The sequence below is a fragment of the Crinia signifera genome, chromosome 9 (genome assembly GCF_055691185.1).
Source record: "Crinia signifera chromosome 9, ASM5569118v1, whole genome shotgun sequence".
NCBI lineage: Eukaryota > Metazoa > Chordata > Amphibia > Anura > Myobatrachidae > Crinia > Crinia signifera.
Window position 1 is genome coordinate 137,258,499 of NC_139225.1, and position 72,089 is coordinate 137,330,587.

The 72,089-nt window shown below is 48.6% G+C and overlaps 1 protein-coding gene across 1 annotated transcript; it reads left to right on the forward strand.

Annotated features, from left to right (window-relative positions):
• The first annotated feature begins 14,917 nt into the window (after nt 1-14,917).
• ZFP36 (ZFP36 zinc finger CCCH-type) lies at nt 14,918-19,856 on the forward strand. Its single transcript, XM_083159965.1, has 2 exons — nt 14,918-15,071; nt 17,365-19,856. Exons 1-2 carry the CDS (start codon nt 15,036-15,038, stop codon nt 18,277-18,279), a joined length of 951 nt encoding a protein of 316 aa, XP_083016091.1. The 5' UTR covers nt 14,918-15,035; the 3' UTR covers nt 18,280-19,856.
• The last annotated feature ends 52,233 nt before the right edge of the window (nt 19,857-72,089 follow it).

A 72,089-nucleotide genomic window follows, 5' to 3' on the forward strand; every position in this document is an offset into this window, starting at 1 on the left:
TCCTCACTCATATCTCCTACTGTCTCTCTGCTATCTACTCTTGGATGACCCAGCGCTTTTTTAGACTTAAAATATCAAAGACTAAGCTGACCTCTTCCCACCCTCCAGCATAAAACCTGACCATCTCTCATCCTAAACTACTGTTTATGCTCACTTCTTTCCCTTCTGTGTCACCCCTGTCTGTCTAACCCTCCCCTTTTAGAATGTAAGCTCTCACGAGCAGGGCCCTCTCTCCTCTTGTGCCTTTCTTAGAATATATAAACCTCTGCCACCCTGATGATTGCTTCAGTGTCCTGTCCCCTGAATGCAACTATCCATTTTTACCATGTACTTGTCCTAAACTGTCTTGTACTGTAATTTGATATGTGTTTTTGCTCCTAATTATGCTTTGTAAAGCGCTGCGGAATCTGTGTGCGCTATATAAGAAACTGTTAATAAATAAATAAATAAATAAAAAGAGGACAGATCCCAGTTTTATGTGACTGCTGACTGACCAGCTACTGTTAGTGTAGTGCTGGGTTGTAATATTGCATACCTCCCAACTGTCACGATTACAGCGGGACAGTCCCGATTTTCGGGTCCTGTCCCGCTGTCCCACCCGCGGCAGGCATTGTCCAGCTGCGGGGGGTGGCAGTTGGGAGACCCCCCAATCTAATAGAATAGACGCTGTGCGCATGCGCACAGCGTCTATTCTTGTATGAAAATGAGGTCGCAGCTAATTAGCATAAGCCACGCCCTAATTTGCATGCGCCCCGCCCCCTTTTCGGGGAAGTTGGGAAGTATGATATTGCAGTACTTGCTTTTTTGCAGGCAGGTTAGGGATTGTATTCTGGAGCTCCAGAAAGGGATGGTGAGAGTAGCAAACAGTCATACGACGCGTTTCTCCGCCTCCTGTAAGGTGTCAGCGGCTTCATCAGGCTGTTTTTACAAGAGAACCAATCAGTTATTAATATTATATCTGTTTTTAATACTGTTAAGTATCACTGGCCAGTGAAATATATTTGTTCAACAAGTTTCTAAACTTTTTATTTGACATTGTTTCTAGCGCGTGTATCCATATACTTTCATTACTTTGTTTCTACACTGGGAATTGGCATCTCCCTTTCACGCTGCCTGAACCATATATGCAAGGGAGATTCCCTCTAGACTAGTTATGTTTTACATTTTTCTCTTCATATATTGGTATATATTAATTCAGCTCCATTAGTGGTTTTAACAGCAATTTTGGGTTGACAGGGAAAAGCGCCGGTTTCTATCCTCCAGCGTTGTTACAGTCTGTGACGTCATGTAGGAGCTGATTGGCTGATGGTTTATCACTCTCCATTTTATCACTTTTAAAGCTTAGTGCATCTGGACCCCAGTCACCTCTGCATTAGTATGGCTATTCTTAAAACCTGGCCTGCTGGTGTGCCTTAAGGACTGTAGTTGGAAAAACTGGCCTAGAGGATTCCATGTGCCTGATTTTCCTAGGTATTAGGACCCAGATTAGTTTTTGATATGCAAATGTAGGAAGCGCTGGTTGGTATAATTAATATTTGGACCACTGCAGGGATTGCACATGGGCAGGGCCTGACTAAAGGTTCTAGGTGCACTAGGCTAATCCATAGTTACCTCCCCTCCTGCATTCTGCAGGAGACTCCCTGAAATAACAGCAATCTCCCTCTCTCCCTCATTAGTCTAGCAATCTCCCTCATGTCACCTAGCCCACATTACACTGTTACATTTTGGGGGGAAAAAGTAATGAGAGATAGATACATTTACATTGAATCATCAGCGCCATTTCCCAGCACTTCACCAAGTATAGTATCTCTTACTAACTGCTTTGGGGCTCATCTACATTTGGATACAAATAATTTTCAAAGATTCCTCTCAGATTCCCACGCTTCTAGGTGCCACGTTCACAATATTTTTTCACAATTTCTCCATATATGGATCTAGACACGCCCATTGGGTGGAGCATGACACGTCCCCTCAATGGGGCGCTGTGCAAAATTCTCATCCCAACTATAATCTCCCTGAAACTAGTTTTCAAAAGAAGGTAAGTATGGGCTAATCCACATGTAGCTCCCTGTGTAATGCTGCTATACACACGTGTATGGGCGCTCAGGGACTCCCAGTCATACTGCCCATGTGCATGTAACGAAGGTCATACAACTGGCATGTAGGATCTAGTGATTGTGGTGTATGAAGGAGACTTTGGCATTAGGTTGCCCAGCTGGTACTGTAACACAATGTATATAAAGTAATACCCCTTTCACATTGCAAAAATAACCCGGGATCGATCATAGGTTGTAGCCAGGTTATGCGATGTAAAAGGGCATTCTTGAATTTTTCCGTGTCCAGCAACCCGGGATTCTGACTAGGGTTAAACGGAGAGTATTGCAAGACAAGGAGAAATTGGGGGGAAGGGATAGGTTCTAGGGCACTGGACAGTGTGACCACAGTGTGAAAAGGCTAACTCCAAACAACTACCATATATACTCGAGTATAAGCCTACTTTTTCAGAACATTTTTTATGCTGAAAAAGCCCCCCTTGGCTTATACTCGAGTGAGGGTCCCACTTGAGTCAATAAGTTTTCCCACTTTTTTGTTGTAAAATTAGGTGCCTCGGCTAATAATCGGGTCGACTTATACTCGAGTATATACGGTAATTCATATATAATACGGTTGAGGAGGTGCTCCCTGGGAGTTGGGTAAGTACATTGGAAAGAAATATATCCAAGAGAGGATATATAGAAGTCTCCCTGGGTGGGGCACAAGCCTTTGATTTTTTTTTTTAAATTAACTTTTATTAAATATATATTAAGAAATTCCTGAATTGAATGAGGAATATGATGCAATAAACATAGAACATGCAGATGGACAAAACGTGACAACAACAACAGATATTTACAATTCGATAGGAAAGCAGTGAAAATATTTGGGCTTTCTGAATATGTGGTATCCCAGGATATCTGAGTATAACTATACAATAGATGTTGATTTTATCCTGGTCTAGATCCAATTCTAACAGCCTGAAATCAATGCAATCTAGGTGTGAGGATAGGCTCATGCAATAGGGAACATATATGTGATAATTGCTACAATAGCCATTTTCCTAAGTACATGAGCATAACACACTATATAAAACGTCTGTCTGAATCTTATTTTGTATACAGCAAAAAAAAAATCATGTAAGTAATGTAGTTATGGTGTGTACACATGGGCCCTTATTCTGGTTGGTGCGGTAATATCCGCGTGCGTTCTTGCCGCCGATGTTTTGTGTCTGCGCATGTGCAGAGGCGTCTCTGCGCATGTGCGAGCGGGGCGTACGGCCAAATCCCGCATGAAATGTGAACACTACGAACAGGGGGTGGAGAGGGGCGTGAAGGGCTATTTGGGCTCATTACCATATGCATACGCCCCGCGTTTTATGGGCGTTCCTATGCAAACGCTGGGCGTACGTATGGTAATGCGGTCGTGACGCATGTGTAGGGGGCGGACATATGACATCGCCGGATGTCAGCTGCCCGCCCAGATCCCTGCTTTTGCACGGAGAAATGCCCGTGTGGTCTGAGGTTGCGGGAGCTGCCTGACCACTAGGTCCTGCAATCGATGGTCTGCGACCATCGAATGATGGGGGAGGTTCCCTGAGATGGAGGAGGCGTATTCCGTGAAAAATACACGTGCGGTCCGTTCGGCCAGCTTCTTACCGCGTACGGACGGAGTTGGCGATCCGTATGGAAGGCGGGGTTTCGCACGCACGGTCCTGGCCGCATATTCGGATCCGGCCGCACCGATCAGAATAAGGCCCATGGTGAGATATGCCGTGCTATGCGAGTCCCGATGCAATCAGATCGCATCGGGACTCGCATCGCACAGCATGCATGCAATGGCACAATTTTTACTATATAGTGCAGATCTGCACTATATAGTCAATGCAGCCAAGATTATCTGCCTTGCGATACGTGAACGCGCATCGGGATCGCAAGCAGATCGCAGGGGTTAAAACCCTTGCGATCTGCATACGATCTACATACGATGCCGACACGATGTTGACTATATCGTCAACATTGGATGGCATATCTCACCGTGTGTACACACTATTATTCCCGAGCCGGACCTGGGTTGCTGTGTAGTGTGAATGGGTGACCCGGGACGGGTGACCCCGGTCCCGTTCACACTATGGAGCAGGCAGCACTTGAAGACAGCGTCAGCTTTTTCTATCACGTTCTAGAAGATAATAATGACAATCTCATTGGTTGCTATGGGAAACTTCTGCACTTCTGAAAGACAGCACTTAAGTACAAATACTCCTAATGCTGCCCATACACTTGTGAGATATTGTATACAATCATTCGATTTCGACCAATTCTGGTCGATAAATCGAATGATTGTATGCATTTTTAATGGACTTTTTGACGCGATGCGCGGGCACGCCGTCGAATGTCGCGTCGATAGATATTATGTGCTGCACATAATATCTATTGAATTGTAGGAGCATTCGCATGTGGTTTTTAACCACAAGCGATCGCTCGAATACAATCCGTGGGAGGGGCCGCATTTAGCGGTGTGGGGTTTGGGGAGAGGGGGCCCTAGGGACCGCTGGCAGCGTACCTGCGTCTCGTATCAGGGGGCGGGCGGAGTAGTGTAGCGCTAGCGGGCGGCGGAGTAGTGTAGCGCTAGCAGTAGCGCTTGCGGGCGGTGGGAGTCAGTGGTGGCGGGAGAAATGTTTAAAACAATGGGCTGCCCTGTGATTGGTTGAGAGAGCTCAGCCAATCACAGAGCAGCCCAGTGTTTTTAACCAATCTACCGCCACCGCTGACTCCGCAAGCGCTACTGCTAGCATACACTACTCCACCGCCCCCTGCCCGCCCTCTTCCAGCACCCGATGTGCCATCGGAAGATAGCATGCGACATCGGGTGCTGACTTTTGCAACCAAAAATGTGATCGGATTCGATGGACATCGTACTTCGATGTCGCATCGAATCCCATCGCATAAGTGTATGGGCACCATAAGAGCTCTACTTACTATAGCTGTGCCCAAATTCTCCAAATAATGAAACAATTAAACCCGGACTAACGAGGGTCGATAAGATGAATCTGTTTCTGTTTCACCTATGCCTACAATCGCCATATAAATACTCAGACTGATAGTTCTGTCCATATAAGTCTTCTCCGTCTGTATAGAATCTGTTACTAGAGGTCATTCCCCCGAGCAATTTACATAACACAGTGGTGACAATGTAAAGGAAAAGGGAATTTATCAGTCCAGCTGTGAAATGCCAGATGTCCGCACCTATGCAGAAATCCCAGCGTTAACTGTAAATAGTTCTGTGACTTTTTACACATGACTCACCCATTAAATCCGCATATCTGATGAATGACAGTAAGTATTACATAAAGGCAGTGTATTTGGCTCAGCAGCACATTGCGCAAAGTGTGGTTGGAACACGAGTGAGCGGAACACTTTCTGTCTTTGTCTAATACTTTGTGCATTGATTCCATCAGTGACAGGGCTATCTAACGCCTTATATCGGAGGAGTAACATACTGGACATTATTCTGGTCCACATGCAAAGATGCAAATTTCGCAGCTTTGCGTGTGGATTACACACTACAGGCCGCCCTCCCCCTCACACAATATTTTGTGTGCGGGGACAAAATCATTCGATGGTCGCCAAAACATCGAATGATTTTGCAAGTGCTCGCAGACCTAAGACACCTCTGTGGTGTTTTAGGTCTGCGGGCGCCCTGTACGGGAAGTGGGCGGGCAGATGACATCCGCTAATGTCAGCTGCCCGCCCCCCCCCGCATCTGTGTCATGGGCGCATTTGCATGGGGACGCCCAGCGTTTTTTATGGTAATGCACATGAAACGCTGGGTATTCCCATGGGTGCGACCCCTTGCCGCTGCCCCCTGCCAACACTGCTAGGTGCGAACGGGACGGCAAACTACAGGTAACAGAGTCCAGGGACATCTGTCGTTCAGGGTTCCGGCCAATCTCTAACAGTTATTTTTTAAAAGGGGCAATCATTTCCCAGGCAAAACCATGCGGCAATCTCAGATCACAGCGTCTAAGGCTGGCGGGAACGTGGTCAACAGTCACATTCAACAAGAGTTTTTCATGATTTTTTTGTTTTAACTGACTTTTTCATACTTAACCATCCCAGTGGACATAGAGGGGTTTATTCTAGTTCATTCTTTCTGACAAAATCCTTCTTAGATGGACAAAACCATGTGCACTGCAGGGGGGCAGATGTAACATGTGCAGATAGAATTAGATTTGGGTGAGTTATTTTGTTTCTGTGCAGGGAAAATACTGACTGCTTTATTTTACACTGCAATATAGATCTCACTTTGAAGTAAAACCCCACCCAAATCTAATTCTCTCTGCACAAGTTACATCTGCCCCACCCGCAGTGCACATGGTTTTGTCCATCTAAGAAGGATTTTGTCAGAAAGAATGAACTAGAATAACCCCCAGAGGGAGAATAAAATAGTGTGCCCGAAGCATTGGGCAGCACCCAAAAACGGAAAAGCGTGTATCGATTTTGTCACTGTCGATGAGGTTCCCGTCGACATAACACTTGGTATCTTCCGTTTCTGTCGATCCAGACCAGTGGTGTCCAACGCATGGACCTCCAGGTGTTGTGGAACTACATGTCCCAGCATGCCCTGCCACCGTTTTAGCAATCCATTGTAAAAAATATGTGGCATGGCATGCTGGGGTGTGTAGTTCCACAACAGTTGCAGGGCCATGAGTTTGACACCAGTGATCTAGACGCTGTTGACTATCTTTAGGCATCTAAGTGCACGCGTTCGGACATGAGTGGTCAGCCGCCGTCGATCTTGGCGCCGTTGATCCGCGATACCAGAACCAGTTGCCGGCAGTAATAAAGGGACCGCAGCAGGTATTGGAGATGCCGCCTACATACATTCTGGGGAATGTACCGTTTATTCATTTGTGTTTTATGATCTCTGTGTGCCAAAGTCCACTGAGTCTCCATGCGAGTCTGGCACAGCGGTGGGTCTCCCCTGACCGTCTGTCTCACTCCGTTTAGTCAGATAGCCGACAGATAATTAGTGATAAGGCAGCTATTGTGTACAGTGACAAGGGACAATCATCAGGGCCTAAAGGGAGGACAGTGATAATGGCGTATTCATTAGGATGAGTTTGAGAAGCGTTTGCCTGTTGTGTGTGACACCCGTGAAATATGTCACGCAACTGTGACGGACGTTCTTGAATGCTCACTATGAACCGCATGCATTGTTTGATCTGTGTTTTATGTTTGGCCTTAAATGTTATCTCTCCCCCCACCACCACCAACACCCCCACCCCACCATTCTTATTCTTCAATCAGCTGCCTGAGATCATTTGCACTAATCAGCTCGAATGCCAGATATACAACATGGATGTGGGAGATGGGTGTATGCTGAGATCAAAACTGCAGGAAAGGTGTTTGATACACTCAGCCAAAGAGTGTATCCAATGAACAATCAGAAATAGGCCCTCCCCCCAGGGAGGGGTGTGTGTGTGATGCGGCGGGAGATGCGGCCCTAGCGTCGCGCTCCACGGGGGGGGGGGGGGGGGGGCAGTTGGAGTCCTGAAATAGAGCATTTTGTCCCTGCTGGAATGGGTCATGTTGAGAGGTATGTGCTCCTCCTGGCTCCTGCAGCTCATTACCGCCCTCCAGTGGCCCTGTCCCCCCCCCCTACCACCACGCCATGATCCTCCGATTCACAGCCAGGGAGGATAAGGGCCGGTGCATGGCACCGGAGCGCCCCAGGCGGGGGGTTGCCCCAGCGTTCGCCGGCGCTCCGTGCGGTTGGGGGAGGGGGGGTAGGGTGGGAGGAAGAATTTGTCCGTCTCCATGTGCGGGGCGGGGGGGCAGCGGTGCGGCCATCGTTCCGTGCGGGGGGATGTGTGGTGTGTGCGTGCCGGGTGATGTACTGTGCAGCCCGGGCATTGCTCAACAGGGAGGGGCGGGTAGGGGAGGGGGGGAGATCGGCGCTCACCTCCATCTAGACCCGGCGCACATCTGCTCCATCAGGGGGGGGATGGTGCCGGGTGATGCTGGGGGGGCCCCACCGCATTGCTCGGGGGGGGGTGTCGGATGAGGGGGGGTGTGAGTTGCTCACCTCTATGGGGGGGACCTCCTGCTCCTTTCTTCCGCCCTCCAGTGGCCGGCGCCCTAGGCAAATGCCTAAGGCTGCCTAGTGGTGGCGCCGGCCCTGGGGAGGATTCATTAGATGTTCGACGACCATCAAATGATTTATCCAATGCTCGCAGATCAGAGACACCTCTATGGTGCCTCTGATCCGTGAGTGCCCTGTGCGGGAAGCAAGCGGGCAGCTGACATCCGCTGATATCAGCTGCCCGCCCCTCGCACCCGCGACACCAGGCGATTACCACGGGAATGCCCAGCATTTTCATGGGAACACCCACAAAATGCTGGGCTTTCCCACTGGCTGTGCCCCCACCCGCTCCCACCCAGCATCTGCACATGCGCAGAACGCGCGGGGACCGAATCAACTAGAATAACCCCCATAATGCTGCACATCATTGTTACGCTTTTTGGAGTTTACTTCCTCAGATAGAGTTAAATTGAAGATGAGATGTTGCCCATAGCAACCAATCAGAATCCACTTATTTGTTTAGCACCTTCAAGAAGATAATAGGTAGAAACTGATGGGTTGCCCATAGCAACATTTTCAATTGAACTCCTGTCTTAGTAAATAAACCCTGTTGTGTCTTTATTGTCGTCGTTGTATTTTTAGCTGTAATATATATATATATATATATATATATATATATATATATATATATATATATAGAGAGAGAGAGAGAGAGAGAGAGAGGGCCTGATTCAGAGGTGTTGTTAATGCATGCACAACTGCGATTTTTGCAGCAGCAGCAGCGCTAGTATTCAGATGATAGTTTTATCCATCTTCTAGTGCAGGCCTTGTGGTTCTGAAACTACGGTACTTGTGTATTATCACGGCGCCCAGATTCCCTACGTACGGCAACGTAGAGAAATCGCATCACATGAGCCATTATAGCGGCATGCGATGCAATTTTTTTTAGTTAATTTATTCACTGCTCATGTCCCCAGGCCATCTCATCGCATGGTATCGCACCTCCTGCAAAATCGCATGCGATGCGATTTTTTTTTAAAATTTAACATAACTGCTCTTATGTCCCCAGGCCCATCTCATCGCATGGCATCGCACCTCCCGAAAAATCGCATGCGATTTTAAGGGGTGCCATGCCAGACACTTGTATGGCATGCAATTAGGTTTGAATGACCCCCCCCCCACTATCCACGCCACCACGAAGCGTGGCGAGCGCAGTGGTACGCATCTGCCCGACCTTTCCATTTCGCCACTATCCACGTCGGCGTGGAGTTGATTTCATATAGTGTGGTGAGCGCAGCCAGCCAACGAGCCCAAAGCGTGGCGAGCGCAGGCGGATTACTTTACATGGATTGCGCGGTCATAAAATCGCATGCGATTTTGCGGGAGGTGCGATGCCATGCGATGAGATGGCATGGGGACATGAGCAGTGAATAAATTAACTTACAAAAATCACATCGCATTGCATGCCGCTATAATGGCCCATGCGATGCGATTTTATTACGCAGAATAACCCTCTACGCATTTTGCGTAGTGGGCGCCGTGATAATACACAAGTACCGAAACTACACATCCCAGCAGGCTTTGCTACAGTTCTAGCATTCCATACTAGTGAAACTGTTGCAGTGCATCCTGGGACTTGTAGTTTCACAGCAGCTGGTGAGCCACAGGTTGGCCTGGCTTGACTGAGTATACTCGCATCAGCAAGGAGAGATGGCCACTTTCATCACCTGTGGACAGTGTAACTCCGCCAGTGCTTGTGAACCCTCCGCCATCATCGCACCATCGTGTGCACCATAGACACTTGCACCAGCCTATAGCACGAGCAGGGTATCCTTCTCTGAAATCCCTCTACACGTGACCCCTGAACTGCATATGGGGATACAGCTGCGTTTACTGACACTCCCTGTGACTCCTCCATAACACGTCAATGGAACAGCCCCCCCCCAGGTGCACCTATAGTTGTGCACCACCAGTTCTAGTGCCATTGACTCCGTATGCAACAGCGGTTTCTGCATACATTTAGAAAGAAGCATGCGCCATAGGATACACTAACACTTAATCCTATGGCTGGAATAATAATACAGGGTCCCTTTAAGCAAACTGCTTTGTTATTGAGATCACTTTCCATATGGAATGTTTCAGTTTATGTGTGTGCAATAGGTTTCTCTTCTGTACAGGCAGCAGCCAGCACAGCAGGCAGAACATACTCATAGGTACTATAAGTTCTGTTTAATTCTGCTGTGCGGGGTGTGAACTTCCTGGAAATCCAAGTATTGAGACACAGAGGCCTGTTACACAACTCTCTGCTGCGTCGCACTGCCAAGCCAAACATGGAAGCGGCCCTCCCTTTGTGTGTACAGGGGTTGGGCCTTCTGCTGAAATGTACATCCGACTTCTTGAGCGGAACAGTTTCTCGTCACCACACTATTTAATACAGATGTATTACTGTATGTGTACGTTATAACTTGCCCCAGAAAATAGGCCAAGGGATTTAAACTTTTACAAGCATTTGCAAGGAGTGCTTCCTACAAAATGCATTGCTTCAGTAGGGCGAAGGGATTGCCAGGGCCCTGTCTCCTAAACTGCTGTACAATGTCTCTGGAGTTCTGTGATTCTCTGAGCTTCAAAAGTGATAAAATGGAGAGTGATAAACAGCCAGCCAATCAGCTCCTGACTGACATTTTTCAAACACAGTCTGTGACATGGCAGGTAGGAGCTGATTGGCTGGCTGTTTATCACTCTCCATTTTATCACTTTTGAAGCGTAGGAAATCTGGCCCTATTATCTTCCAGAAGATGCTAAATAAGAAGTAGAATCTGATTGGTTGCTATGGGCACCCAGGGACAGATTAATCCGGAGAGCGAGAGAGATAAAGTACTGACCAATCAGCTTTTTACTATTATTTACAGGCTGCGTTTTAAAAAGAATAGGAGCTGATTGGTTGGTAAAGATCTTACCCCATCTCCCCAGACAGTTAGAAAACCTGTTTACTGTGGTTGTGCACATCGGCAGCCATTTTGTGCCTTGTGATGTCACTGGACTCTAGTGAATTGATTGGCTGCATTTTCGTGAATTCAGTCAAGAAATGTCTGTCTGTGTGTGTTGGAGATGGGAACATTTGCTGTTCTCTGCTTATTCCATAATATAACATCATACCTTTACAGTAGAGTAGACGATATCGGTCAATCGGGTGCCGGATGACGCTTAGACAGTTGGGATTCAAACGGTCATTAGTCCGACATTGGAATACCAACTATTAAATGGCCGACAGTCGGGATTCCGACTGACAAGGGCTATTCTCCCTCATGGGGGTAAATAACACTATGGTTTATGTACTAATCCAACAGTGGGGGAATTGGGTTCCTGTTTGTGGGGGGGGATTGATAAAGACCATTCTACAAATAGGCTCATTTCACCCCTGTTTTGTAGGAATGCCAAGGACAGAGTTTGCGACATCTGACTGCATTACATGCGTAGACAAAAATGCACTGAATAAAAATATCTATAAGTTGATGACCATAATAGATGTCCAAATCTGTAGCACAGCTGGATTCAGTTCCTTTAATGATCTGTGCCTCCGTGGGCTGATCAGAGCAATCAGCGTTTCGTAACTTCTGCTTTCACGTCCATCTGTTCTGTGGCTGGGTTCCACTAATCTGAAAGGCTATTTCTAACGTCTCCCATACACGTCTCCCGATGTATCGCAGGATCGCGATACCCCAGTGGTTAGGATTGTGTATGATACACCGTATACAACTCTTTTACATACAATGTATCCTATGCGATTCCAATCATGGCTGCAGGATTATCTCTGGATCCGATCTGATGTGCAATGGATAACATGGCCTGTTGGTGGCGTCCTCTGGCTGGGAGTGTGTAGAAGTTACTGGCTGCTTCCTATCAGCGTCGGGCCCTTCCCCCCTCATCTTCATACAAGTGCACCTCCCAGCATCACCCCCCCCCCCCATCTCTCCAGCAGCACCTCCCTGTGTCTTTCCAGCAGCACCTCCCTGTGCCTCTCCAGCACCACGTCTCTGTGTCTCTCCAGCACCACCCTCCTATATCTCTCCAGATCAGCCCTCTCCATGCCTCTAGGACCAACCACCGTCATCTCTCCAGGACTAACTTTCTACATCTTCCCACCTCAACCCAATGACATGGCATGGTGTCATTGTCTCTCCATCCTACTATTATCTTCTTCACGAGAGTTCCTGATCCTCTTCACGGCAGACGCAGGACAAGGAGACATGTCAAAAATCCATCAGCTCTTTGGACAACAAAATCCAAGGAGCTGCCGGAACCAATAGAGTAGAGAGAAGCAGGCAGAACTAGTTACGCCTGCCATTACAGGTGGCAGAGCGCAGTTCCACTCCATTACCGACCACTTTTACCCCTTTCAATACACGCCACCTATTCACTGACCTCCTAGAAAACCGCCAATACTTCCATAACAGCGGTGCCAGCTCTGTTTTCAATGCAAAAGGCAAGAATCAATTCCAATTGTTCATTTCTGTGACTTGAACAAATCGTGGAGAATTTCCGAGGCCTTAATAAACATCTTTTTTTAATGGAACGGAAAGAATTCTTCAACGTTTTCTTTGGATCATATGATTTCCTTGAATTCTTTCTTAATTGCAGCATTTCAGATTGACAGCCTTGCTGTAATTAACCATAAGCAGAAGAACAATGGTTCTTATGTGGGGTTAGCCCAGCCTCTTGGTCTGAGCATCAACCCACTGGAACTATATGTACGGCCAAATCAGGTGGATCCACTAACAAGCAGATCCGTGTCCCCATGTGACTGTCCAAATTGACATGAAATCGAACGCAGTCCAATTTGTATTGATGCTGTGAGCTTCCTGTGTGGGCAGCTTTCCCTGAGGTTGGGCTGATCCTGGACAATGACTCTTTCAAGAACAAAAAACACAAACAGTATTTGGGAGCATGAGTTTAGTCCCTGTATGTCCCGTCAGACTAAAACAAGGGACAGACTGGAACAGGAAAAAGGTAGAGACAGGAAAATGTCGACATGCATTTTCATGGTTTTTGGGTGCCTGTGTCGGCAGATGTTGTCATGGACACTGTATGAGTGTCATGCTTTGGGCACGGTGCCTTGCCGAGCTCGGCACCCTATTATATTCTCCCTGCTGGGGTCCGATTGTCGTGCCTAGGGAAACGCTGAGAAAACGGCTGGGCGTGCCTAGGGAAACGCTGGGAAAACGCTGGGCGTGCCTAGGGAAACGCTGGGAAAACGCTGGGCGTGCCTAGGGAAACGCTGGGAAAACGCTGGGTGTGCCTAGGGAAACGCTGGGAAAACGCTGGGCGTGCCTAGGGAAACGCTGGGAAAACGCTGGGCGTGCCTAGGGAAACGCTGGGAAAACGCTGGGCGTGCCTAGGGAAACGCTGGGAAAATGCTGGGCGTGCCTAGGGAAATGCTGGGAAAACGCTGGGCGTGCCTAGGGAAACGCTGGGAAAACGCTGGGCGTGCCTAGGGAAACGCTGGGTGTGCCTAGGGAAACGCTGGGAAAACGCAGACGTGCCTAGGGAAACACTGGGAAAACGCTGGGCGTGCCTAGGGAAACGCTGGGAAAACGCTGGGTGTGCCTAGGGAAACGCTGGGAAAACGCTGGGCGTGCCTAGGGAAACGCTGGGAAAACGCTGGGCGTGCCTAGGGAAACGCTGGGTGTGCCTAGGGAAACGCTGGGAAAACGCAGACGTGCCTAGGGAAACACTGGGAAAACGCTGGGCGTGCCTAGGGAAACGCTGGGAAAACGCTGGGTGTGCCTAGGGAAACGCTGGGAAAACGCTGGGCGTGCCTAGGGAAACGCTGGGAAAACGCTGGGCGTGCCTAGGGAAACGCTGGGCGTGCCTAGGGAAACGCTGGGAAAACGCTGGTCGTGCCTAGGGAAATGCTGGGAAATCGCTGGGCGTGCCTGAGCACATAGGGGGGGGGGGTGTGACGTCTGCTCCAGGCCGTATATGCCTTTTTTCATTACACCCACCAAGGCCAGCGAGTGCATTCATTGGAAAGGTGGGATTTCACCCTAGCGGGGCGGCGGCTTAGCTAAGCGCTGGTCGGGTGGATTCTCTGTCGTGCGATCAAGTCCATTCCACTGGAACGGTAGAGTAAGAACTAGTCGGTTTAACAACAACAAAAAAACACATGAAAAACTTATGTCAACATTTTTCCATGTGGACATTTTGCTTGTGACCTTTTGACCATGTCAAACGAATGCATGTCAACCGGTTTTTTCATGCGTCGACTAATAGTGGTCGACCTATCGCTGCATACCGACCCCAAACACCCCCCATGCGCATATAACTGTAACAGGGGCAGTTGCTAGATCCACCAGGGGGACTGAATCGTATCAAATAGGCGCTTGCAAAAATAAACCAGGGGCCTGCGTGGCCGGGCATTCTCTGCAGTTCATAAATGATTCTAGGCCGCCATCTGTTTCCCTAGGTTGCTCAAGTACTTTCATTCGTACTCGTCTTCCTGCGTCCCCCTCCCCTTCATTCTCTCTTTTCTCGCTCCTGAGTTTCTTTCCCTCTCCTAAGTTTCTCTCTCCTGCACTTTCCTCCCTGGCTTCTCATTCCTTCTTCTCCAGACCCTGAGTTGCTGATTTCCCTTCCTTCCCCCACTCACACTGTGATCTTGGCTGGAGACCGACTTGTTTTCCTAACTGGGGAGAGATTAGCTAACACCACACTCCACCTCCCTCTCCCTCCCTCCCTCTCCCTCTCTCTCTCTTTCTGGACTTCACCCTGAGGGATGACTTCATAGCTGACAGTCAGAGTGGAGGAGGGCCCTGGTGTTGGAGGTATTATATAAGGGGTGGAAGGCAGACACTCAGTACAGCACTCACTGTTCAAAGGAATTACAGGGCGTAGGAGCAAGCATTTGCTTTTGGATCATTATGTCCACCATCCTGGATATACGCACTATTTATAAGGTGAGACCTTGGGCGGCTGTAGGTGGCATGCAGGGTCATTTTGGGGATGTTTTTTTTTTTTTTTTTTATTAATGTTTTTTTTTTCTGTACTTTTTTTTTCTAAAGTTTTAAAACTTCTCGTGTTCTTTACTGGGTCACCGGTGGGTAAAAGTTTTGCAGACTTTTCCTGGAGGTACAGATAAGGGTGACATGACTGCTACGGTGAAGACCCCTTTGTGGGGAATTGACAGAGTGGGGAGTGGGGAGACACCCTCTCCCTGACAGAGTGGGGAGTGGATAGACACCCTCTTCCAAACAGAATCACCCCTTCCCCCCCCCAACAGACAATGGGGCAGGCAGCTAGGACACTAAAGGTGACTGCAAATTTAGGCTGGAATGGGAGGGATCTGGAGGTAAGGGAGAACAGAAAGGTGACATGAAGGTCAGGCTGGTGACAGTTGGGAGCAATGTGTGATCCCAGTGACAGGCACAGGGATTGCTGGGGGAGGAGGTGAGCAGCAGAAATGACTTCTGGGAGTGTAGAAGGGGTACTGGAGGAGCTGGGGGGGGGGGGGGGGGGGTTGGGGGACAGGTGACTTGGTAAGTATTTGGGGGGGGGGGTTATAGACCATGCACTATGTTAGGCATTGGGTTGTTTACAGTCACTTGTGCACAAATAATCTGCTCTCGGCGTACACTGTATACACACTCATCAGAACAATAGGGCTTTGTATGTGTCTCTCCCCCCCCCCCCCCACACCGTGTGACAGCTTAATATGTGTCTGAGAGAGAAGGGGGCAGAGGCGGTGTTGCAACACTGTGCCCCATTGCTGCGCCTCACATTAAGGACCTATTTCCTGTTGCCAGGGACATGTTTGTGATCCGAACTGGGTGACATCAGAGCTGAAACCTGCTTATCGCAGCTGGACTGACCTCATTCCTCTGCCTGTCACTGCACCTTTGTACCTCTGTACCTACGTGTCACTCAGTCCTACAATGTCACCGAGTCCCTGTACCCTGTGCAGTCCTCAGTCTTGTCAGACATAGAACCTCTGTATAACTAAGCTCTTGTACCTCCCTGTCACTTAGTTCATGTGCCTCACTGTCACTTAGCTCTTGTGCCTCCCTGTCATCCATATTTTGTTCCTCCCTGTCACTCAGATCTTGTGCCTCTCTGTCACTTAGTTATTGTGCCTCCCTGTCACTTAGTTATTGTGCCTCCCTGTCACTTAGTTATTGTGCCTCCCTGTCACTTAGTTATTGTGCCTCTCTGTCACTTAGATCTTGTGCCTCCCTGACTCCTTGTCACTAAGCTCATGTGCCTCCCTGACACGGCCAAATGAAATAGAGGTGAAATGTAATAGGATGAGAGATTCAGAAAGTGAGAGATTTGGTAAGAAATCTCCAGTTTTTTTTAAAGCGGCAATCATTTGCACTGCAAAACTAGTTTAATTTTGCAGTGTAAATGATTGCCGCTTTAAAAAACCTGGAGATTTCTTACCAAATCTCTCACTTTCTGAAACTCTCATCCTATTACATTTCACCCATGCTGTGAGAACCAGAAAGTTCGAGATTTTGGCCATTTTTTTTCTTTTCAAGCGGCAATCAATTCCATGGCAGAATCAACCTGGATTTTAAGTGTAAATGATTGCCGCTTTAACAATATGGGAAAACTCTCCCAAAATCTCTCACTTACTGATTCTTACACCCTATATCATTTGGCCCCTTGTGTGTAACTCTGCCTCATTATGGGCGAGATATATCAAGCTTCAAAAAGTGATGATGGGGAGAGTTATAAACAACCAGCCAATCAGCTCCTACCTGTCATATTTCAAACCCAGCCTGTAACATGGCAGGTACGAGCTCATTGGCTGGTTGTTTATCTCAAAGTTATCACTTTTTGAAGCTGGATACATCTGGCCCTAGATGACTTGAGACATTAGCATATACTGCTGTTGCATCCATCCTTATGGGATCTGTGTACATTTTACCTCCCGCCACTAGATGGAGAATGTATGTACTTCACTTCTCTTGCTTTCCTGTCCTGTGCCTGGTTGCTGACTTCCTGTTTGAGTTCACTGCTGCATTGTGGGTTTTTCTTTTTTGGTGAATCTGTATCTTAATACTAGTTTCATATTAGCGCTGCCACATACAGTACTGCATGTGGGACACGGAAGCATCTGGCCTTCCAAAGTACAAGACATCTGATTGGACACAGAATCAGTGATGGCATACTAAGATTGTAGAAGTTTTACTTTGGTTCCCTTCTCTTCTTAGGCCTCTTCCTAACACTTTTGCTTTGTTTGATCCTTAGAACCTTCACAACTTGCGTCTCTCTGAAGAAATTGACTCTGCAGATGACCACATCTTCACCAGCCCCCAGAGGAGACATTCCTGTGCCCCCGAACTGTACGATGAAACACACTGGGCGTCTCGTGACCGATGGACTGTTGACCCCCCTCGTGTTCCGTTCAGAGCAGATCGATCCATCAGCCTTACCGAAGGATCCCGGACTGCACTACCTCCACCACCACCGGGGTTTCCTCCGCTGAAGAATGCCTTGCCTGCTCTACCCGCCCCTTCCCCTCGTTACAAGACAGAGCTGTGCCGTACCTTCTCTGAAACGGGTACCTGTAAGTATGGCTCCAAATGTCAGTTTGCACACGGGCAGGTGGAACTTCGAGAACCAAACCGTCACCCAAAGTACAAGACGGAGTATTGCCATAAATTCTACTTATACGGAGAGTGCCCATATGGGTCCCGTTGCAACTTTATTCACCACCCTGCCGAGCAAGGAACTTCTCAACAAGTTCTACGTCAGAGCCTCAGCTATTCTGGTGTACCATTAAGAAGAGGGTCTCCTCCACCACCAGGCTTCCCGGACCCGGCTGCATTTTCCAGAGCTGCCTCGGTGTCCCCACCGCCTTCCTCTGATTTGCTCTTCTCTCCTGCTCCTCCTGAGACCCGAAGCCATGTGTCCTCCCTCAAAGCATCAGATTGCTCCTCATGTTGTTGCTCGTGTTGTTGCTCATGTCGGTGCTCTAGGTCTGGGAACCTCATTCAGGACCCTTTCTCCAACCATCTGCTCCTACGCTCACCTTCGTCCAGCTCCTTGACCGAAAACGAGTGTTACAGCAGCGGGTCAGAGTCTCCTGTCTTTGAGGTGCCGTGCCAGGTGCTTGCCAACAAGAGATTGCCAATATTCCACAGGCTATCCGTATCTGATTGAGGTTGGAGAGCAGCCAATAGCATTCGAACAAAACTCTTCTTTTTAGCCCTCCTATCAGACCAGCACAATCGTTGTTTTTGACAAGAAACAAGACATTCTGTGAAGTCAACGCCATCAGCAGAGGAAGAAAAGATTTCAGGGACCTTCTCCATGTGCCTTTCACTGATTCTCAGGGCTTTGTGTGGGCTGTGTCGATTTCTTCACAGTAGCCTCAGAGGACATGACTCTTTTGCACATATGGAAACCCCCCCTTTCCAAAAATCTGTTGTTCAGAGCTGAAAGTTCCATTTTAAAGTGTAAGGGCGACACCCTACCCCTACGACTTGCTGTGTAGGCTGGGATCATGCCCATAATTCATGTAGCATAACAAGGTATATATATATAACATGTTTACTGCCTCTAGTCTCAAGCCCTTTGTTTGGGCTGGACCTAAACTTATGAGAATGGGACTCGGTGTGGACCAGTATCCCTGTTGTGAAAAATAACAAAAAAAACCTGTATTTTTACTCCTGTGAACTCGTAAAATAATTACCTTTTTTTTTTTGTGTGTGGAAGTGCTACAATGCATTGCAGTGTTATAATCCAATCATTTGACAGTATCATTGTGCAGAATACGGGTACACTACTGCATGGGTAATACACACTACACTGTGTATATAAACACACGCTTAAAGGTTTATTTAATGACATATGCTGTACCCGAACAGACAACATTGTTGACCCGTTCACTGATGGTCGCTATGGGTAACTGTCAGCAGCTACATAAACCCAGTACAGGGTGCTTATTATGCAGATCACTTGATTACTTCATTTGTATTACCCAGTAGTGTACTGTATCCTAAGAGACCAGCAGATCCCTCTAGCAAGTAGTATCTCTCTCTGTAGTTATCTCTCCTTCCATCTGCGCAAATTGGGGCTAATTCACATGGGGTCGGAGGTGCTGTCGTTGCTGGTTTCATGGATGCAGCAGCTATAGCAACAATATGGTAATTGCAGACAGAGGCGTTACGGCGACCGGTCTGTACCGCGTCCAAGGGCACCGTATCCGATTGTTCCTTGCACCATCAACTGGGTGCGTGTCTCATGAGGTTGTGCAAGCTGGTCACCGCAAGTCCTACACATAGGCCAGGAAATCTCCATACTAGAGATTTTGGCGTCTTATGCCCTACCCCCCACCCCCGTGCAACAGTGCAAATCCGGTTGCCGCCCCCGAATATCATCAGACTGTCAATCACTGCCAGTCTGAAGCCGACCTGCTCATCTGAATTACCCCCATTGTGCGCAGTACACAATTAGCTTGCTTTAGACTTTGTCATTCTCTGATCTGTGTAGTAGAATACTGATTTGCAATGCATTTTAGCAATCCCTTCTGTAGAATCTATACAGCGTCTGTTATACCTCACAGGGTTCCACCTTAACAGTTAAGGAGTGAAAATCAGGTGCTTTATGGAAGATATCAGCGAAATCTGATAATAATCAATACCTTGATCATTGTAATCCAAAGTGTGTATCTCCTAACGCATATGCATCTATTTATGTCCTATTTATTTACCAAATAAATTTTATATATATATTTATCTTTTTTGTATTATTTTGAAAATAATATATATTTGTCAAAAAAACAAAGTTTGTAATCATTCAAGTGAAATAAATAAATCTGTAAAAACAAACAAAAACAAAAGTATTCCATGTGTTCCAACTTTATTTCATGTTTTGTAGAGACAGAGGGGGTGTTTCAGGTTGGCTCTGCATTGTAAATTCGCTGCTTATCGAGCTGATAAACGCCACCTGCCTGGCACCCGCCGAACAGCCGCCCGCCGCCCCATTGCGCCGAGCGAATGGCTGCATTTGCATTCAAATGCATGTGAAAAATCCTTTGATGGTCGTCTGACTTTTATCTGGGCCGAAGATGGTCAAACAGGGGGCGGGGGCAGATGTCATGTGACCTCAGCCGCCCGCCCCTGCAGGCTTTGACCCACCTGCGTTTGCATGGGGACACCCAGTGTTTTTCCTGGACGCACCCACTGTTTTTCTGGGCACGCCCAGGAAATGCTGGGAGTCCCCATGCACCAGCCGCCTGTCGCACTGCGGCCCCGCATGTGCGTATATTTGCCTTTACGCATGTGCAGAGCCACAAAATCGGTCCCCAATGCGAATACGTTGGGGACCGATCCTACTTGAATCAGGTCTACAGTACAGTACCTGGAAAGTCCTTTATATCCATAGACCTGATGTTTGCATACACCATGGATATGTTGGAACTCCGCGCAGCTCTGCAATGTGGGACTGTCACATTTGTAAGTGAGCCTGATGGCTTGCATACTAATACGTCACAATCGGTCCTGCATCGCTGCATGCATTGGGGCAGATGTATTAAGCCTTAACAAGAGATAAATGCAAGTATGATAAAGAGAGATAAACATCCAGCCAATCACCTGCTGTCATGTTACAGGCTGTGTTTGAAAAAAGTCAGTAAGGAGCTGATTGGCTGGACATTTATCTCTCTTTATCACCCTTGCATTTATCTCTTGTTAAGGCTTAATACATCTGCCCCAGTGTTCCCTAAGCTGCAGCCTGATTGACAGGATGGCACACTACAGGGCAGTGCCCAGGGTTGCAGACCTCCTGGCCCTAGCAACTTAAATGGTACAGGCATCCTGCGCAGCCCCCAGGTTAATCAGATATCCGATGTTCCTGCAAGTGGCCCGATGCTGTATCCCCGGGCATAGCAGCAGATCACAGAGGCATGCAGATGGTGTCTATTTACATGAGACATCTCCTGGCATTTTGACATGACATGGTCGAAATGCCAACATTTAAAATGTCGACATGAGTTTTTCATGATGTTTTCTTTGAAACCGACTTGTTCTTGCTTCGCGATCCAAGCGGGCACAGAGGGAGAATATAATAGAGGCGCTGTACCCGAAGCATGGCGAGGTGACACTTCTACGGTGTCCAGGCGGCCTACGTCGCATAGAGACCGAAAGAAAAAGAAAGTTTACGTTTTGACGTGTGGACATTTTAAATGTCGGCATTTTGATCATGTCGGCAAAATGAATATCGGCATTTAGAGCGTAGGTATTTTGACTGTCTGCCAATGCTTGTTGGTATTTTTATCGTTGGTATTTGGAATGTTAAGAAATTATACGGAACCCTCTCTCAGATGTCCGTTGTTCCCATGGCAGCTTAGTGTCATCCTGCGGTCACAGTAGCGTTAGTAGGTTGTCCTATCACTAACAGGCAGCGGATGCTGGACGTAGGGCTGTATTATAGGCAGGTCAGTCCCTTGTGCATGATGGTAGGTGGACAGATGGAACCGCTTTCCTCAGAGCAGCTTCCATCGCGCCATGTGACACCCTGCGCCAGAATGTGGCGCGTGCACGTAGAGACGCTCGCGTTCCCCATTCTTGGCAATGGACGCACAAGCGTGTGAGGCGCTCGCTCGTCCATGTCCCATCCCGTCCACTAGATCGCCATCCGCCAGAATCCTGCAGGTGGCGATAATTACGCTGTAATGATTTATCACTTTATCGTGTGGCCTGTATGCTCTGCTATGTGCTGTGTATCACTCCGGGGCTCATTTACCAGCCATTGCGCTAATGCTCTGAAAATTAGATTTGTAATGCTTTTACTGGGCAATTTATTAAGGGACAGGAACCGCAACACGGGCTCCAAAAGATCCGGTCCTGGCAAAGCTAAATGTATACATAGCAAACATGATCACTTTACATCCAGGTTCTGTCCTACTTGGCTAGTGCGCATGTGCAGCCATAGACGGTGCAGCCATAGACGGTGCAACCATAGACGATGCAGCCATAGACAGTGCAGCCATAGACAGTGCAGCCATAGACGGTGCAGCCATAGACGGTGCAACCATAGATGGTACAGCCATAGACGGTCAGGGCTGGATTAACAATGGGTCTGATGGAGCTACAGCTCCAGCCCCACTCTCCAAATAGGCCCATTTTGTAGATGAGGACTGGCGCTTTCCAATGAGCCCAGCCCTGCATTGCTAGCCCCCTGGGAACCTGAGATACCGCCGGGCAAAGCTGGAACGTTTTCCCCATAGGTTACCATGGGACCCTCTAATTCCGATGCCCACCCAGTTCCGAGGGCTGCCAGTTCCCCCCCTGGCATCACAGAAGCTTGAAGTTGATCTCATTCAAACCCAAATTGCTGGGCCTTCGATCTTATACCAGGAAGGTTCATATGGGTTAATTGGTTCCAGAGATATTCTTTGAGGGCAGACTTCTCTGGAACCAAATGGCCCAGTTTCATGGGACCAAAATCATTGAAAGCCCACTTAAAATTTCTTCAATATGATACTGGTCTCATGTAAATGGGTCAGTTGGTTCCGAAGACATAGCCAGTTAAACGATATAGCCGGTTAAAGGGGGAGAGGGGGTGGTTTTCTCTCCCCTTCACACCAGAAAATGCAGGGGCTAGGCTGGTGTAAAAGAGGCCAGCCGTGGAAAGTCCCTGCATGATCCTGGGACCATATTCCCGGGTAAGTCCCTGCATTTTCTGGTGTGAAAGGGGTATTATTTCAAATAGCCGGGACATGCAGTGCTCTGAATACAGCCGGGCAGCCCCCCCAATGGCTGTCGCTTCTGCCCGGCGGCTGTCCCCCAGTTATCGCAAGCAATGAGCATGTAATCCCATATGGCAACGAGCATGGAACCCCTGGCAATGAGCATGAGACCCCTGGCAATGAGCACGTAAGTAAGCAGCACTTAAGGAGCATAATTTTTAATTGGCATTATGGTGTTTGGCTTAATACATAATGGAAATTATAGTGTGTGGTTTAACATGTAATGGGCATTATGGTGTAAATTTTGAATGTGCGCCTTTGGCACGCAATGTCCCTGTTTGTGAAGCGTATTATTAAGTTTGACTCAATCTGTTTGGTATAGTGTGTATTTTGGCTCAATCCATGTTGCAAAATGTGAAATTTGCCTTAATCTGTATGGCATAACGTGAATTTTGACTCAAGTAAATTTTGAATTTGGGTCCCACAAAAACACTTACCTGTTTAGACACAGACGAATCCTTGGAGAAGGGGATGCAAAAAAAAATTATCTTTTTTTCATTCTCTTGAAAATTTGGTGAGTGCCCTTCATTGGACCCAAGTGGCCCTATGGACTAATATATATATATATATATATATATATATATATATATATATATATATATATATATATATATATATACAGTGGTCGAAGTGGGGCGGTATACGGGGGTATGCCATACCGCCACTTTAATCTGAAGATGCTCAGGATGCTCTCTGATCACTCAGCAGCGCATATTGTGCTTTTGTAATACCCCTGTACAACGGGGCAGTCTGGCAGGGGACGTTGATGGACAGGGGGGTGTCCGAAGGTGCGCACTATATTCACTCTTTACTTTTCCATACCCCCACTTCAAAATTTCCATACCCCCACTTCAAAATTTCCACTTCGACCACTGTATATATATATATATATATATATATATATATATATATATAATTAGTTGAAAGTATTTAAACAAATAGAGACACACCCATGAGCAGACCACCCAACCAGAACACTGGTCATGCCCCCACATTATTAGGTGCTGACCACGATCCCTATTGTTGCGCATAATAGGCCCTTGATCATTTTCAGCTCCAGGCCCATTTAATCTGGCACTGTAGACGGTGCAACCATAGATTGTGCAGCCATAGATGGTGCAGCCATAGACGGTGCAGCCACAGACGGTGCAGCCATAGACGGTGCAGCAGAGCTTAGCCAGAGATCTCTGTGGAATACAATGGTTTGATCTAACTCAGGATACTGGAAGCACTAAGCAGGGCTGAAACTAGGGTCATTGTCACCTGGGGCAAGGCAGTAATTTGGCTCCGCTCTGTCCCCTTCTAATGCATGCACGTATGGGTATCACACCTCCCACCCCCCCTAGTTCCGGGCCTGGCTTACGGTAACTTGGGGCATTACCGTAATCCACAGTGACAGCTATTGAGACGGGATGCAGTTGATTTGCCGGCGGTCGGAATCCCGGCGGTCGGAATCCCGACACTGGAATCCCGACCGCCGAAATCCCGAAACTTTCTCCCTCCGTGGGTGTCCACGACACCCATAGAGGGAGAATAAAATAGCGTGCCGAGCGTAGCGAGGCACCGGGCCCGCTGCGTGGCGAGCGCAGCGAGCCCGCAAGGGGGGGCGATCCATGTCCCCCCCTTGTCGGGATTTCGGCGGTCGGGATTCCAGTGTCGGGATTCCGACTGCCGGGATCCCGACCGCCGGGAATTCGTATCGGATCCATTGAGACTACTGCTGAAGTCATTAAAGGCCCTCATACACTGCTGCGACTTCTCCGGTATATCATTTGCGACCCTTTTGCATACATCAAATGCGTTACCAGTCACCGCTTATGGGGATGCTCTTCGAGTCGGAGGTCAAACGTGCAGCCCGTCCAATCTCCATCCCTGATCAGATGCATACGGGACATCGGATGTCAAACAGGGCCACTTTTCACCCATTTTCTTGGCCTGATCTTGGAATCGGGTGAAAAGTGGCAAAACCACACTAGTGTATGGCCAATCTTAAGGTGGCCATACACACGCAGATTTATCTGCAGATCTGTCTGGTTGGAACAAAAACATGGTTATGGATGAGAGCAAATGACAGTTGACCATTTGCTTGGAAATGCTGGAAAACTGCCAAGCGGTCACTCATCCATAACCATGTTTTTGTTCCAACCAGCCAGATCTGAAGATAAATCTTACTAGTGTATGGGCACCTTTAGATTCATAAATCCAAGTGGAGAGTGATAAAGTACCAGCCAATAAGCTCCCAACTGCCATGTTACAGGCTGTTTTGATGACAGTTAGGGGCTGATTGGTTGGTACTTTTTTCGTTCTGCACTTTATGACTTAGGGCCAGATTCTCTAAGCTTCAAAAGTGATAAAATGGAGAGTGATAAACAGCCAGCCAATCAGCTCCTGCCTGACATTTTTCAAACACAGTCTGTGACATGGCAGGTAGGAGCTGATTGGCTGGCTGTTTATCACTCTCCATTTTATCACTTTTGAAGCTTAGAGAATCTAGCTCTTAGTCCATATGGCTTGAATTGTTAAATTACATGGGCGGATTGGAGGACAATATGAGAACCGATTAGCCAGGATTGGCCCATGCAAAGGACATACAACATGCAGGAGAATCTTGTGTTTTATGTATGTTATATTAATCTACTCGTTTGAATAAGATATTATTCTGACCTATTCTGGTGGAGGGAAATCCTGAAACTCTTCTTCTACGTTGATGACATTTTTGGGGGTTTGCTATCCTTTTTTTTTAAATTCATTTTTATTATTATCACAATTAGGAAAAAGACAATAAGTACAAAATTACAAACATTTAAAAAAAATTTACTTATACATGTTTTTTTTTTACGTATGGCTTGTTACATTATTTTTTTTTTGTCACCTTGCTGTAGTGTCCTATCAAGATTTCATAGCCCTGTATCTAGTCAATTTTTCTTGACTATGTCTGTTTCCCTGCTAATTCTCCCTCCTTTTCCCCTTTTACATTACCTTCTCTATCTTTATTATTTATATCCTACGAGATACGTAATTCATTCCTAGATGTTTTACTGTTACATTATCTTGGGTCTTGTTATTATTATTAAGATGGTTCTATTCCCAATTGGAGGATCTCTGTGTTATACCAAGAGGTTGTTCTTACTACTTGCTTTAGGGACTCTTTTACTGTTGGGGTTAGTAATTTTACATGTGGTAACCATATAGCAAAAAATGTATTTATCTTATACACCTTTTACACCGCCGAAAAATCCGGGTCAGCGGCGGGTCAGACCCGGATCATCAGCGGTGTAAATGGAGTATATCCGTGTCCATTTACACGGGTCCTCTACCCAGGTCCTGACCTGGGTAGAACCCGGATAGGACCCGTGTAAAGGCTGCCGAGGGGAGGGGGGTACCTGTCAGCCTGAGGTCGGAGCCGGAGGGGATGATGTTCGCCGCCACCACTGCTGCTGTACTTCCCCCCGCAGCCGCAAAGTTCATGCGGCGAATGGACAGTCAGCATCGGGGGTCCCTCCGGCGCATGGGAACTAGTACTAGTTCCCAAGTGCCGGAGGGACCCCCGCCACTGACTGTCCATTCGCCGCAGGAACTTTGCGGCTGCAGGGGGAGGTACAGCAGCAGCAGCGCACATCATCCCCTCCGGCTCCGACCTCCAGCTCCGACCATCATCCCCCGCAGGCCGCAGTTGTATAAAAAAAATATATATATATATATATGTGTGTGTGTGTGTTGCCTCCTGGCAACAAGCAATTTCACCCCCCTTGGCAACGAGCAAGCATTTTTAACGACATCCACAAGGAAAGGCAGGGCTGACCCAGGTCGAAGTGCTGTGTAAATGGGGTATAAAGCAGGGTCTGACCCTGGAAACTCCAGCGTTCAAAGACCAGGATCCGACCAGGGTTTTGGTGTAAAAGGGGTATTAGTTTCCTTATTTAGTGACATTTCTAACCAGTCCATTTGGAACAGATGTGATATGCGAGGGTTTGCTATCCTTGATACGGCTTGCTGGGAGTTTTTGGAACAGTAACCGTATTGTTACCTTCTTATCTGGGACAGGTGTACTTTAAGGAGTGGAGGAAACGGGATGGCCTGCCATGTGACATTAGTAATAGTGCTAATGACACGTGAGTCAGCCAGACAGATGCATGAAGAAATTACACACTTCCGTCTTTCCAAATGTCTATATCAAGCACAGCACCATATATTATTACTTTTCAGAGTGCTGTTTACTTACATAGTTTGACCAAATAAAGGTGGAGCGTAACCCAAATAATGAATACACTTGTTGTAAAACTCCACGTACGAAGCAGCTTAATACACATGAAAGTTATATATTAACTTGTATATTATGACCTAATCAGTTGACTGGTTTCAGCCTTGTCTTGCCTTGGTTTCAGCCTTGTCTGCCCTGCATGTACTTGTGTTTTGTATTTATGTATGATCTATGATACTCTCTGTCCAGTGCTGGTTTTATGACCCAGTTTTGTATTAGGGTTAGTTTAGGTGATTACATAGGAGATTAGGTATAGGATATTAAGGTTGGTTTAGCTGTTTGATTTAAGGAATTAGGTGGGGTTTGGGGTTAGGGCAGTGGTTCCCAAAATGCGTCCCTAGACACCCAGGGGTGCTGCAATGCTCTTGCAGGGGGCTCGGGTTGGTGCAGGATCAAATCATATTATTTATGGTCAAAGTGATAGGTAAAATCATGATGGCTACCATTCATAAAACTTGTACAACTATTCCCCACCACCTCACTGACAATTAAAGCCCCATAAACACTAGATGAGATATTAAAAGAAACTGCTCAGAAGCCTTTCTGAGATATATATTTTAATATCTTGTCTAATGTGTACACGCAATATTGTTAACCAGTGGCGTAACTACAAAATCAGAACCCCCCCACCCTTACCCGTCCACTTGCCACCACCGCTACCGCCGGGTCTGTGTCCGAGACCTTCACAAAATGGCTGCCTCTTACAGCAGACCGTTATTAAGGTGTCTACTGTAAGGGGTGGACATTTTGTGAAGGTCATTTTTCATTAAGAGGCAGAGCAGAAGCCACTAGTATTGCCGGGACCGGTGCAGACAATTAGATCTGCAGGTCCCGGCGATGGCGGTGGCACAGCGATAGCCCCGCAGACCCCCGACGCCCTCACTTACTCAGCGCCTCCCCGCCACCAAGAGATGTCAAGGCATCTATTTGCGTACTAAAGGCATCTATTCAGTGATCATGGGCCCCCTATCTGCCACCCCCCTGCCTGTGGGATGCTGCGACCTGTGGAAGAGACAGCGGGACAATCTACAATTAGTAGGACTGTACCGCTGTAGCCGGGACAGTTGGGTTCGTATGGGTTAGGCTATCATTTTTCCGGAGACAATCACAATCAGCTGCTTTGTATTGTTTTATAGTATACAAATGATAAATATTACTTCAATGCTGATTGGTTGCCATGGGCCACTTCTCCACTGATCCACTTCTCCTACCGTATCACCGCTTCATACATTTACTCCAATGTTTAGAGTGATAATTGATAACATAGCGCATACACACAATGTAATTGCTCAGTAATGTTCTGTATCACAATACCTGTGTAATTACAATAATTTGGTGCATTGAATATGAAGTGTAGGAGTTTCCCAGACAATGAGAACTGTCGGTAACTGATCGTCTTACTTCTTTTCTGTTTCTTTTGTTCAATTCTCCTGCTCTATTGTCATTTCCCAAATCACCCCCCTCTCCCCCTTCTCTCCTCTCTCCTTCCAGTATGACCCTTATGCTCCTGGCAGGATAAGCTACATGTTTAGGCACAGATATATTTACCATACCTCCCAACTTCTGAACCCTGTGTAGAGTGACACTTGCGCGGTGCAGCTGCTCGCGCATGCCAAAAAGGGGGGTGCGGCCTATACAAATGGGGGCATGGCCTATGCAAATGCCCTGTTTTCGCCCTCTGCGAAATGCGCACAGCGCACAGCTAGGGGGACTCCCAACTGCCCCCCCTGCCACGGGACACTGCCGGCCGCGGGCAGGACCGTCCCAACAAAACGGGACGTCCCGCGGAAAACGGGACAGTTGGGAGATATGTATTTACCGACTGTATGTAAGCTCATAAATGCAGAAGATAATAGTAATTATCAAACAAAAATACAGCTGATAAAATGTAACTTCTAAAGCTGCGTACACCCGGGGCAATGCTGGCCTCCACGCTGAGCTATGTGCTAAGTACAGAGATCGCTCAGCACATCTTGCGGCAAACAATCGATGCACTCCCCAATGCTGTGAGCTGAGCTATAGGCAAAACCCTGCGATCTAGCAGGAAAGACAGTGCAAGCGATGTCTTTCCCTGCGGGGGGAGGGGGGGGGGGGGGCATCACTGCAGGAGATTTACAATATGTAACTAGGTACATAGAACAGGGGTGGAATCGGAATCTCTTAAATTAGAGAAAATACATATCATTTCTGTGCTTGGTCTTATAGTCTGTTAAGTACAGTTTGTGCACATAGGCCACTTGCATTGACAAAAGCCCAGGGGAGAGCCTGCTGCTGGGCTATTGCTCTCGTGTATCACCTTGCCTGGCTTGCCTCTCTCCTCAGGCACTGAGAGTGGACGCCTTCCAGTGTGTGTGTGTCAGCGGTGACTCAGTGCTGAGTGACAAATCAGAAAAACAGGCTTTACAAGATCACGTGAGGGTCTTGCTTCAGCTGAGCCAGTTCCACACAAGCCTCGTCAACAAGATCATGACTATTAGTCATCCACACAATCCACAAACAAGAAGTGCAAGGGCAGCTTAGAGGCAGCCACCCAGAATAAACAGCCGTGTCCAGGTGGTACAGAGGCCCGGAGGTAGATACCTCTATATATAAAGATCGGTTTATAGTTATACCCTGAAGGTACTTTCCCTGCTGTAAAACACCCATGTGGTCTGCAATGATTCCGTTAAATCCCCACAGAGCAAGCAGGCTAAATATAATGCCCTTATACAGTACTTAGTTCCGGCTTCTAAACTAGATAGGGTTGCGGCTGTGGTACTCTGTGAAATGTTACAAGATAAGGGCTTGATTTAACAAAGGCAGAAAGTTCTAGTAGTTGGCGCTTTCAGTGGCAAATGCAGGATTTTTATAAGGCGGTTTCTAAATGCAGTCCACAATCTCGCACTCTGCGGAACATTGCGAATTCGCAATCCATTGGATAATCGAATGGATCGTAGCATGCACAAGGAAAAATAGCGACAACAATTCCAAAAATATTTCATCGCAATCCCCTCGAAATTTGACAGACAGGAAGTCGGCATTTGCGGGTGGCATTTTCTGGGTGTGTCATAAAAAACACAGGTGCGCCCAAGGGTTTTCAGGAAGGGTCAGAATCAGCCTAATTCTGTCACAGGGTTGTAGAAGGGTTAGATTTAGGGTGGGATGCACTAACACGAAAATGCGGTAAAAACCCGTAGCGAGCCCCGCGTCCTCCTGACCTGTTCATACCCCCACTATGCACGTCGGCGTGAACGTGATTTTATAAAGTGTGGCAAGCGTAACGAGCCTGAAGCGTGGTGAGCGCAGCGTGCCCTGCGAGGGGACGCGGATTACTTGACATGTAATCCGCTGCGCTCACCACGAGGGCTGACGTGGATAGTGGGGTTTTAAATGGAGGCATTTGCCAGTATGTAATATGGAGCACTGGCAAATGCGTCCTTTCTGAATTGCTGAGAGATGCACAAGCGTATGAGATGCTCGTGCGTCTCAGGTAGATGGAGCGCCTCTCTGCCGGCGCCCGCATTATCACCTCTCCGCCGCGTCCGCCAGTGCAGAGGATCTGGCGGTTACTGACGCTGTGTGAGAGGCGCTCACTAGGCTTCCCAGTGTTCCGGCGTCTGCCAGCGCACCTGACCCTTACCACGACTACGCTGTCTACGTAGCTCTGACTATGCCAACTATGTTGCGCGCGCCGGCGCCGTGATAATACACAAGTACCGAACTGTCCTTTGCGATGCAACGCTGTCACTGGACTTCTGGGTCTGCTGTATGAAATTCATTATTAATTATTATTCCTAGCTTATTCCTGCGGCCTCCAATATAGTTAACTGTATCGGCGGTGCCTCTGGAGAACGATATCGTGCATAAACACGATATCGGTCAGAGATGTCACCCGCCCCCTGCTCTTTTTCCAGAGATCTGCGCATGTGCAGTAGGGTCTGAGCGTTCTAGTGCTCAGACCCTACTACTACCTGCAGAGAGGAGTGGTCCCGGTTGGAAAAGGCTGCACAGGGGCCTTCTCATCTCTTAAAATGTCCCTGCGAACCGGTACTGCACTTAGTTTCTAAGCACACATTCTCCCACCTCATGGTAAGGCTCCTGTCTCTTCTTCCTGGCAGCTGCTATCTGGTCCAGTGCACTGATTGAGGGCTCAGATCCAAACAACCAAACCTGGTAGAAGAAGATGGTTTGCGCATGAGCATATACTGGGTGCATGCGGTTTGGCGAGCCAGGGTACTCGCCCATGGGAACATGTTTCATGGGGGGTCCACTCGAAAACGCTAGGTGTTCCCAATGGTAATTGCTGGGTGACTTGGGCGTCGGGGTTGGGCAGCTGACATCACCGGATGCATGCATATATAAACCCACAATCACCGCAACCCAGTGCACATGTGGGATATGATAAGCCAGCTCGTGCATGTGCTGCTTGCCCACTGATCAGCCTAATAGTGATTCCCTGGGAGTAGAGGGGATTTCCATGTGCATAAGGGTGAGTCAGGTGACACGCGTTTGTCGGCTCGTATTGCCCAGGTACACGTTGCTGCTGAGTACATCAAACATTGGAGCCAGTACAGCAAACATCAGCTGCTAAAGCCTAGAGAATAACAATGGGTGGCAAGGATGGCATCCAGCATTCTCTACTGAGCTGCCAGGCAGCACGGACACATAGGGCCTGAATCACACCTGTAAGCAAGGCTGCAATTTGTGCAAATGGCCAAAACCAAGCTGCGCTGCAGGTGGAGCAGATGTAACATGTGCAGAGAGAGTTCGATTTGGGTGCGGTGTGTTCAAACTGAAATCTACATTGTAGTGGAAGAATAAGGGGCCCATTTTAGTATATTTAGAGCAGGTTAATGCCGAACCGGCGAACACACACACACACACACACACACACCCCCCGCCACCCAAATGACTCTCGCTACGCTTTAACAGATGTGTATGCTTACACATCCGCTCGCAAGCACCCGCAAAGAGTAAAAAACCTTGATGGCTACTTAACATCAAAGGATTTTTCCTCTGCACGCAGCCGAAAGGAGGCCAAGGACTTACTTTCCGGCTGCACGATCGTCTGATATCATGTGATGCATAGGCACCGAAACCGTGGGTGCTCCGGGGCCCGAGCACCCACGGAAGGTGAGGAGCACCCACGGCACGGCCCATGGCAGCGGGGTCCCAGCAGCGGATATGCTGTCATCAGCGGGGGTCCCTGCGGCGGATGGGAACTAGTAGCTGTATTAATACCGCTGCTAGTTCACATCTTCCGCAGGGACCCTGCTGCTGACGGCATATCCACTGCTGCTGGGACCCTGCTGCAGCGCTGCTCCCTGACCCCGCTGCGGTGCTGCTGCTGCTCCCTGACCCCACTGCTGCGGCGCTGCTGCTGCTCCCTGACCCCGCTGTGGCGCTGCTGCTGCTGCTCCCTGACCCGCTGCAGCGCTGCTGCTCCCGGACCCCGACAGCGAGCAGCGGGTGAGTCCAGGAGGGGGGGGGGGGTGTTTGGCGGGGGTTGGGAGCACCCACCGAGAAAAAAGGAAATCGGCGCCCCTGATGTGATGTCAGCCACCTGCCCCGAGCATACACCTGCGTTCCCTGGAGCCAGCCCAGCGTTTCTATGGACACGCCCACCATTTCTGTGGGCACGCCCAAGGTGTCTACCCCAGAACGCCCTTGTCAATCAGACAGAGAGCGCCTAGGGAGAATGAAAAGGCGCTCCCTGCGGCGGTCTGCACCTGTATACCTCCCTACATGACCCTCCCCAGGAGGGACACATTGCTCTGCTCCTGGACTTCCCTCTTAATGTAAGACTACCTTCATCTGTGTTCAGGTTCATTGATAAGAAAGGTGCTTAAACACAGGTGATGGCAATCATACATTAAGACGGAAGTCCAGAAACAGAGCAATGTGTCCCTCCTGGAGAGGGTCATGTTGGGAGGTATGCACATGTGCATTAGCGGGGGTCTGCAAATGTGCATGCCCTACCATCGACAGAGGGGCCAAATTCGCAGATCTGAATCGGGCCCTTGGTTCAAATAATTTCTCATTCGGCTCTGCTCCAGCACGCAACCTGTGCCAGGAACGACGTTCAGTGCAAGGAAATGTGTTTGTTTATTCCTGTATAACCATTATACTTAAAGAACAGGTTTGTGTTCTAAGCTGTCCAGCCAGTAATAATTACCTACATTAACTGTTCACATTCTGGGCTGCAGAGCTTGCGCTTCCACTTCTGCAAGAAAAGACATATTAACTACTAATATTACTTCATCTTATTATTATTATAATAATTTTTTTTTATTATGATCATTTATTTAAAACATGTGATAGTTATACATTTTCCCAGTTATAAAAAATTTCTTGATACAAACAAAAAGGTCGAGGGCCCTGCTCGCCACTTTTGGACAAAATACAGTTACTTACATTTTGAGGTGTATAAAATAAATGGTACTTGTGTAGTTTCATGGCGCCCGATATATGGGATGCGATATCGGCCGATATATCGATGCGATCCGAAGTGATTTTTGACCTGTGCATAACCCCACTCTCCACCACGCATGGTCACCTGGACTTTGGCCTGCACTTTACACTAGTTACCAGGAAACTGGTCTGCATTCTGCGCTAGTTACCATGAGCGTGGTCTGCAATTTGCACAATTTACCAGGAGCGGGGTCTGCATTTATTACTAGTTACCAAGAGAGGGGTCTGATTTCTACACTAGTGAAAGGGAGTAAGGTCTGCATTACACACTAGTTACCAGGAGTGAGGTCTGCATTATACACTAGTTACCAGGAGTGGTTTGTGCATTATACACTAGTTACCAGGAGTGAGGTCTGCATTCTACACTAGTTACCGGAGTGAGGTCTACATTATACACTAGTTACCAGGAGTGGGGTCTGCATTCTACACTAGTTACCAGGAGTGGTGTGTGCATTATACACTAGTTACCAGGAGTGAGGTGTGCATTCTACACTAGTTACCAGGAGTGAGGTCTGCATTATACACTAGTTACCAGGAGTGAGGTCTACATTCTACACTAGTTACCAGGAGTGGTGTCTGCATTCTACACTAGTTACCAGGAGTGGTGTCTGCATTTTACACTAGTTACCAGGAGTGGTGTCTGCATTCTACACTAGTTACCAGGAGTGAGGTCTGCTTTCTACACTAGTTACCAGGAGTGAGGTCTGTATTATACATTAGTTACCAGGAGTGAGGTCTGCATTCTACACTAGTTACCAGGAGCGGTGTCTACATTATACACTAGTTACCAGGAGCGGTGTGTGCATTATACACTAGTTACCAGGAGTGGTGTGTGCATTATACACTAGTTACCAGGAGTGGGGTCTGCATTCCACACTAGTTACCAGGAGTGGGGTCTGCTTTCTACACTAGTTACCAGGAGTGGTGTCTGCATTATACATTAGTTACCAGGAGTGAGGTCTGCATTCTACACTAGTTACCAGGAGCGGTGTCTGCATTATACACTATATACCAGGAGCGGTGTCTGCATTCTACACTAGTTACCAGGAGCGGTGTCTGCATTCTACACTAGTTACCAGGAGTGAGGTCTGCATTCTACACTAGTTACCAGGAGCGGTGTGTGTATTATACACTAGTTACCAGGAGCGGTGTCTGCATTCCACACTAGTTACCAGGAGCGGTGTCTGCATTCCACACTAGTTACCAGGAGTGGTGTCTGCATTCCACACTAGTTACCAGGAGTGGTGTCTGTATTCTACACTAGTTACCAGGAGTGGAGTCTGCATTCTACACTAGTTACCAGGAGTGGTGTCTGCATTCTACACTAGTTACCAGGAGTGGTGTCTGCATTCTACACTAGTTACCAGGAGTGGGGTCTGCATTCTACACTAGTTACCAGGAGTGGTGTCTGCATTCTACACTAGTTACCAGGAGCGGTGTCTGCATTCTACACTAGTTACCAGGAGCGGTGTCTGCATTCTACACTAGTTACCAGGAGTGGTGTCTGCATTCTACACTAGTTAACAGGAGTGGGGTCTGCATTCTACACTAGTTACCAGGAGTGGTGTCTGCATTCTACACTAGTTACCAGGAGTGGTGTCTGCATTCTACACTAGTTACCAGGAGTGGTGTCTGCATTCTACACTAGTTACCAGGAGTGGTGTCTGCATTCTACACTAGTTACCAGGAGTGAGGTCTGCATTCCACACTAGTTACCAGGAGTGGTGTCTGCATTCTACACTAGTTACCAGGAGTGGTGTCTGCATTCTACACTAGTTACCAGGAGTGGGGTCTGCATTATACACTAGTTACCAGGAGTGGGGTCTGCATTCTACACTAGTTACCAGGAGTGGTGTGTGCATTATACACTAGTTACCAGGAGTGAGGTGTGCATTCTACACTAGTTACCAGGAGTGAGGTCTGCATTCTACACTAGTTACCAGGAGTGAGGTCTGCATTCTACACTAGTTACCAGGAGTGGTGTCTGCATTCTACACTAGTTACCAGGAGAGGTGTCTGCATTTTACACTAGTTACCAGGAGTGGTGTCTGCATTCTACACTAGTTACCAGGAGTGAGGTCTGCATTCTACACTAGTTACCAGGAGTGAGGTCTGTATTATACATTAGTTACCAGGAGCGAGATCTGCATTCTACACTAGTTACCAGGAGCGGTGTCTACATTATACACTAGTTACCAGGAGAGGTGTGTGCATTATACACTAGTTACAAGGAGTGGGGTGTGCATTATACACTAGTTACCAGGAGTGGGGTCTGCATTCCACACTAGTTACCAGGAGTGGGGTCTGCTTTCTACACTAGTTACCAGGAGTGGTGTCTGCATTCTACACTAGTTACCAGGAGTGGTGTCTGCATTCTACACTAGTTACCAGGAGTGGTGTCTGCATTCTACACTAGTTACCAGGAGTGAGGTCTGCATTCCACACTAGTTACCAGGAGTGGTGTCTGCATTCTACACTAGTTACCAGGAGTGGTGTCTGCATTCTACACTAGTTACCAGGAGTGGGGTCTGCATTCTACACTAGTTACCAGGAGTGGGGTCTGCATTCTACACTAGTTACCAGGAGTGGTGTGTGCATTATACACTAGTTACCAGGAGTGAGGTGTGCATTCTACACTAGTTACCAGGAGTGAGGTCTGCATTCTACACTAGTTACCAGGAGTGAGGTCTGCATTCTACACTAGTTACCAGGAGTGGTGTCTGCATTCTACACTAGTTACCAGGAGTGGTGTCTGCATTCTACACTAGTTACCAGGAGAGGTGTCTGCATTTTACACTAGTTACCAGGAGTGGTGTCTGCATTCTACACTAGTTACCAGGAGTGAGGTCTGCATTCTACACTAGTTACCAGGAGTGAGGTCTGTATTATACATTAGTTACCAGGAGCGAGATCTGCATTCTACACTAGTTACCAGGAGCGGTGTCTACATTATACACTAGTTACCAGGAGCGGTGTGTGCATTATACACTAGTTACCAGGAGTGGGGTGTGCATTATACACTAGTTACCAGGAGTGGGGTCTGCATTCCACACTAGTTACCAGGAGTGGGGTCTGCTTTCTACACTAGTTACCAGGAGTGGTGTCTGCATTATACATTAGTTACCAGGAGTGAGGTCTGCATTCTACACTAGTTACCAGGAGCGGTGTCTGCATTATACACTAGTTACCAGGAGAGGTGTCTGCATTCTACACTAGTTACCAGGAGCGGTGTCTGCATTCTACACTAGTTACCAGGAGTGAGGTCTGCATTCTACACTAGTTACCAGGAGCGGTGTGTGTATTATACACTAGTTACCAGGAGCGGTGTCTACATTATACACTAGTTACCAGGAGCGGTGTGTGCATTATACACTAGTTACCAGGAGTGGTGTCTGCATTATACACTAGTTACCAGGAGTGGGGTCTGCATTCTACACTAGTTACCAGGAGTGGTGTGTGCATTATACACTAGTTACCAGGAGTGAGGTGTGCATTCTACACTAGTTACCAGGAGTGAGGTCTGCATTCTACACTAGTTACCAGGAGTGAGGTCTGCATTCTACACTAGTTACCAGGAGTGGTGTCTGCATTCTACACTAGTTACCAGGAGAGGTGTCTGCATTTTACACTAGTTACCAGGAGTGGTGTCTGCATTCTACACTAGTTACCAGGAGTGAGGTCTGCATTCTACACTAGTTACCAGGAGTGAGGTCTGTATTATACATTAGTTACCAGGAGCGAGATCTGCATTCTACACTAGTTACCAGGAGCGGTGTCTACATTATACACTAGTTACCAGGAGCGGTGTGTGCATTATACACTAGTTACAAGGAGTGGGGTGTGCATTATACACTAGTTACCAGGAGTGGGGTCTGCATTCCACACTAGTTACCAGGAGTGGGGTCTGCTTTCTACACTAGTTACCAGGAGTGGTGTCTGCATTCTACACTAGTTACCAGGAGTGGTGTCTGCATTCTACACTAGTTACCAGGAGTGGGGTCTGCATTCTACACTAGTTACCAGGAGTGAGGTCTGCATTCTTCACTAGTTACCAGGAGTGGTGTCTGCATTCTACACTAGTTACCAGGAGTGGTGTCTGCATTCTACACTAGTTACCAGGAGTGGTGTCTGCATTCTACACTAGTTACCAGGAGTGGTGTCTGCATTCTACACTAGTTACCAGGAGCGAGGTTTGCATTCTACACTAGTTACCAGGAGCGGTGTCTGCATTCTACACTAGTTACCAGGAGTGGTGTCTGCATTCTACACTAGTTACCAGGAGCGGTGTCTGCATTCTACACTAGTTACCAGGAGCGGTGTCTGCATTCTACACTAGTTACCAGGAGTGGTGTCTGCATTCTACACTAGTTACCAGGAGTGGTGTCTGCATTCTACACTAGTTACCAGGAGTGGTGTCTGCATTCTACACTAGGGGGTCTGTCCCCACAGATGATTCCTCTCTTTAACATACGAGGTGATATGTAACGATAACACATCCCCATCCCCTCGCATGTCTCCGCAGCAGGAGAAATCATTTGATGGTCGCCGACTATCGAATGATTTCTCCTGGCTTTGCAAATAAAAGTCAGAGAAAACTTACTTTTATTTGCGGCCGCTTAGACAAAGATGGCCGGGTGCCTGACGTACTCTGATGTCAGCCGGGAGGTATCATACCACCAGCAAAGCCATTTACAAAGGGGAAGTGCACATGCGCAAAATAAACCGTGCGCATATGCAGTTCCACAAACATCGGGACGGGCCGATCAGAATGACCCCCTGGATACCAGGACTGGGGTGTGTTTTCTAAACTAGTCACCGGTGGGAAAGGCAGAGCAATGGTCCAGAGGAGGCACAATGCAATGCCAATTGTGTAAACACCCTTTTTGTGTGAATACTTATTTTCTGCATAAAAGAATGAAAGATTCTTATGTGTTTACTCAGGGTCTGTGTAACAGATATATACTGTTCTGTGTGCATGTGAGATTGTGTGATTGTGTGCGTCCAAGCCAGGGAGTGTTACATAATATAATGAAGATCCCTCTTTATACAAAAGAACATCTCATCCAATCTGTTTGGCAGCAACTTTCCCAGTTGTGAGGTGCAACACCCCCTTCCCCCCCTTCCTCTCCAACCCTCGTCATACCTCCTCCCCCCTCCACTTCCTCTTTCTAGTTTCTGCTTTTATGGGCAAAGTATTTGCAGAGTATGCAGAGAGAATGTCGCACAGCTGGAAGCTTTATTCTTTCTCTTTTACAACTCTTTTCACATCACAAAAAAATACTAAAAATACAAATGATCACTTAGGGGCCCGTGTATCAATAAATATTCGCGGTTTATAACCACTAATATTTAATATCCCCCTGAAGTGAAATACGGTCATTGGGTCACCAGCATGACGGTCGACAAGAATTTGGTCGACACCATTAGGTCAACATGACTTAAGATCTTACTTGCCGACTTTTTTTTTTTTCCCCTCCGGAGAGGAGACTCAACAGCAGCATGTCAGGGGGGGCCGGTCGGGCAAGCGTCATCAAGCCCCAACCCCATGACAGTCAAATAACGTCATTCACGGGTCCGCGAATTGGGGGAGGGGCTAAAATGACACGAAATGATGCAATTTGCATCATTTTAGCCCCGCCCCTCCCCTTGGACCTGCGAAAACTGGTCATTTTGTGCAGCGGGGAAGGGTTGTGTGGGGACTGCCTGCCCTATGCGGGAGGATTGCCCACAAACCTGGGGGGCCGGGAGGGGGACCCGATTTTCGTGAGCCTCCCGGCAATTCCGGGAGGGTAGGCAAGCCTGCTTAAGGTCGACATGCAGGAAGGTCGACATTACCTTAGGTCGACATGGGTTAGGTCGACGGTATCCGGACTGATCATAGACTGACTCATGATAGATAGTCATATGGTCAACCACTAATGGTCGACAGTCAAAAGGTTGACAGGGTCAAAAGGCCGAGAGTCAAATGGTCGACAGGGTTTAAAGTTCGACACACAATAGGTGGACAAGGTCGACAGGCAATAGGTCGACATGGTAAAAAGGACAACATGAAAAAAGATCGACATGCATTGTTTTACAACATTTTCAGCCGACATGTGCTGACAGGCGGTATTTACCGTGGTACACTTAGTGTCCATGTCGACCTTTGTCCAACTTTCCAGAATTCCCCAAAGAGCCACGGATGCTGGTATTTGATTGACAGAGGGAGGGGATGCAGGGGCCCCGCTAAATGCAGAAGGTTTTACCACCCTCCTGGGGGGGCGGGGGGCTGCGAGGGGTACCTGATTTTCGGGACCCTACCAGCCATTCCTGGAGGTAATAAGTATGATTAAACCTGTTGAAGTGATAAAGTGGAAGGTGATAACGCAGCAGCCAATCAGTTGCTCTCATTTTTCAAACCCAGCCTGTAACATGACAGTTACGAGCTGATTGGCTGGTGCATTCTCACCTTCCACTTTATCACTTCACCAGGCTTTATAAGCAGTGTCTATCCTGTGCAGTAACCAGAATCTTCTGTGCTTACAAACTGCTAATTTTCCTACTGACAATGAATGGAAAAACTTTGCAGAACTATCTTTTCTCACATTTATGAAATATATGTCATCATGTGTTTTAGGTTAACAATAACTTTTAAGTGTTTCTTCACTGAAGTACATATAGGTCACTGTTTTGCGCACAACAGTAACCAAGGAGAGCAGGTCACAGCTAAGGTGAGACATGCCCCAAACCACAGCCATAGCGGTTACAGCTCTGTGCTGCCCTCTTGTGTCTTGGGGGAAGAGTAACATAAAGGTGAAGTTGAGCAGACATGGGGAAGAAACATTTATATAGCATGCCCATTGTGGCAATGTAATAATGCAATATACCTACCTTAAGTTGGGTACACATATATAAAATTGTGGGGCCGTTCTTCCGTTCTGGGACGAACAGCCGTTCGATTGTATAGGTGTGTACGCTGTCTCGACTCCCTCTGTACGATCGATAAACGGCCAAAAACGATCTTGACTGTCCATACTCGGTCGAAGGTTCAGTGCTGTTTAATTTTCATCCGACAGGACAGGCCCATATTGGAACAAAAGTGCAGTGTGTACGCACGTTCGATTGATATGCTGCCGTTCTTGCGATTATACTGCCAAAGCTGGAACGCCCATGTGGGCGTTCCATAGCTGCATGGTCTCTCCTACAGCACAAGAAGCGTTCACCTCCCCCCATGTATATTTAAATAAATAATCATAATATACATGCACCCCATCTTTATAGCAGGTCGCCGTATCTGTCCCTAGTCACCCTGCCGGCTGCTATAAAGACGGGGTACGCGACTACAGTCAGCCGGCAGGGTGACTACGGACAGATACGCCAAACTGCTATAAAGACGGGGTACCCGACTACAGTCAGCCGGCAGGGTGACTATGGACAGATACGGCAAACTGCTTTAAAGACAGGGTATGTGACTACAGTCAGCCGGCAGAGTGACTATGGACAGAGCAAGGAAAGAAAAGATTCATTTGTGTTTATTGGACAAATATAGGGCCAGGCTCCCATATACCAGGCTTGACACTCAGTGTATTACTATTATTTCTGCAATAAACTGCTTTATAATAATGTGTCAAGTTATTGTATCACTATTTGTACAGGATATAACTTTGTATCTTTATTAGAATGCATGTATATCAAGCTCCTCCAAAGTCTTCTAGATGTAGTATTAATTAAATGTTAGCTGAAAAAATATATACACACAATGGGAAACAAGACTTTATGGTGTACTTTTATCTCTCCCAGCGTTGCTCTCAATCAGCAACCCAGTGCACCTTATCGTGGTATTGAGCCTTTTGGATCAAAGTTCCTACAAAGGGACACTTACTACAAAGAGTTATGATGTCCTGCAGTGAATGGAGTGCTGATAATATATGATTCCTGCAGTTAAGATGAGCTAAAGAGATGGCTTGTAAATCATTAATTGTCGGCAGATTTAGTCAGCGTCCCCCACACACTCTATTAAAGCTTCAACATTGATTAATGTCTTAAAGTGATGCCTCTAATGTGTTGGGCAGTGAGGCATTAAATACATTAGTAAACAGCAGGCAAAGGGTTACAGGGTCTGTCTCATACACCGTGCTTCCCTGACAAACTGCTATAAAGACGGGGGAAGCATCTACAGTCAGCCGGCAGGGTGACTATGGACAGATACAGCAAACTGACTGTAGATGCTTTCCCCCGTCTTTATAGCAGTTTGCCGTATCAGTCCATAGTCACCCTGCCAGCTGACTGTAGACGCTTTCCCCCGTCTTTATAGCAGTTTGCCGTATCTGTTAATAGTCACCCTGCCGGCTGACTGTAGACGCTTTCCCCGTCTTTATAGCAGTTTGCCGTATCTGTCCATAGTCACCCTGCCAGCTGACTGTAGACGCTTTCCCCCGTCTTTATAGCAGTTTGCCGTATCTGTCCATAGTCACCCTGCCAGCTGACTGTAGACTCTTTCCCCCGTCTTTATAGCAGTTTGCCGTATCTATCCATAGTCACCCTGCCGGCTGACTGTAGACGCTTTTCCCGTCTTTATAGCAATTTGCCGTATCTGTCCATAGTCACCCTGCCGGCTGACTGTAGATGCGTACCGTGACTTTTGTTTAGGTTCTGTACTCACGCCTCTTTGTTTTGGTATGCCCTTAACCCAGCCCATTATGATAATTTTGTTTATATATATCGTGTCAATAGCCCAAATCGAGACAGTGTGTACAGTTGTACAATCTTTTTCTTGCGACTGTTTGGACGGGAGTACATCGGACGTTGCAAGTAAAACTATACAGGTGTTTACGCGCATTTCGGCTGTTGTTTGTGGATGGTCCGTCGCATCTATGGTCGGTCGAACGGCGCAAGAAAACAGGGATTGTATATATGCGAGCGCAGCAAGCCATGCGAAGGGACGCGGTGCATTTAATCCTGTGTCTTTTAGGGTGCAATATTTGTGGCTTTTAGGGCGCACATGATCATTCCGGGGCACCTGCCCTCGAATCATTGACAAGTTTGTCCTGCTCAGTGCGAGTGCGGTTCACATCCGGTCTGATCCATGAGGGTTAGGTGAGCCCCCGCGATGATAGGTGCATCAATTGGGAAGGACATTTTAGTCGTCCTCCAAGGCATGGCCTGAAGTAAGTAAAGCTTTACACATAGAAGCCTAGTTGCCACATTCCAACTGTGACTTTGTAGCATCATCTAAAATCAGTTGCATCCTCTTGGTTAAACTATACCTGGACTGGCATCCTCAGCTCCTGCAGCCTTTGATCAGCCTGGTGCGTTGCAGATTTCTATACTGTTTAGTCTATGGCTTTACTTCTATCTTGTCACAACTCGCACTACACTGTGCAGCCGTTGGCCTACATACTTGCTTCCTCAGATCTCCTGGGATTCAGTGCCGTATCTGTTAATAGTCACCCTGCCGGCTGACTGTAGACGCTTTCCCCGTCTTTATAGCAGTTTGCCGTATCTGTCCATAGTCACCCTGCCAGCTGACTGTAGACGCTTTCCCCCGTCTTTATAGCAGTTTGCCGTATCTGTCCATAGTCACCCTGCCAGCTGACTGTAGACTCTTTCCCCCGTCTTTATAGCAGTTTGCCGTATCTATCCATAGTCACCCTGCCGGCTGACTGTAGACGCTTTCCCCGTCTTTATAGCAATTTGCCGTATCTGTCCATAGTCACCCTGCCGGCTGACTGTAGATGCGTACCGTGACTTTTGTTTAGGTTCTGTACTCACGCCTCTTTGTTTTGGTATGCCCTTAACCCAGCCCATTATGATAATTTTGTTTATATATATCGTGTCAATAGCCCAAATCGAGACAGTGTGTACAGTTGTACAATCTTTTTCTTGCGACTGTTTGGACGGGAGTACATCGGACGTCGCAAGTAAAACTATACAGGTGTTTACGCGCATTTCGGCTGTTGTTTGTGGATGGTCCGTCGCATCTATGGTCGGTCGAACGGCGCAAGAAAACAGGGATTGTATATATGCGAGCGCAGCAAGCCATGCGAAGGGACGCGGTGCATTTAATCCTGTGTCTTTTAGGGTGCAATATTTGTGGCTTTTAGGGCGCACATGATCATTCCGGGGCACCTGCCCTCGAATCATTGACAAGTTTGTCCTGCTCAGTGCGAGTGCGGTTCACATCCGGTCTGATCCATGAGGGTTAGGTGAGCCCCCGCGATGATAGGTGCATCAATTGGGAAGGACATTTTAGTTGTCCTCCAAGGCATGGCCTGAAGTAAGTAAAGCTTTACACATAGAAGCCTAGTTGCCACATTCCAACTGTGACTTTGTAGCATCATCTAAAATCAGTTGCATCCTCTTGGTTAAACTATACCTGGACTGGCATCCTCAGCTCCTGCAGCCTTTGATCAGCCTGGTGCGTTGCAGATTTCTATACTGTTTAGTCTATGGCTTTACTTCTATCTTGTCACAACTCGCACTACACTGTGCAGCCGTTGGCCTACATACTTGCTTCCTCAGATCTCCTGGGATTCAGTGCAGCTTCCAACACATTCTCTTCAATACTGGCTGCTGTGTGACTGCTCAACAACCAATGGGAGACCGTCTGACACCTGTGGCCAATTCCTGTTCTCCCAGGAGTATATGAGGAAGATCCCTGCACACAGAACCTGCCAGTGCAATATTGTCCACAGTCTAGTTGTGTGAGTCTGTGAGAGTTCCTGGGGCTACTGATCCAAATGCTGCACTCTAGGCTCCCTAATCGGATCCAATCCGATATCCAGTACTGCCCTGGTTACTGCTGCTTCATTGGGTAGGGATCGTATGGTCAACCTAAAGATGGTCGACAGTCATTAGGTCGACACCACTAAGTCGACATACTGCAAGGTTGACAGGGGTCTAGGTCAACATGGGACAAGGACGACAGGTAATTAGGTCGACACAAGCATCAGGTCAACATGGTCTAGGTCGACAGTCAAAAGGTCAACATGAGGTTTTCACTGTTTTTTTGAGCCGACACATGCCGACAGGCAGTATTTCATACCCTACCATCCACTAAGGCGTGGTGGGAGAATAAAATAGTGTGCCGAGCGCAGCGGGGCACCATGCCCGAAGCATAGCGAGCGCAGCAAGCCATGCGAAGGGAGGCGGTGCACTTAATCCTGTGTCTTTTAGGGTGCAATATTTGTGGCTTTTAGGGCGCATATGATCATTCCGGGGCACCTGCCCTCGAATCATTGGCAAGTTTGTCCTGCTCAGTGCGAGAGGACCTGGGCATTACTTGTGCGGTTCACATCCGGTCTGGTCCATGAGGGTTAGGTGAGCCCCCGCGATGATAGGTGCATCAATTGGGAAGGATGTTTTAGTCGTCCTCCAAGGCATGGCCTGAAGTAAAGCTCGTTAGGGTAATTACCGATTGGAATAAATAGCTGTGACCTTTATAAGCCAAGCTGTACGGTGTCATTATTTCGCACCTACATGAGTTTACATGGTTATATTCTAAGGTTGTCTCAATTAGGTATGCTTCATTTATGTCAGTTAAAGGTTATGTGCTGAGTACTCAAGGGTGAAGGTATTAGTGGAATAAACTGATGGATATCTTATGAACTATATATGCATGCCAAAACTAAACATATGTAAACATAATATGGCATGAAAAAGATTATAATGTAAATACAGATGATATATACACACACACACACACACACACACACACACACACACACACAACCATATATTGATTGTACAGATTCGATATGAAATCCTGACGGTCAAAATCCCGACAGGGTGAAAATCCAGAACGGGTCATAATACCGACAAGGTCAAAATCCCGACATTTAAAATCCCAACAAGGTCAAAATACCGACATTTAGCACGTACATGTGAAACAGTCAACATGACTTTGTCGACAGGTCGCGAGGTCGACATGGGTGTTTCGTTGTATTTTTACCTGAATGTCGACACTGTCGACATGGACACAGTTGGAAGTGAACCGTAGCCCCTCGCATCGCGATCAGCACAGTATTTTATTCTTCCTCCACGCCCTAGTGGATGGTAGGGCATGAAATACGCCTGTCGGCACGTGTTGGGTCAAAAAACAGAGAAAAAAACCATGTCGACCTCGCGACCTGTCGACACAAAGTCATATTGACTGTTTCACCTGTACATTCTATATGTCGGGATTTTAAATGTCGTGATTTTGTCCTTGTCGGGATTTTAAATGTCGGGATTTTGTCCTTGTCGGTATTATGACCCATTCAGGATTTTGACCCTGTCGGGATTTTGACTGCATCCCGATTGTACATATGTCATATTATTTATTAATACACACATATTACTGAAAGTAAGAGAATAAGGAAAAAACTAATATTTAAACAGAGTGAAAATACCTTAATACTATTCTGGTGTTTAGTGTCATTTTTCATGTGAAACATTTTCAGCATACACTATAGATAGAGGCAAACACATACTTACCAAGTAGCCAGCCCTCGGGCATGGTGCGCTCCCAGAAGCGGTCCCAGAGGCCAGAGTGACACAGGATACAGGCATCATGGCAGTTCCCGGGGTAGTCTGTAACCATACTCAGAATTGTCAGGTTGGCATCACAAACCACCTGCTTGCTGAGGGAGTGACGCTCACATCTATTGACGAAGACATAACCCTCATGTGTGGTGCCCGAATTCCAATGTGAGTGCAGTCTATGGCTCCCAGCACATTAGGGAATGCTGACAGCCGATAGAATGCCACATTCAGGTCCTGCCACTCTGCCACACAACGTGGCAATGTGATATATGTGCGCCACGGCGTCTTCATGGCATATAACACCTGAAATGTTTAGAAAAAGTGGCCTGTGACACCCCTAATAACCATGAGCTCACAGACTGAATGGAGCCTGTGGCAAAGAAGCAGAGGGCATGCTTTCATTTTTGCAGCCCAGACACCACATAGTTGGCACCACCACAAGGGTCCAAATCATCTCTCACCTGCTCATATAAGTTCCAGAGGTTAGTGTGGTTCAGCCGAAACATCCCCACAACCTGTTTTTCAGAGAGGGAGTCCAGGTACACCCTAGCATGATACCTACCTGAAGCACGCAGTAATCGGGGTACCTGGATCTGGGGCGCAGCTTCCTCCCTCCTCCTGTGCAGCTCCTCCAAACGGGCAATATCGCAAACAACCAGCTCAACTCCTGACAGCAAAAACTCCATCTCTCAAACCCTCATAGGTGCCCTTGATGATGTTGGGGTATATGTAGGGATGTTCATAGGCGTGCGCAAGGGGGGTGCCGGGGGTGCAAAGGCACCTCCTAATCAATGTTCCCTCTAATTTTATGAAGGCTGTGTGCGGAAAAAGATTTTGGCTGTGCAACTTTGGAAGGAAATTAAAATTTTTGTGCGTCACTTATATATAACTGGAAAATGACGTTTAGCATTTGTGTTAACTTTACTTCAAAATGATATTAAACATTTAAACATTCAAAACACAACACACTATGTAGTTAATGGGTGAAACACACATTAATTGAGTCCACAACTGCAACAAGGGACCACTGCTGCTTTGTGCGCTCTGTTAAAATGTCTGTGCGCACGCTCGCCGAGTTGTGTGCGCGCGCACGTGCGCACATCTTAGAGGGAACACTGCTCCTAATGACCCCCAGCACAATTGCAGGCAGCACCTCCTATGACCGCAGTGCCCCCTCCCCCGGCCGGCTAGCAGTTGCTGCGTTGGGCTGGCTGGCTGGGCTCCTTCAGGCTTCAGCAGTCAGCACGAGTCTTTTCAAAAGGGGGCGGGGCCACGGGGGTCCGTTATTAGGCCACGCCCCCTGCATTTTCCTGTGCCCGGATGGACTAGTGCAGCTGCAGGCTGGCTCCTGGCTGAAGATGTGTGCAGAGACTGGGGACCAGTGAGTAAGCAGGGGCGCTGGAACGTTTTTAGGTTGGGGGGGGGGCAAGATATAATCTCATTTTGGCGCCCCCTAAATTGCTATATGTTACCCCCGGGCACTATACACACTGGCAGCGGCATATACACGTGGGCATTATACACAGGGCAGCGGCATATATGCATGGGCATTATACACAGGGCAGCGGCATATATGCGTGGGCATTATACACAAGGCAGCGGCATTTACGCATGGGCATTATACACAGGGCAGCGGCATATACACGTGGGCATTATACACCGGGCAGTGGCATATACATGTGGCCAGAGACACCAGGACTGACATTAATCCAGGGGTTGTCATTTACTCGTAAAAAGTGGAAAAAGTGGCAGTGTCACCCCCGAACAGATTTATGTGATTATGTCTGATTATGATAATCAGACATAATTACATAAACCTGTTTGGGTGTGAATCCAGGGGTAAATGACAACCCCTGGATCCAGGAGTCACTGGGGAAGGGAGGGTGAGAGGAGCAGCATTTACCTTTAAGTTTTAGTTGTGGCAGCACAGCGTGATGGCTGCTGCTGCGGCTGTTGTAGGATGCTCCCGCGGCTCCCGCCCATGCACTGATCCACGAGACCAGTCTCCCTCCCTACGGCCCACATCACGCCCGCCAATCACTGTGGACGCATCACATCCACAGCCACTGTGATTGGCGGGCGCTGGTTCTCAACATCTCCCCGCAGCAGTCATCCATGTGGGCGGACGGCTGCGAATAGGAATCGGATTCTTGCTCGGCGGGCGGCTGCGATTAATCAGTAATATAGGCGGACGGGCGGGAGGCTGGATCAAGCTTAATCAGCCCACCGCCTGCCCGCCTATATTACTAATTAATCAGCCGCCCGCCCGCACAGCTATATTACTGCAGTAATCAGGGCCGGCAATAGAAATCTTGGGGCCCCATACACTTATATCTATGGGGCCCCCATACCTCCCCAGATACCCTCACTGTGCCGCGACACTGCACCCCTGTGAGCCGTCATCTTCCAGTCGGTTTAGGCACTAATTGGTGTGGGGTAACAGGATTAGTGGGGACAAGGATCGTGTGGTGACAGGTTGTGAGCAAGAAGGTGGGGTTAGCGTGTATGGTTTGACAGGATGAGTAGAGACAAAAAGGAGTGTGGGGTGACGGACTGTAAGCAGGAAGGTGGGGTAGCATTTGTGGGGTGTCAGGATGAGTGGGGATAAGGAGCTGTGGGGTGACGGACTGTAAGCAAGAAGGTGGGGGTAGCATGTGTGGGGTCAGGAATAAATGTGCATCAGGAATACAGCGACTACTGTAATGACATTTTTTTTTTTTACATCACCGTTTCAGTTTCAGGATACAGTGAACATAAAGCATTAATTACCTTAAATAGAAGAACATCTAGTGGAGTCCACGTTGCTTACCAGACACCGCAAACGCCGCTGAATACAAGGGCGGAGTCATACTACGGGTCCTCATCCCAACCAACCTACTTCAAAAGGCCTAACATCAAAATAGTTTCTAAGGGGCCCATTTTTTTTTACAAAAAACTTTGGGATCAGAATGTAATAATGGTGATCCGGATAAGCATAGTGGACAAAACAGACATATAATATCTAAACAAACCATATAGAAATATAGAATATAAAAAAACTAACATCGTACATATGCGGGAAAATAGGACACATAAATAGTGTACTGTATATAAATATACATAAAGTGCCATAGTCAGCATCACTTATTGTATTAATATGACCTGCAAGACAATGTCAATCTAAATCTATAGCAAGCAAATACAAAGGCATGTATTATCCTCTACATATATATATATATATATATATATATATATATACACACACAGTACATACACATATATATATATATACACACACACAGTACATATATATATATATATATATATATATATATATATATATATATATATATACAGTGGTCGAAGTGGAAATTTTGAAGTGGGGGTATGGAAATTTTGAAGTGGGGGTATGGAAAAGTAAAGAGTGAATATAGTGCGCACCTTCGGACACCCCCCTGTCCATCAACGTCCCCTGCCAGACTGCCCCGTTGTACAGGGGTATTACAAAAGCACAATATGTGCTGCTGAGTGATCAGAGAGCATCCTGAGGGGGAAAAAAACTTTTTTTTTTTTTATCTTCAGATTAAAGTGGGGGTATGCCATACCCCCGTATACCGCCCCACTTCGACCACTGTATATATATATATAAATATATATATACACACACTGTACATATATGTATATGTGTGTATTTTTTTCTCCAGAGAAATGATGTTTGCCCAGCAGCTTACTTTTAAATTTGCTGTCTGCGTGGTGGACTGTCACTGGAGTCTGGAGCCAGGACATCGTGGACAGGAGGATGATGATGGCAGCGGTGGTCGCCGGAGTCCTCAGACAGTCACAGGACACACTGTCACACTCGCGCTGCCAGCCTGCCGCACCTCACTGCTCGCGCCTCCCAGCGGTAGAGCGGAACTGCAGGCTGAGATCTCACCTCCCGTAATTGGTGCAGCCGCCGCGTTACCGCGCCACACATCCCAGTAATGCTGTGCGGGTATCGAGCAGCGGCGGCAGCGGCACCCCCACCAACTGCATTAGGGGGTATGTTGTGCCACGGTGCACTGACTGGGTACCCTCCTCCATGACATACTGGGGTAAAGTGGGGGTATACAGGCTGCGATCAGGGGGTCGCTGAAGAAGATAGCTGTGTGACCCCCGGCGCGGCTGCACTTCTCTCCTCTGGCGCTCCCGGACAGTCACGGCATGGAGGGGTCTGACTGAGGCGTCTGGCTCTGGGGCCCCTCAGATCACTGGGGCCCATCACAACTGTCCCCCTTGACCCCCCCTGTCGCCGGGCCTGGCAGTAATATAGCCAGGCGGGCGGGCGGCTGTTAAACAATAAAATATGCAGCTGGACGGGCGGGCCGGACAAGCACCCCTGCTTTAGCGCCTCAGTAATTTTGGGGGGCGCAAGCTGCCCCCTCCCCCCCCCCCCCCGTTCCGGCGCCACTGTGAGTAAGTGTGTGTGAGTCTGACATATATTGTGATGGAGTGGGCTGTGTGTGAGAATGTAGTGAGGGGAACAGGGGGCCTAATTCAGGATTGCTCACTAAGCAGCAATCTTTTGCTGCTTAGCCAGGGCCGGTGCTAGGCTTTCATACGCCCTAGGCAAAATTTTAGCTTGCTGCCCCTACTCCCCCGAAAATCTACTTTTGAGCCTCTCACATAACTCTTGAAAACCACTATACAACCCCCCCCCCCAGTCCCAACCAGCCCCTCCTCCTACCTACCCTCAGCCCGGAATGCGTCCCTAGCATCCAAGTCACTCACCGCCCCCGGAGCGCCAACACAGGGTTTGCACTTTGCAGAGAGTCGCGCTGTGTGCTGCTGTGCATCCCTTCTTTGTGCGCCCGCTGGCAACCAGGCACTGTCTGCGTAGCTGTGTCAGTGCTCTAGCAGGATTTCACGTGACTGCGCGCCTCTCCTCTGTCCGATTTACAGCATTACTCCTGACAGCCGCCAGACAGTCACGCAGACAGTGCCGGGTTGCCTGCGGGCGCACAGAGAGATGCACACAGCGCGGTTCTCTGCAACCCCGTGTTAGCGCCTCTGCCATATTTGGGGGGAGGAAGCTTACCCTTGCCCCTCACCGATGCCCCTGCTTGTGTTGTAAAATAATGTAGTCTCTTTCAGAGACATATTAGTGTGCTGATCCCTTCAGTTCCGCCCCTTCACTGCCGGCGCCCTAGGCAGCTGCCTAATGCTGCCTAATGGTAGCACCGGCCCTGTGCTTAGCAAGCAGAACACCGCCCGCCGAACCCCTGTGTAGTGTGAATATGGGTCACTATGTGCTAATATTATTCACTATGCACTGTGTAATTTGAATATGGGTCACTATGTGCTAATATTAGTCACTATGCACTGTGTAATGTGAATATGGGTCATTACGCCCTGTGTAAAGTGAATATGGGTCACTATGTGCTGTGTAATGTGAATATTGGTCATTACGCTCTGTGTAATATAAAAATGGGTCACTACGTGCGAATATTGGTCACTGCGCACTGTATAATGTAAATATGTGTCACTATGCGCAGTGTAATGTGAATATCGGTCACTATGTGCGAATATTGGTCATTACATGCTGTGTAATGTGAATATCGGTCAATATTGGTCACTGCGCACTGTGTAATGTCACTATGGGCCCAAGTGCTGTGTAATGTGACTGGGTCACTACGTGCTGTGTAATGTGATTATGGGTCACTGCGCACTGTGTAATGTGACTATGGGCCCAAGTGATGTGTAATGTGACTGGGTCACTACGTGCTGTGTAATGTGACTGGGTCACTACGTGCTGTGTAATGTGACTGGGTCACTGCGCACTGTGTAATGTGACTATGGGCCCAAGCGCTGTGTAATGTGACTGGGTCACTACGTGCTGTGTAATGTGACTATGGGCCCAAGCACTGTGTAATGTGACTGGGTGCTGTGTAATGTGCTGTGTAATGTGACTATGGGTCAGTACGTGCTGTGTAATGTGACTATGGGTCACTACATTCTGTGTAATGTGACTATGGGTCACTATGCACTGTGTAATATGACTATGGGTCAGTACGTGCTGAGTAATGTGACAATGGGTTACTACGTGCTGAGTAATGTGAATGTGGGTCACTTTGTGCTGTGTAATGTGATTATGGGTCACTACATGCTGTGTAATATGAATTTGGGTAACTACATGCTGTGTAATATGATTATGGGTCACTACATGCTGTGTAATATGATTATGGGTCACTACATGCTGTGTAATACCCAGTCACTACATGCTGTGTATACCCAGTGGTCTTTACCGCTGCTCTGCCGGACCGATGATGAGGTGAGTAGAATTAAATGGGTGAACGGTGTACAGCGTGTGGGGCCCCCATTACAGTGTGTGATATAATATGTAATGGGCATTATGGTGTGTGGCATAATGTGTAATGGGCATTATGTCACAATGTGTAATGGGCATCACGGTGTGAGGCGTAATGGGCATCACGGTGTGAGGTGTAATGTGTAATGGGCATCACGGTGTGAGGCGTAATGGGCATCATGGTCTGAATCATAATATGTAAGGGGCATCATGGTGTGAGGTGTAATGGGCATCACAGTGTGAGGTGCAACATGTAATGGGCATCACAGTGTGTGGCGCAACATGTAATGGGCATCACAGTGTGAGGTGTAACGGGCATCACGGTGTGAGGTGTAATATGTAATGGGCCTTACAGTGTGTGGCATAATGTGTAATGGGAATTACAGTGTTTGGTCTGTGTATTGGGCATTACGGTGTGTGGCATAATGTGTATTGGGCAATATGGCATGTGGTATACTATGTAATGGGTGTGTGACGTGTAATAGGCATTACGGTGTAAATTTTTGGCACGCGCCTTCAGCATGCACTGTCCCTATTATCCCTATTTTACAAAAATTTGTCAACCCCTGGCATAATGTGGAATGTCCATTACTGTGTGTGGTATTATGTTTGATGGGCATTATGGTGTGTGGCATTATATGTAATGGGCATTATGCTGGGAGGCATTATGTGGAATGGGCATTACTGTGTGTGGCATTATGTGGAATGGGCATTACGGTGAGTGGCATTATGTGTAATGGGCATTACAGCATGTGGCATTATGTGTACCGTACTTGCGTGGGTTTACTCCGGGTATTCTGGTTTCCTCCCACAATCCAAAAATATACTAGTAGGTAAATTGGCTCCCAACAAAAATTAACCGTAGAATGTCTGTGTGTGCGTGTATATGTAGTAGAGGGGATATAGATTGTAAACTCCACTGGGGCAGGGACTGATGTGAATGTTCATATATTCTCTGTAAAGCGTTTAGGAATATGTGTGCGCTATATAAGAAACTGTTAATAAATAAAAAAATAAAAAAATTACAGTGTGTGGCATTATGTGTAATGGCCATTACAGTTTAAATTTCTGCAGCGCGCCTCTGGCGCGCACTTTCCTTGTTTCTGGTGTGTCTGGTGGGAATGATTAGTTCTGAAGCCCATATACATTTATTTATTTATTACCAGTTTCTTATATAGCACACACAGATTCCGCAGCGCTTTACAGAGAATATTTGAACATTCACATCAGTCCCTGCCCCAGTGGAGCTTACAATCTATATTCCCTACCACATGTACACGCACACACAGACATTCTAGGGTTAATTTTGTTAGGAGCCAATTAGCCTACCTGTATATTTTTGGATTGTGGGAGGAAACCGGAGTACCCGGAGGAAACCCACGCAAGTACGGGGAGAATATACAAACTCCGCACAGTTAGAGCCATGGTGGGTATCGAACCCATGACCTCAGTGCTGTGAGGCAGTAATGCTAACCATTACACCATCCGTACTGCCCAAAATAAGTCACCTTCTATTTAGTTTGCATTGGTGCCCAGTAGGCAGTGATGGACATGCCCAGTAGGCTTTGATGGACATGCCCATGTACACGCCCCTCCAATGGTGCACCCCCTAATAAAATGGGCTGCGCACGCCTATGGGGATGTTTCTGATTATAGTAGGGCAGGGTTGCCGACTTTCTTATTCTCCTCTCCGGGAGAAGCCCGGACAGGAGAGATTCAGTAGCCGCTCAGGGGGCGGGGCTTAAGCGTGACATCACTAAGCCCCGCCTCATGCTGTTAAACCAGCTAATTCAGTGATCTCCGTGGAGGGGGCGGGGCTAAAATGACCCCCTCCCCTGAGACCCGAGGATTGCGGCATTTTAATGCCGCGATCCGGGGGACAGCGGCGGTCCCCCCTAAATCCGGGAGGGTTGCCCACCCTTCCGGGGGGCCGGGAGGGAGCCCCGATTTTCGGGAGACTCCTGGAAATTCCAGGAGGGTCGGCAACCCTGTAGTAGGGTACACCTGTGTAAACATTAACCATTTCTATTTTGTTTTAAGTTTCTATGTTTCAAAATCGCCCATCAAAGCCTGGTCTGTTCATGTGGAGATTTTTAGTAAAAATTCAGAGGCGAATTCCGTATCAGGTATCTGGATTAACCATTACACTGTCCGTGCTGCCCCGTATGGCGAGTTACTGTTATTATTTCGGAGCCAATTTTTGCATTTCTGTTGTTTCTTTTGGTGCCACGAACGTCCTCCTGTCTGTTACAACTTGCAGTAACATTTTGTACGATAGACTACTTGCAATATTGCACATTTTCCCTGTAATCAGCTGCTGTGAGTCATAAAAGACATGATTTGTGTGCTAAATGATTCACCTCTCTCTTATCAGTAATCCTGCCCTGGATGCTTATCAGTCCTGCCAGTTCCCTTTGCACTCTTATATCAGTTATATGTGTTGCTTGAATCATTTATTCAGAATATACTATCAGCTACAATCTATCTCTAAACCCCTGTCCTCTATATTCCTGCCGGCCTCCGCAGCTCCTACTAATTCCTAGGAACTTTCTGACTCTAATATGACAGATCAGTGACATGAAGCAGCGCCTTCATGTTAGGGGTGGCCAAGGCATGAGGCAGAGGGTATAGAGAGCGGCCTCGAGACTAGGGGGCCCATTTATCAATTATTGCATTTACAATATGTTCTGGGCGGAATATTACCGCCAAGGATCACATTGTAACATGTGATTTTAGGGCTGGGATGTATCATCCCACAAGCGCAGGGACAGGAGCCCATCCCTGCGATGCGCTTAGCCAGAAGCCAGGGGGTCTGTCAGAGGCGTAGCTACCGTAAGGCAGCCACCGCGGCTGCTTGGGGGAGCAAGCGCCAGCGGGGCACCCCCGGTGCCCGGGCACTCTGGTCAGACCCCGACCCCCCCTTACCCCTCCGCATGCCGCCGCCACCGCATTCAGTCCGGCACCGCAGATAGCCTCCGGGTTCCGTCTCCTGCAGTAATGAAAAATGACACGACAAAATGGCTGCCCCCTAATAGCAGACAGTTTTTAAGGATGCTAGAGGAGGCCGCCGCCTCCTCTAACATCCCTAAAAAAAACTGTCTGCTGTACGGGGGCAGCCATTTTGTCGTGTCATTTTTCATTACTTCAGGAGACGGAGCCCGGAGGCTATCTGCGGTGCCGGACTGAATGCGGGGCCGGCGGCGGCGGCGGCATGCGGAGGGGTAAGGTAATTTTTGGGCGGGGGGGCGCCACAATATTAGTTACGCCTCTGGGGTCTGTGCATGTGTGGTTAGCGCTGACATCCACCCCCCCCCCCCCCACCGACCGCACTTCCCCGGCAGCAGTGCTGTAATTGTAGTCTACAATGGGAAATCGCCATCTTAGAAACCTATGGGGGAGGTGGCTGGCGGCGATGCAAGGGGGGGGGGATTGCAGCAGGGATTGGATATTCCAGCTGCGGTCCCCTTTGGTACATTCGGGGGATACTTAATATTTGTGGCTAACCCCCCAAAAACTTGTGTTTTGAGGGATTTAGCCGCAAATATTGTTTGATAAATGTGGGCCTAGGAAAGGAACGCTTTGATGAACAGGTGAGTTTTCAGTGCCAGTTTGAAGCTTAGCAAGGTTAAGGAGAGTTTTTAATACATTTAAATCACTTCTTTATGTAAACACCCCAAAGGGGAAGGAGTTACCTGATAGATGCGGTGAGGGCTGTGCCTCCCTAAACTCACGGATCTCAGTCTGGAGTCTTCTCTTTTCACAGGAATGGACACAGAACACTCGACCACTGGGTTAGGTTGACCTTTTATTTTCAAGCAGCCACTATGGACGTCAACCTCTTTGTTAACAATCTAGCAATATTATCACCACAAGTGAACAAAGTACAATGGTATAGAAACGTTTTACTAAACTATCAGACATTACACAGAAGGAAATGTTTTACCAAACTATCAGACATTACACAGCAGGAAATGTTTTACCAAACTATCAGACATTACACAGAAGGAAATGTTTTGCAGTGTTACTCAACAATACTCATTAACATTAAAGCCAATCAGTGTTTCTGACCTCTATTCAGGGTCGCCCCTTGGCATTCACACAACCTAAGGTTACCGGTAACCATTACGACTAATTAAGGTCCCGAATTACAGGCCCTACTGACCTGACCCGTGCACTGGGATTTCGATGGGGCCCAGGTGGTGATCCTATCTGCAGAGGGGTAGCTGGCCTGGGGGCGTGAACAAACACCCGCTTGGATCCGGAGGGGTTAGGTCAGTCTCAGGGGTGGTAAGGAGGCCTATAAGCCCTTATAGTTACTGAGTTTCCTTACCGGCGAGGGGGGGAATTTGGGTAGTGGTGCTTCAGCAATGTCTCTCTCCTACCATAGTGTGCAGGCTAGGCTCGTGGGGCTGGGTCACCGTTCGCTGGCAAAACCTAAAAGGCTATACAGTCAGTGCTGCAGGGGCAGGCCTCCCAGCGCGTGTCTCTCTCTCCTCTATACATTGGGTGACAGCATGATTTGCCCCAGGGGCAGACTTACATTTAGGCGGGTCGGGTCTGCGGCTGGCTTGGTTGCTTCAGGGCAGCTGGCCCTCTCTTTTATAGGGGTGCCGCTGGTGGGCAGGGAAATCAACAGGGGTCACTGGTCCTGTGACACCCTGGAAGCGGCTGATGAAGGCTGTGGTTGGCAGGGGCCACGAGGCTCCCTTTCCTCTTGATCACACTGGCTGTGAAGTGAGAGGGGGTCACACTCCTAGTGCGCCCCGTCTCTCTGGCTGGCTGCTGTATGGAGGTCAGCGTGGGCACCGCCTCGCAGGCGGATGCAGGAGTGGGGTCCGCGCGAGTGACCAGCCTCTACAGGCTGTGATTTGCGGCTCCTAATGGGTTGGGGTCAGCGGGGGTCACGGCTCTCCCGCGCTGTAACACTCTGCCCGGCTGCGGCAGTACAGGCGTGCCGCGTCTCTTCTCCCCTCCCGGAGGTCGGCGGGGGTCACCTCTGACGTCACCCGCTGCTCCGGTCTCCTCTCCGGCAGTCGCGGGCACTTCTTCTCTGCCCCGCCAGGCACACGCTGCCGCCCTCTTCTCCCTCTCTTCCACTCCACGCCGGGACACCACGTGTGCTCCCGGTTGGAACCTCCTCTTCCTCCTTGCCTCCCCCAATCAGGGTGTCTCCTGGCCTGTCAGTCACTGCTGACGGCCGGGCTGCGTTAACCCTGCGTGCGCTGGGCAAAGTCTGCTGAGGGCATTAACCCATCCCTTGCTGGGGCTTACATCCGCCCCTACTTTTTTGTGGTCGTGTCCTCACGCCACGCTATCGGACCCCAAGTTCGAACCTTTCAACTTTTGAAGAACTTAAGTCTCTTTCACCGTTCAAACACTTCCAGTAAGAAGAACAACCTATCGACAGTTATAACAGTGTCGTTTAACTGAACAATATACATATACACTTATATACATGTAATCATTAGAACGGCATTATAAATAACGGTAGGACACATTTAGATACAATGCTGATAGTGCCCTAGGGCGTGGGACTTAAATATTGAGACCACGCTGGTAGTGTACCCACAACACAGTTGGGCCTCGTCTGGTATTCCGCTTCCGTGGACTTCGACCACTGCCCTCGGTTTCTTGGTGACCATGCAGGGCTCGGCCTCCCAGGTATGGCGGACTCTACGCCGTGGACGTCTGTTAACCATAGGGGTGCGGTAATTCCACTCCTCTTCAGTGACCGGCTTCTGTCCTCTATTGGCGGGGACGAGGTTCACTTCTGAGAATGAATGCCACGAGACTGGCCTGAGGGAAATCAACGCCGCCATCTGCCCACTTTGACACCGATGGGCACGCCTGCGGAAAGGACGCCTGTCGAGGTCCGGCCGGTTTCTACTCGTTGGCAACCCACCTGGACCAGTCACGTCCACCGCTTTGGCACCCTTTTCCTCTTCCACCACGTCGAACTCCACCGTCTCGCCTTCTCTGAGACTATACACAGGTCGCCGCGAGTGGCTCTTCCTTAGGGCTGTCCGGTGGACGAAAACGTCATCCCTCGTGTCGCTCCGGTTAATGAAGCCATACCCCCTTCGGACGTTGAACCACTTGACCGTCCCTTGAGTACGCGGGGCCAGCACTCTCTCACCCACTTGGCTTCCCTGGACACAGACAATATGCTGTTGGATGATCTCTCCAACCTGGTCTTGGTTGACTGGTTCTTGCTTTAACGCTGCAATCAGCTCCTCAGGGCAATTCCTTAAGATGTTCATGCCCAGGATGATGGGGGCGACTCTTCCCTCCCCGCAGGTGATTACTAAATACCCCTGCCTGGGCAAACGTGTCCGTCCAATTTGCAAATCGGCTTCCCAGTACCCGTTGCAGATGACCTCACGGCCATTGGCAGCGACCACCGTCACTTGCGTGGGGGGCTGTCTAAGCGGGACTTCTTTTCCCCAATACTTTTGGAGAGTGGATAACTGGATCATGGAGACCTGTGACCCGGTGTCGATCGTGGCCGCTGCCTCTATTCCGTTGATTACCACTGGGATCTTCGGGCACTGTCCTACATATTGGGCCCACCATTCCTCCGGGTCTGGGTCTACTCCCGGTGTTCCCCCCGAGGTTCGGCCCTCTCCCTCGGGGCATTGGAGTTTAAATGATCGGACGAGGGGCAGCTTCTCCCGACGTGTCCGGCCTCCTCCCAGTGTCGACAGATGGGCCGGCCTTGATTGTCGCCTTGGTCTGAGGCTTGTCTCCCATATTCCCGGGGTGGGTCCCATCGCCTACGGTTTGACAGCTGCCTTCCGGCCCCCCATCTGGCTTCTTCATTGCCCGACGTGGTTTGTCGTGCCAGCTGGCGGATGTCCCGCTGCATAGCTGCCATCCCGAGGACCAGGTCTTCTACCTGACGTTGGAGGGCCTGATCTGAGTCGTCCGCTGGTGGTTGGCCACCCTGATGGGGCCGATCCCTTGGCCGTGCAACTTGTTCGGAGCTCGTAGCTAGGGAACCACGAGCAACTGTCATCTCCGGGTATTCTATTTCGGGGTCGGTGTGATTTCCAATGGTTCGGATCGCAGTATTCTTGAAGTCGGCAAAGGGCTTCCCCGGCATCTGCATCTTGAGGATCCGCAGCTGGGTTTTAATGTTAGGGTCTGCCACTCCCTCTACGAACTGGAGAGTGAGTGCCTCATCGCCGTTACGCACCTCATCCTTGTCAGCCGCTTGGATGAGCTTCAGAGTCTTCTGTAGGCTTAGGGCGAAATCGCGGAGGGTTTCGCCAGGTAATTGTTTTCGACCATAGAGCTGCATCTTTAACTCCGGGAGGGTGGTGGTCTCGAAGATCGCGGCCAGCCGAGTCAAGATCTGGTCAGTGTCCTTCTTTTGGCCGTCGTCCCACGATTCGACCTCGCTGAGGGCAGAGCCCGTGAGTTGACCGATTAAGATTTGTACCCTCTGCTCTTCGCTCGGGGTGTAGAGCTGGGCCATTGACTTCATTTGGTTTTTGAACGCCGTGAACGTGGCGCCCTTGTTGGCGTCCCCACTATAGGTCAGCATCCATGGGGCCCCAAAGTAATAGGGTAGCGTGATGGGGGCGTGAGGAGCTGCTGCTGGAGCAGGCACTGGCGGGGCAGCCTGCTGGTCGCCGTTGGGGGGCACACCGGGCGGTTGCCCACCCCCGGCCTGTGGTGCGTCCATCCTGGGATCAGATTATACTCCGCGTCGACTAGATCCTGTTCGTGACGCCAGAAAATTGTAAACACCCCAAAGGGGAAGGAGTTACCTGATAGATGCGGTGAGGGCTGTGCCTCCCCAAACTCACGGATCTCAGTCTGGAGTCTTCTCTTTTCACAGGAATGGACACAGAACACTCGACCACTGGGTTAGGTTGACCTTTTATTTTCAAGCAGCCACTATGGACGTCAACCTCTTTGTTAACAATCTAGCAATATTATCACCGCAAGTGAACAAAGTACAATGGTATAGAAACGTTTTACTAAACTATCAGACATTACACAGAAGGAAATGTTTTACCAAACTATCAGACATTACACAGCAGGAAATGTTTTACCAAACTATCAGACATTACACAGAAGGAAATGTTTTGCAGTGTTACTCAACAATACTCATTAACATTAAAGCCAATCAGTGTTTCTGACCTCTATTCAGGGTCGCCCCTTGGCATTCACACAACCTAAGGTTACCGGTAACCATTACGACTAATTAAGGTCCCGAATTACAGGCCCTACTGACCTGACCCGTGCACTGGGATTTCGATGGGGCCCAGGTGGTGATCCTATCTGCAGAGGGGTAGCTGGCCTGGGGGCGTGAACAAACACCCGCTTGGATCCGGAGGGGTTAGGTCAGTCTCAGGGGTGGTAAGGAGGCCTATAAGCCCTTATAGTTACTGAGTTTCCTTACCGGCGAGGGGGGGAATTTGGGTAGTGGTGCTTCAGCAATGTCTCTCTCCTACCATAGTGTGCAGGCTAGGCTCGTGGGGCTGGGTCACCGTTCGCTGGCAAAACCTAAAAGGCTATACAGTCAGTGCTGCAGGGGCAGGCCTCCCAGCGCGTGTCTCTCTCTCCTCTATACATTGGGTGACAGCATGATTTGCCCCAGGGGCAGACTTACATTTAGGCGGGTCGGGTCTGCGGCTGGCTTGGTTGCTTCAGGGCAGCTGGCCCTCTCTTTTATAGGGGTGCCGCTGGTGGGCAGGGAAATCAACAGGGGTCACTGGTCCTGTGACACCCTGGAAGCGGCTGATGAAGGCTGTGGTTGGCAGGGGCCACGAGGCTCCCTTTCCTCTTGATCACACTGGCTGTGAAGTGAGAGGGGGTCACACTCCTAGTGCGCCCCGTCTCTCTGGCTGGCTGCTGTAACACTCTGCCCGGCTGCGGCAGTACAGGCGTGCCGCGTCTCTTCTCCCCTCCCGGAGGTCGGCGGGGGTCACCTCTGACGTCACCCGCTGCTCTGGTCTCCTCTCCGGCAGTCGCGGGCACTTCTTCTCTGCCCCGCCAGGCACACGCTGCCGCCCTCTTCTCCCTCTCTTCCACTCCACGCCGGGACACCACGTGTGCTCCCGGTTGGAACCTCCTCTTCCTCCTTGCCTCCCCCAATCAGGGTGTCTCCTGGCCTGTCAGTCACTGCTGACGGCCGGGCTGCGTTAACCCTGCGTGCGCTGGGCAAAGTCTGCTGGGGGCATTAACCCATCCCTTGCTGGGGCTTACATCTACCCTCCTTCACCCTCCCCACCTGCCAATATCAGTGCGCAAGAGCTTCCTTCTTCAAGGAAAAGATTGCTAAAATCCAAGATGAAATGACATGTTCGTCTTCAGCCAGTGACTTGCTTACTTCCCATCCTGAGCCCTTTGCCACTTTCTCCTCATTTGACCCCACAAGTGAGGATGAAGTATCCACACTCTTCTCATCCTCCTACTCCACTAACTCCCTTCTTGATCCTATACCCTTACACGTCAGTAAAGCTCTGTCTCCTGTGCTTATCCCAAGCTTAACTAAAACCTGTAACCTCTCTCTCTACTGGTACCTTTCCTTCTCTGTTCAAGCATGCACTTATTACTCCCATTCTGCACTTATTACTCCCATTCTAGAAAAACACAATTCTGATCCAAACTGTCTCTCTAACTACCGTCCTATCTCTCAGCTCCCATGCCTCTCCAAGCTACTTGAGAGACTTGACTACACTCGTCTCACATGCTTTCTTAACTCCTACAACTTATTGGACCCACTTCAGTCAGGCTTTCGCTCTCAACACTCCACTGAGACAGCACTGACTAAAGTAGTCAATTATCTGGCCATTTCTCACTTCTTATTCTTCTAGATCTCTCAGCTGCCTTTGACACTGTTGACCACTCTCTTCTCATACAAACACTACAATCCCTAGGTCTTCAGAACATAGACATTTCTTGGTTCTCAGCCATTTCTTGGTTCTCTTCCTACCTATCTAATCGCTCTTTCAGTGTTTGCTTTCCTGGTTCTACCAGCTCCTCACTACCTCTGTCAGTTGGAGTACCACAAGGCTCAGTCTTAGGTCCCCTTCTTTTCTCAATCTATACCTCCTCTCTTGGGAAACTAATCAACTTTTTTGGATTTCAGTATACTCAAATCTATCTTTCCTCCCCAGAATTGACACCAACAGTATTGCTTCGTGTCTCTGAATGCCTTTCTGCCGTTGGATCTTGGATGTCATCTTGCCACCTCAATCTCAACATTTCCAAAACAGAATGAATACAATTGTAAAGCGCAACGGAATCTACTGCGCTATATAAAAAACTGTAAACAATAAATCATATTCCCACCAGCCAAGAGTAGTTACCAACCTGATATTTCTATCACTGTCGAGAACACAACAATTAATCCAACCCCACAAGCTCCCTGCCTAGGGGTCATCCTCGACTCTGAACTGTCCTTCATTCCTCACATTCAATCTGTCTCTAAATCATGTTATATGCATCTAAAAAACATATCCAAATTTTGTCCATACCTAACCCTACACAAGACACTGCAAAAACTCTAATCCATGCACTCATTATATCACGCATTGATTATTACAATAGCCTCCTTACCGGTCTTCCTAAGAAAAGACTCTCACCACTACAATCCATTCTGAATGCAGCTGTGAAGCTGATCTTCCTGGCTAGACATGCATCGTCTGCTATATCCCCACCCGACCTCTTCGCTCTGCACAAGATCTGCGTCTCTCATCCACACTCATTACTTGCTCCTACTTAAACCTGCAGGATATTTGTCGGGCAGCACCCATTCTATGGAATGCCCTTCCACGCACGCTAAGACTCTCCTCTAGCCTCCAATCTTTCAAGCGTTCCCTGAAAACTCACCTCTTCAGGCAGCCTATCATATTCAGGACCCTCACATAACCTCCAGTAGCATTTATATCTGATTGCATCCCATCAGGACTGTCCTGTAATCTGGTGGGACTGCCATGCTATGGAATTCTATCCCTATGTATCTCTTCTATTATCCCTATAGACTGTAAGCTTGCGAGCAGGGCCCTCCTACCTCTATGTCGGTTTGCTTCTACCCGGTATGTTTAATCACTGATGTTTCCTATTGTAAAGCGCAACGGAATATGCTGCGCTATATAAGAAACTGTAAATAAATAAATAAATATTGTAGCTGTGAGAGAGACACACTGTGACAGGTGGGATGAGCTGGATCAAGGATAGATGGGTAACGTCAGATTATACTATAGGAAATTGCATTGATCAAGGGTATAGATGATGGATTAGATGTTTTTGTTGCATCTTAAGAAAAGAAGACACATTGTGAATGGGAAAAATAGAAGCAGTGTGATAGTGCCCCTTACTGTGCAGTGACGCAGTTTGTGGCATGGCGCCATGATGATGTGATTTGCCACCAACAACATGAATAAACCCATGGGCTGCCTACTTCATTAGGGAAGTGGGAAGAATCAGGGAGTCTGATCCTTTATTCAACAGGTGAGGGACAACTCAACAAAGCTCATGAGTCTCCTGGACATTCCGGGGTGAGTAGGCAAGTATGCGGTAATGGAGGTCTTGCTAATGTGTGAGACTGTCTGTTCCAGAGTATTAGGACACTCACTCCTGCCCTGGATTTATGTTTTCGGACCTTTGCATTGCTCTTTTAGTGTGACCTCTCTGCGGCCCAGATTGTGATTTACCACATTCAGTTGAAATGATTGCAACATCTTCATGCTTTTGGGACTTTCAGGGTCTTCCAAAATAGTGGTCATTCTGTATTGGCATTGAGCAGTGCGTGCCAAGGCTTTGATCTGAAGCCTTGGTATACTCAGGGTTGCCTACCTTTGTGTTGCCCTCTCCAGGATAGGGCAGACAATTCTTTTGAGGCAGAGGGCCGGGGCAGCTGACAGGGTAGGAAAGGGGCAGGGGGGTGGTGCTAGAAAGGTATGACGTGTTTATGGGGCATGGTCAGCACGATTGCGTCCTTTTAGCCACACCCCCTACCGTGCAATGCTAGTATTTCAGGCATTGCACAGTGGGGGGTGGGGCTACAATGACATGCTATGCATTATTTGATCCCACGGACCCCCCTGCCGATGGGGGGCATGGAGGGCGGGCACAGTTTTGGGAGGCTTGTATACCTTTCTGGGGGCCGGGAGGGGGATCCGATTTCCAGGACCCTCCTGGCCATAACGGGAGGGTAGGCAACCATGGAAATACTGCAGCAGGTTAACCAATATTTCTGTTGGAAGACGTGTGTGTGTGTGTGTGTGTGTGTGTGTGTGTGTGTGTGTGTGTGTGTGTGTGTGTGTGTGTGTGTGTGTGTGTGTGTGTGTGTGTGTGTGTGCGCGTGTGTGTGTGTGTGTGGTATGTAGTTATTTTGCCAATGGAGGAACTACCAATTGACAACACAACAAAATGCCGGCATTATGTTCGGCATTATGAGTTGGTATAATGCGTTGGTATTGTATACCGGTCGGGATATTGACTAATGCTGGGTACACACCAAAACGATTTGGATTGGATGTAAATCGTATGCAAATCGTGTGATCCGATTTGCATACGATTTGCATACGATCCGATCCCATCTGTATTCAGATGAATGGATCTTTTATAGATCCTACCTGCAGCAGGTAGGATCGGATTCGGAGCCAATTTAGATCTAAAGGTGCCCATAGACGCACCGATTCCGGCGGTGCGATATGTGCTTTGAGGTGTGCGCTCCCGCGGCACCTCATCGCACAGTACAAAAAGTATGTGCTGCACATACTTTTTGTACTTGCTTTTCATCGCATCGCATTGCATGCACAACGCATGCACAAGGCATGCAATGCAATGCGATGCGATGCGTGCTATTTAAGCCCAGAACGCCCGCACGCCCGCATCGGGACGTGTATGGGCACCTTAACCAAATGATTATGACCCATCTGCATCCAATTGGTCTGAATTGGATCCAGATTGATGGGATTGTGCCCAAATCATTTGGTGTGTACCCAGCATAAGTGATTGTCGATTTTCCAATTGTCGGTAAAATATACTGAACCTGTATGTGTGTGTGTGTATGTGTGTGTGTGTATGTGTGTGTATGTGTGTGTGTGCACGTTTGCACGAGTTGGCAGGAAATATAGATTTTTTTTGTTTTTTATCAAGTACTTTGTACACTCACATCTTCCTGTCAGATTGCTCATGTTTTCCGTCTCATACACACTGATACACAAAGCTGTACTCGATTATGGGAGCACACTGACATATAACATACAGACAGACATCTGAAAATGGAAAGGAGATACACATATAGCAGTCAGAACCCACAGAATAAACCAAAACTCACAACATCTGACTAAACAGAGGCCAAAGGGGAACCAAACACACGGCTACCACAGGAAATACACACCTACTGCAAGTGAAAGTTAGCCCACGTGCCCAGCCCCAGACTCTCTGTCAGCTGTACTGATGGAAGGGGTAATATTACAACACAATGTCAAAGAAAACTGGGCTACAAAAATCGAAGAGTCCAGCAACAAATTTGACTGGTGAAGCACAGGGAGAGTGAGGGGGAGAACTTGCAGTGAGATAGAGGGGGAGACACAGTATTATACCCCTTTTCCATCTGCAAGCCGGGTCGCACCCGGGATTTCGTACCCGGCTACAACCTGGGTTCGACCCGGCTTGCAATCCCATTCACACTACAGTCCCCACCCGGCATAATGCCGGGTAGGTGATGTCACCGGGAGACGGGGTCGGGGTGGCGCTGGGAAATGAGAGCATCTCCCAGCACCGGCTTTTGCACTGTAGTGAACGGGACCCGAGTCGCATCGACCCCGAATACCCGTTTACACTGCACAGTGGCCCAGGTTGAGCCCGTTTTCAACCCTGGTCGCTACCTGGGTAGAAATGCTGGGTCTCACGACCCTGGTTATTTCTACAGGGAGCGTTTCCACCTGCCTAAAATCCCGGGTTTTGCGCGCTCCCGTGCAAAAACCCGGGATATTTAGGCTAGTGGAAAAGGGGTATCACTCAGAGTTTGATGTAATAGTATCAAAATCAGGGGCATAACTTCCAGAGGCAATGGAGGCTCCAGCTTCAGGGCTGCATGCCCTGGAGGGGCACGTGTATGTATATATGCACTTGTGGGACGCACCTCTAGTTAATTGGCTCTATACTAGGGCCACTGCTAACATCTGCAATAGGGGACAGGGTGGCCCTTGTCTGGGGGGTGCCGGATGACTGCCCGACAGTCGGGATTCTGGCGGTCATTTCTCTGACGGAATCCTGACTGTTTAAATGCCCGACAGTTGGGATCGCGACTGACAGGGCCTATTCTCTCTTGTGGGGTCCACAAGGGCAAACATTCACATCAGTCCCTGCCCCAGTGGAGCTTACAATCTATATTCCCTACCACATGTACACGCACACACAGACATTTTAGGGTTAATTTTGATAGCAGCCAATTAGCCTACCAGTATATTTTTGGGGATTGTGGGAGGAAACCGTAAATGATTAAGGTGTAAACTAATGCTGGATAAGTACTATAGCAAGACTCATCCTCATTATGTACAATCAGGGCTATGTATAAGCAGAAACATTTATTGTTTCAGAAAATCCAGAACAACATGATTATCTACTGACCTGGGGTTGTTAGTACAGTGAGTGCTTCTGCGTACATATTCCCGCCCGACGTAATACAACAGCGCCACTTTGTGGATAGAGTTAGACATACGCCACAAAAATAAAATACTGGAAGATTACAGACGTACGAAGCCATGTAAATTCTGGATGGAACACAGCTTATCTAGACCATTATCTAGAAGTCATTATACAGCAGAGATTTAGAATTACTGATGTTAGATACATTTTACCTGCAGCCGTCACCTGCCGAACGTGGTGGTCATGTTGGAGTATGTGCCAATATTTATGAAAATTACTTAAATTTCTAGGGTTTTCTGCTAGTATCTACGAACATATGAAACCCATGAATTTGTGAATAGCATAAAAGTGTTCATTCTCTGCAAATCAAGATTTGACCCATGGAATCCCAGCCCTGGTTTATAGCCCAGGGTTGCCGACCCTCCCGGAATTCCCGGGAGTCTCCCAAAAATCGGGTCCCCCTCCCGGTCCCCCGGAAGGGTGGGCAACCCTCCCGGAATCTGGGGGACCCCCCTGAACCCCCCCGAATCGCGGCATGTAAATGCCGCAATCCGCGGGTCTCAGAGGAGGGGGCGGAGCTAAAATGGCACAATCGCGTCATTTTAGCCCCGCCCCCTCCATGGATATCAGTCATTTCTAATATTTCCCGTAGTGGGGGCGGGGCTTGATGACGTCACCGTCAAGCCCCGCCCCCCGATCGGGTAAGGAAAGTCTCCTCTCCGGGCTTCTCCCGGAGAGGAGCATTAAAAAGTCGGCAACCCTGTTATAGCCATCCACAGTCACTCCGAGAACAAATGAAGGGCCCATACACACTGGGTGACCTAGAGGCCCATTTATCATGTATTGGATTTACAATGCGATCTGGGTGGAATATTACCACATTATTGTAAAATGCGATCCTAATACAAGGATGTATCATCCCTGACACGCAGAGACAGGGCTCCGAAAAGAGCCCATCCCTGCGATGTGCTGAGCCAGGGTCTGCGCATGCGTGGTTAGTGCTGACCCCTCGGCGACCCCGCTGACCGCACTGCCCGGCAGCAGTGCGGTGTGTAGCCCATAGCCTACAATGGGCTATCGCCATCTCAGAATGGCGGTAGCCCGGGGATGCGATGCGCTGCTAATCGATGTTGATACATTGGGCATCTTCGCAAAATCACTTGGAAGGGGGGAAATTGCTCAGTGTCCATGCACGGAGCTATTTTCAGCCCAGCAATTTTCCCTATTATCGCTGTCCATACCCAATGGGCAAAATCACCCAGTGTGAAAAGAGTGCACCTTTAGAGAGGGTGCCTGAAGGGCTATGCTTGAGGATTGGGGGACTGGTGCTGGGAGAGGGGGGATAGGGTTACTATATATAGTGGGTACAGTTTTGTACCTGGAAAGGAGGTGGGGGGCAAATCCCCCGCCTTGTCACCAGTCTCCTGCGACTTCCCCTCCAATGATTGAATTGTGTCATTGTAACCCCACCCACTGCTGTGCAATGCCTGGAATACCGGGGGGGGGGGGGGGGGGGGGGGTAAAATAGGAATGCATTTTAATACTTATGATTTATGGCCAACCATGTGCCCAGCAGGTGTCTGCGAATTTGCGGCAAAAAATGCGATTTGCCGCGATTTCGGGCGATTTTTAGTCATGAAAATGTGCGCATTTTCAGTCATGAAAATGTGCGCATTTTCATAAATGCGATTTTGTGCAAAAAAAAAAAAAGTTTTAAAAAAACGCCGTGGGGTCCCCCCTCCTAAGCATAACCAGCCCCGGGCTCATTGAGCCGGACCTGGTTCCAAAAATACGGGGGACAAAAAATCTGGGGGTCCCCCGTATTTTGAAACCAGCACCGGGCTCCAACAGCTCGCGGTGTCATGCCACAGCCGGGGGACACTTTTTATACAAGGTCCCCCGGCCAAAACATGAGCACCGTGGCTGGTCAGCCTTGGACGGGGTACCTGGAGGAGTGGGGACCCCCCCCAATAAAGGGGTCCCCCCCCCCAGGCTTCACCCGTCCAGGGCTGAAGCCCGGGGCTGTCACCGGCGTCCGTGGCCAGTGGACGCCGGCCTGATAGGGTTAAATCGATCATACGTTACATTGCTTTATACCGGAGAACTACAAGTGCCAGCAGACCTCCCCCGCATGCTGGGACTTGGAGAACCACAAGTCCCAGCATGCGGGGCATTAATGGGCCCGCTGGGACTTGTAGTCCACCTGTAAAAAGAATGTTTATAAAAAACACACACACAGAGAAGTAAAAGTTTATTACACACACACACACACCTCACTTTTACACCAGCGTTACTTACCATTCCTGGATCCAGCGCTGGTCTGGCTGCTTCACAGCCGGCTCCCCCCGCACTGACAGGCAGCGGGGAGAACCGGCTTTCTCCGTTGCCTCTACCAGCTTCTGTAGCGCTGTCCCAGTGCTACAGAGGCTGAGAGCGCGATTGGCTGAGCTATGCGTCTCCATGGAGACGCATAGCTCAGCCAATCAGGACTGAGCTATGCGTCTCCATGGAGACGTATCGGCCAATCGCGCTCTCAGCCTCTGTAGCGCTGGAACAGCGCTACAGAAGCTGTTAGAGGCAACGGAGAAAGCCGGTTCTCCCCGCTGCCTGTCAGTGCGGGGGGAGCCGGCTGTGAAGCAGCCAGACCAGCGCTGGATCCAGGAATGGTAAGTAACGCTGGTGTAAAAGTGAGGTGTGTGTGTGTAATAAACTTTTACTTCTCTGTGTGTGTGTTTTTTATAAACATTCTTTTTACAGGTGGACTACAAGTCCCAGCGGGCCCATTAATGCCCCGCATGCTGGGACTTGTGGTTCTCCAAGTCCCAGCATGCGGGGGAGGTCTGCTGGCACTTGTAGTTCTCCGGTATAAAGCAATGTAACTATGATCGATTTAACCCTATCAGGCCGGCGTCCACTGGCCACGGACGCCGGTGACAGCCCCGGGCTTCAGCCCTGGACGGGTGAAGCCTGGGGGGGGGGACCCCTTTATTGGGGGGGGGTCCCCACTCCTCCAGGTACCCCGTCCAAGGCTGACCAGCCACGGTGCTCATGTTTTGGCCGGGGGACCTTGTATAAAAAGTGTCCCCCGGCTGTGGCATGACACCGCGGCTGTTGGAGCCCGGTGCTGGTTTCAAAATACGGGGGACCCCCAGATTTTTTGTCCCCCGTATTTTTGGAACCAGGACCGGTCCAAGAGTCCGGGGCTGGTTTCAGAAATACGGGGGACCCCTATGCTTTTTGTCCCCCGTATTTTTGGAACCAGGTCCGGCTCAATGAGCCCGGGGCTGGTTATGCTTAGGAGGGGGGACCCCACGCCGTTTTTTTTTTATAAAAACACTTTTACACATTTTTATTAACAGGACCATGCACAGATCTCAATGATCTGTGCATGGTTCTGTCAAATTCGCCTGTCAGAACCTGGTCTATTTTTTTTTGCGATTTTTGGTAACGTTTACCAAAAATCGCACCCTATTACATTTGCGAGTTGTATACTTTATAATGGGAAAACATCTGGATGCGAATTGAAATGTGACTAAAAATCGCAACTTCCAAAAGTGCGATTTCGCGGTAAAAAGTGTGATTTTTTAACGCGATTTTCAACCTATTAAATGTGCGATTTTCGGAAAATGTGCGATTTCGGCCGTTTTTGACCAAAAATCGCACATGTCTAAAAATCGCACCCTATTACATTTCGCCCCTAGCGTGTGTCCTGCTGAAAGTACAGGGAAGAGTGCTCTAGCGTGTGTCCTGCTGAAGGTACAGGGAAGAGTGCTCTAGCGTGTGTCCTGCTGAAGGTACAGGGAAGAGTGCTCTAGCGTGTGTCCTGCTGTAGTTACAGGGAAGAGTGCTCTAGCGTGTGTCCTGCTGTAGTTACAGGGAAGAGTGCTCTAGCGTGTGTCCTGCTCTAGGTACAGGGAAGAGTGCGCTAGCGTGTGTCCTGCTGTAGATACAGGGAAGAGTGCGATAGCGTGTGTCCTGCTGTAGTTACAGGGAAGAGTGCTCTAGCGTGTGTCCTGCTGTAGGTACAGAGAAGAGTGCACTAGCGTGTGTCCTGCTGTAGTTACAGGGAAGAGTGCACTAGCGTGTGTCCTGCTGTAGGTACAGGGAAGAGGGCTCTAGAGTGTGTCCTGCTGTAGTTACAGGGAAGAGCGCTCTAGCGTGTGTCCTGCTGTAGGTACAGGGAAGAGTGCTCTAGCGTGTGTCCTGCTGTAGATACAGGGAAGAGTGCTCTAGCGTGTGTCCTGCTGTAGTTACAGGGAAGAGTGCTCTAGCGAGTGTCCTGCTGTAGGTACAGGGAAGAGTGCTCTAGCGTGTGTCCTGCTGTAGGTACAGGGAAGAGTGCTCTAGCGTGTGTCCTGCTGTAGTTACAGGGAAGAGTGCTCTAGCGTGTGTCCTGCTGTAGTTACAGGGAAGAGTGCTCTAGCGTGTGTCCTGCTGTAGGTACAGGGAAGAGTGCTCTAGAGTGTGTCCTGCTGTAGTTACAGGGAAGAGTGCTCTAGCGTGTGTCCTGCTGTAGATACAGGGAAGAGTGCTCTAGCGTGTGTCCTGCTGTAGGTATAGGGAAGAGTGCGCTAGCGTGTGTGCTGCTGAGGTACAGGGAAGAGTGCGCTAGCATGTGTCCTGCTGAGGTACAGGGAAGAGTGCGCTAGCGTGTGTCCTGCTGTAGGTACGGGGAAGAGTGCTCTAGCGTGTGTCCTGCTGTAAGTACGGGGAAGAGTGCACTAGCGTGTGTCCTGCTGTAGGTACGGGGAAGAGTGCTCTAGCGTGTGTCCTGCTGAGGTACGGGGAAGAGTGCGCTAGCGTGTGTCCTGCTGTAGGTACGGGAAAGAGTGCACTAGCGTGTGTCCTGCTGTAGTTACGGGGAAGAGTGCGCTAGCATGTGTCCTGCTGTAGATACGGGGAAGTGTGCGCTAGCATGTGTCCTGCTGTAGTTACGGGGAAGAGTGCGCTAGCGTGTGTCATGCTGTAGTTACGGGGAAGAGTGCGCTAGCGTGTGTCCTGCTGTAGTTACGGGGAAGAGTGCGCTAACGTGTGTCATGCTGTAGTTACGGGGAAGAGTGCACTAG

Coding starts and splice junctions, on each gene's coding strand:
- ZFP36 (XM_083159965.1), top strand. CDS start 15,036: ATGTCCACCATCCTGGATATACGCACTATTTATAAG. Junction 15,072..17,364: donor ATATACGCACTATTTATAAG/GTGAGACCTTGG, acceptor TTTGATCCTTAG/AACCTTCACAACTTGCGTCT.